Genomic DNA, 72089 nt, shown 5'->3' with positions numbered 1-72089 from the left:
TTTTTATAATGATTTGTTTTCTTTAATATAATGGTTGAATTCTTAGCCAAATTCCAAATTTCAAAAACAATTTTTTGAAAGTTACTTTTTTTAGTTCTCAAAATTTAGCTTGATTTTTTAAACAATTGGTGAAAAGTAGATAATAAAGGAAGAAATATTGAGGTGAAAGTAAAAACTCAAAAACCAAATAGTTAGTAAACAACCCTAATTGTTAGTTGTGTCGGTGTCCTCCAAACTTTTAAACTCTATTAGTCTTCATACAAATTTTAATAAACCTGCAAGATTTCAATTTTATATCTAATTAAAAAAATGATTAAAAAAAATAACTATCACATTAGGAGTGTATATAATAACTATATGTCTTAATAATTATTCGCCAAAGATTCAAAGCACACTTTTATAATTCCTATCTCACACATCCACTGAGTTAAATTACAAGTTTATTATCTATCTTTTAGGGAAAAAAATTAATATCGAAATTAATTCATGTCTATTTAGTCCAAGAATATTTTAAAAAATATCTAAATTCTTAAAACTTCTAGCTTTATATCTAATAGGTCAGTAAATTTTAGTGTTATTAAAGTCCTTAAACTTCCATGGTAAATTCATTCACATGCTAAAAAAACATTAAAAATTTAGATAGTTGCATTATACATAAATTATTTTCCCCCTAGTAAATCAACTAAAACTTAAAAAGTTTTAGATATGTAAAAAATTTATTAAATACAAAATTAAAAATTTTAGTTATTAGATAAGTATTTGATTTTTTATTTTTGAAAATTAAGTATACTTTAAATATCTCGATTTTACTTTCTATAAATATTTTTTTAATATCAAGTCAAATTTTGAAACAAATTTTTTTAGATTCCATTAGGCAACAATTTCATTTTTGGTTTTTGGTTTTTAAAAATTAAACTAACAAACCCCTTTTTTGCCTTGTTTTCTTATCTATTTTTTAACTATGTATTTAAAAACCAAAGCCAAATTTTGAATAATAAAAAAAATGGTTTTTGAAATTTGGTTAAGAATTCAACTCTTCTACTTAAGAAATATGGAAACTGTTGTAAGAAAACGTAGTAAATAGACATAACTTTCAAAAACCAAAAACCTAAAATGACATAGTTAGGCTCCGTTTGATTACCATTTTGTTTTTTAAAATTAAGTTTATGGACATTACTTCTTTCTTCATTTGTTATTTATTTTTCACCAATGGTTAAAAAAATCAAACCAAATTTTGAGAACTAAAAAAACAGATTTCAAAAAGTTTTTTTTTTTTTTTATTTATTTATTTATTTTTTAAGTTAGTTTAGAATTCAATCATTTGTATTTAAGAATGATACTAACCATTATAAGAAATGTGAATGAATTAGGTTTAATTTTCAAAAAAAAAAAAAACTAAATAGTTACTAAACGAGACTTAACAAATACGACTTTAAAAATTTGACTAAAAATTTAACTTCTTTTACTTATAAAAAAAAACGTATAAATTATTATAAAAAATTAAAAAGAAACAAAAATAAAAATTTAGAAATATTTATTTTTAGACCAAGCCTTGATTTTTAAGTTAAAAATTATGAGGTGGCCACATTGTAAGAAGAACTCATAATTTTAACCATTAATTATTTGAGTTTATCTGGCTGGAAATTGACAAAGTGAAAAAAAAAAAAAAAAAATTGGAGGAACAGAAGGGAAATGTGAAGGAATGGGATCGTCGTCGGAGGAGGAAGAGAAAGGCGGGGAAGGGGAAAGAGAGATAGAAGATCAAATCGACCCACGAGCGGAAGAACGAGAGCTTAAGAATCACTTACTCAAAAAATACAGTGGTTATCTTAGCAGTTTAAAGCAAGAACTTTCCAAGAAAAAGAAGAAAGGCAAACTCCCAAAAGACGCAAGACAAGAGCTGCTTCGTTGGTGGGAATTGCACAACAAATGGCCTTACCCATCGGTAAAAAATCCAAAAAAACTATTCATTATTCATTTCATATTGCAGGCACACAAGGTGTTTGTTAAAATGCCTCAACCAAAACAAAAATAATTAATTTAGTGTAACGGCTGTCTGTGTTTGTGTTTGCGTGTGGGGGGCATGTAGGAGGCAGAAAAGTTGGCGCTGGCGGAATCAACTGGGCTTGACCAGAAACAGATAAATAATTGGTTCATAAACCAAAGGAAAAGGCACTGGAAGCCTTCTGAGGATGTGCAGTTTATGGGTATGGAGGGGTTTTACCATCCCAATGCCGCTGCTGCTTTTTACTTTGATGGCCATTTCATGACTGATTCCCATAATTATCGTTTGGGTCCATGAGTGGGAAGCTACAGTAATATATATATATATATATATATATATATAATGCGCTTCTAAAACACACCTCTTGTTTTAGTTGTTAGCCTATATTTGTATGGATATACTTTTTGTTTAGTCCCTAATTAATTCCCTATTGCTTAAAAATGGAGGGGGGCGGGGTGGAGGAGTAATAGTTCATGGTAGAGTATTTGTAATTTTATTGTGCTTAAAGTCATAATTTCCTGCCCTCTCATTTGGTGAATATTCCTAAATGCAAGTCAAATAATAGTATCCAATTCCACACTTTGTCTTTCCTCACCTTTCTTTTTTGGGAAGTTCATCATCTTGATATGTGATAGGATTTGGTTTCCGTTATGATTTCTATACTTTTGAATGTTTTTCTTACTACCTTTTTCCCTCTTTAATGTCTTGAGATTCTATATTTTGGTTTTTGATTATTGGATAAGTTTTAGTTATTTTTTTTAGTACAACAATTGTAAGAAGGAAGATCATGTCAATATAATTGAGCTAAACTCATTTTAACGTATGTTTTAGTTGTTTTGGTAACTTTACATTGAATGATTTTAATTAAAATTCGAATTTATTATTTGAACTATTCGATCTAAAGATTATCTTAATTAAACATTCATCATTTGCTAGTTGTATTTGTTGGATTAGATATGCAATAGCAATATAACTGATAGTTGGTTCTTTTTGTTAGAGTTAGATCATGATTTTTGTGAGTAACAAGGGATATATAGTTCTTTAACTAGTTGAGCCATCTTTTTTCTTAAAAAAAAAACAAAAAAAAACAAAAAAAAAAACAAAAAAAAAACAAAAAAAATTCAAACTATTCAAGAATTGTATTATTATTTTGAATGAAAATGATATAAATATTTTCCATCATTTATTATTTTTATTATTGTGATTATCTAACACTCCCCTCACTTGTAGGCTTGAAATATGAAGAAGAACTAAACAAGTAGAAATAATATTAATTGGAAAGGAAACAATGTTGGGTTTGAACATGAGACATCCTTGAATCAACCTGCTCTGATACCATCTTAAATAACCGATTGATCCAAAAACTTAAATTTTGATTAAATGTAAATTTAATATTATATCATTTAATAGTTAAATGTATTTTTTTAAAAATAGTAACAAAAGTTGAAATAAACTTTTTAGTAGATTAAGGACCTTATAGTATTAAGGTTTAAAAATTTGGAGATGAAAATAAAATATATATAGAATTGAAAATCTCTCGATGATTTCAACCCAAATTTATCAACCTGCACTACTTTTTATTGTCAATTTATTTATTTATTTTAAGTAAACCATGATAAGAGAGAACAAACAAAAATTAAGGATCATCATATAACAAGAAAGAAGATAATAAGCCACACATGATACTGATAGATACATGATCTTCCAGCCAAATCACAGATTGATTAAATAATGAAAGCTAAGTTGAAATGTGGAGTTATAAACCAAAAAATCAAATAGACCTTAAATTTAAAACTCGCAAAATTTCGTTAATATTGTGAACTTTTCATTTTTTTACACAAAGATCTATTGATCTCTCTATTTTCACTAATATCAATGATTATTTATAATTTAGCCTTCATCTAAGTGTTATATATATATATATATATATATATATATATATATTTCTCTCCCTATGCATCAAGACCATTTCTTTTTCCTCCCTCTCTTTTCTCTTTCCGGTGGTGTGAGTTGCAAGCAGAAGACGGACGACGTGAGGTGATCTAGCAATGAAGGGAGCATGGGACGGCACGAAGGGCGATGATAGATTCGGAGTAAATGAATGACGACGGACTCTGAGCGGATGACAAAATGACAGATTCGAAGCAGACAAACAACAAACTTAATTCAACTTTTAGTTTTATTTTTTCCTATTTTTTATATATATTGCGATATATATGTACTTTTTTTTAGCTTTTGTAGGAAATTTGATACATATTGTGATATATGTATTCGTTTATTTGATATAAATTAGAGTTTCATTTATTTATTTATTTAAATTTCAAATTCATGTATTATGATATATACAAATTTTGATTGTTGTGATTTCTGACTACCTAAATGGTATATATGATATATATACTGTGACGTCAAAGAAATTTATGAAGATTTATATTTTGTGGTATATTTCATATATTGGTTTACTGTGATTTATGTCAAATATTGAGTCAATCTCTAATTTATAAATAGTAGTATATTTTATATATTAGTTAGAATATTTTCAAATACCTAACAAACTGTTCAACTGTGTAGTATATTTCACATATAGGTTAGAATATTTTCAAATACCTAACAAAATATTCTAAGGTATATTTAAAATAGCCATGAATCTATAAAAAAATCAATAAGTTGATACGTGAAAACCAATATAAATAAAAAATAAAATTTTATTAAATGCATTTTTTTCCAAATTGAAAAATGAAAAAAATTACGATAAATGCATTTTTCTCTCCAATTGAAAAATGAAAAAAATTATATTAAATGCATTTTTTCTCCCCATCATTAAGGTAGTTTCGTAAATAGGAAAATATATATGAAAATCGGATATAAATAAATGAAAAAAAGGGTATTATGGTACAAAATTAACACTAAAAGCCATCTTTGAAAAAATTTAAATTTTAAGACTGTGAATGTATATTTTCCACATATATTTAGTCTCCTTAATTAGAGAGTCTTTAAGAGGGTTGGGGATCTTTAGGATAGTTTTTATGATCATATTTTTAGTCTGTCCATATGGTAATTATACCCCTGTATATTTAATGTATTACTACACTTCCTATTTTTTGGATCTATCTGTTGCGCACTTCCATCGAGCAAAAAATTCCCAACGAAGCTCCTATAACTAGATTCGGGTTGAGTATTGTCAACCTTCTATTCCTCACATCTTGATCCAGATGCATTGATTCATGCTGACCAGTTGAGCCGTTTTTGCCAAGCCAAGCCGAGTCGAGTCGATCCATCCAAGCTGAGTCAAGTTGAGTCGATCCCTCCAAGCCGAGACAAGTCGCGCCGATCTGTGTTTACTAAGCTAAGCTGATTCAGTCAAGCCGAGGCCCTGAGCTATTTTGAGCCGTTTTGAGCCATGCTGGTTCCGCCAAGCCAAGTCATTAAGTCGGTTCTTCCCTTCCCAAGCCACCAAATCACAAGGAAAAAGATCATGTGGTTCGCCCCATTAGTACTATTCTTGATGGGACAAATTACCTTACTTGAGCCCATCAAATGAAAAGTTTTCTAATTGGGCGTAACTTACGATGCATCGTCATCGACGATATTCCTAAGCTAGTTAAGATATCCACCGAGGACGAAACAAATTCATTGAACGGTTGGAGGATTGGGATAGTAAAAACCATCAGATCATCACTTGGCTTGGAAGTACGTTTATACCTATCATTTAGGTACAGTGTAATGCGTTTGATGATGCCAAGAGTTTGTGGGATTTCCTGTCTACACATTTTCAGTCTATTGGATTAGCTCATTATTATCAACTATGAAACTCTTGTAAATCTTAATCAAGAGACTTGATTGATCTGTTAACAACTATTTGGTCACACTTTAGACAATTTGGACACAATTGAGTCAAACTAAAATCAGTCTGGATCATCTTCGTCTCATTAAGATTCTTATGGGGCTTCATCCAAAATACGAATCTAACCATGCTGCTTTGCTACACCGTAGTCTCCTTCCATCACTAGATGCAACAATCCAAAAAATCTTATTGAGGAAAAACTCCTGGGCATCGCTTCTTCCATGCAATCTGAGGTGGTACTCACAAAACTCATATATCTGGTACTTCTGGAGCTATCTTCTGTAAAAACTGTAAGCTCATTGTACACAAATTTTCCAGCTACACAAAATCGAATGCAGATATTGTCACAAACGTAGCCATATTCTGGACAACTGTCCTACACGACCATCGAGACATACTTCAAAGTCTAGACATGATAAACTTTGTTCTGCCTCTACTGTTGCTGCCTCTTCTATTGATTTTGAACCTTTCCTGTCTACCTTTTAAATGAATGACTTATATGACTTGTTTAAACAACTGATTTCATCCAATTTTTTCAGGTAATCGGTGGCTTATTGATTCCACTTGTTACAACCATATGACTTCTCATTTTTCTCTTCTGCCTATACCCACTCCTACTAAATCTCTTCCTCCCATTTATGCTATTGACGGTAATTGTATGACCATATCTCATGTTGGCTCCATTGACACATCTACTTTGTAGTTTTTCAATACTTACTGTGTTCCAAACCTAACCTTTAATCTTGTCTCAATTGGACAATTGTGTAATCTTGGTCTAACTGTTTTTTTCTTCTATTGGGTGTCCGGTTCAGGATATGTAGACGGGACAGACAATTGGTGGGGGTTACAAAGTGGGAAAATTATTTGAGCTCACATCACTTTAGCTCCCTGCTTGTTCTTTTTCTGCTTTTGTCACCGACTCTGCTATATATCAGTGACATCACCATCTTGGTCATGCTTTTTCTGACAAACTTCGTCACTTAATTTCAGCTGAAAATTTGAATAATGTCTCCAAGTTTGTACCTTTTGAATTGCAAAATTGCAAAACAACCTACATTATCTTTTTCTCAGTCCAGTTCAATAAGTGATCAACCTTTTGACTTAGTTCACTCTTATATTTGGGGTCCTACTCCTATCTCTACTACCAATGGGTATTGCTATTTTGTTTTTTCATTGATGATTACTCTCAGTTTACTTGGGTATATTTTCTTAAACATCATTCTGCCTTATCTCAAATATATATTGATTTTGCCAAATCACACTCAATTCTCTCGTACAATCAAGGTTCTACGTACAGATAATGCCTTGGATTATAAGGACTCCAATTTTCTTTCTTTTCTCGCCTAGCAAGGCACTCTTGTTCGGCGCTCTTGTCTTCATACCTCTCGACAGAATGGGTGAGTGGAACGGAAACATCGCCACGTTATGGACTCTGTTCAGGCCCAATATCTGTCTGCCTCCTATTCTGTAAAATTTTGAGGTGAAGCTGCTTTTACCTTTGTCTACACAATCAATCTTCTTCCTTCCTCTGTCCTTCAAAATTTTTCTTCATTTGAATAATTATATAACACTCCTTCTGATTACTCTATCCTTAAGGTTTAGTTGTGCATGTTTTGTTCTTCTCTACCCACATGAACATACCAAATTAGAACCGCGTGCACGTCTCTGTGGCTTTCTTGACTACGGAATCGAACACAAAGGTTTTGTTGTTGGGATCCTATCTCTAACAAATTGCGCATCTCTTGCCATGTCACTTTTTGGGAGCATAATATGTGCTCTAGTCTCTTGACCTTTCATGAGTCTCTCTCGAGTCCCCCTCCTTGTCTTCCTATTGATTCTTTTTATCTTTTCCTTTCGTCTTCATTTTCCCATGATGCTGAGCTTGAGCAATCTATGCCAGTCTCTGTTGATCCTGATCAACCTTTTGTCTCACTTGTGGAATTTGAACTTGTTCATGACCCTACTTTTCCTGTTTGACACTCTATTAGGGTAAGAGCACCTTTTACTCGTCTTGCCGATTTTCATTGTTTTTCTACTTTTCAGTTCCTTGGTTGAACCTACCTCCTTTCATGAGGCCAATACTAACCCTCTGTGGCAGCAAGCTATGCCTAAAAAGCTTCAGGCTTTGGACAAGATGCACACATGGGACTATGTTGATTTGCCTCTTGGTAAAAACACATTGGTTACAAGTGGGTCTACAAGATCAATGTTGGAAAATAAGTAGCATGCATAGCGGAAGCAGTAGATCATAGTGTTGGGTTGATGCCTTAAATCTTGTAGGGTCCTGTAGTTTGTAAACACATGTCTGAACAAATATTTATGATGTAATAATATGAGATATTTTCTTCACTATTATCTATAAAATATGAGATATTTTAGTTGCATTAACCACAAACCAATAAACTAAGATCCCTGATTATCGTTGTAACTTATGCATGTATGTGGAGACATACAAATGGATCATGTATTAAGTGATAACCTAAATGGTCTGTAGTATACGGATAAAGAAGGGAAACTTTATCTTGATGACACTACAGATATGACCCGCTTTGTAGATGTTACAAGTGTTGTAAAGTGCTACAGATGGTCTGATTCTGATTATTCATGTGAAGACATGCGAGCGGATGTATCCTATATTAAGAAGTTTGTGTAAGATCGGACCACAAAATGTTTAGTCTCGTTATATAATGCCGTTCATGACAAATACTTTCATTTAACTAAGATGACCATAGGTAACAGGACCTTAATTATGAGTGAGTTTGGAACTCCTGCCTATGAGGGCGGTCCTTTGATTTGCATGGATACGAGTGGCCAGATCGCCGATTCAAACCTACCACTTTGAGGATTCGTCTAATTGGGGAGCTGAGAGCTCAGCTATACAAGACGGAATTCACTCCTTCCCCGGAGCAAGGGTAGTAGATAGATTGCTCCCTTAAGTGTTGATTCTAGAGCTTGAACAATGTGGCGCCACACACTTTCTCATGGCTCGAGAAGTGTTCACTCATAGTAGGACTATGATGTTTTGTTCATTAGAGGATTCAATGGTACTTAAGGAGTTAGATGTAATTATAGGGGCACAACGGTAAATTGACCCAACTGTATTTATAAGCGATCTGTGAAGGATTATCGTATTATTGATTGGTTATATCTAATAGACATAGAAATATATATGTAGTGCGAAGAATGTAGCTTTCGGTCTTTAGTGGAGTACCCGACAGTTAACGGATGGTGAATATTGTGTTTAAAGAGTTTAGTCAGTTATTCACGTACCGTTGGAGCTTTAAGCTACAAGTCCATAAGGTCCCCTTGATAGCTCAATGGATTCAAGTTGAGAATCAGTTCTTTGGTTAGTTTGAAGTGTCCAAATTAATAAGAAGGCATTTGATTATATATAATATAATTAAAGTGATTCAATTATATGTGATATAATTGATTTGATGTATTAGATACATTGATTGGAGGAATTAATATAAATATGATTTATATTAAATAAAGAAGAATAGAACTATGGTTTAAATATTACATATGATGTAATATTAAAACTATAGGTTATAAATATAATATGATAAATTAGTTATTATATTTATTTATAATAAAAACAATTATATGATAATTTTTGGTTGGTTATTCTCTCAATTAACAGTGAAATGGGAGGCTATTTTCAGTTTTAATAACTGAAGAATAAAAGTGAAAATGGTTTTCATTTTTCAATATCGCAAGATTAATCACATTATCGCATACCAATCGATCGAGTGAAAAGAGAGAGCTATACGATAGCCCTTTCGAGAGAGTAAACGACCGAGCGAGTTTACTAGACGATTGCTCCTCGTTACTAGACGATCGAGTACCCAGATTCTATACGGTAGACTAAGCCTTTCTCCCACTTACTCGATCGTATACTTCCTTCTTCCCTTCTACCAAATGCACATAGAGCTCACACCTCTTGGATTCTCACACCGAGAATACCAAGGTAATCGACTGGTAGTATCGAGTGCTACTGTTCAAGGGTTGAGGATTGAGTATTTCTCGATTTGGTTCGAGGATCAGACAGTTCGTGAATTCACCAGTTGTTCGTTGTGTTCATGCATTGGATCGAGTTTGTGTGGATGCCTGATTGGTGTAGATCAAGGGAACACTTCAAGAAGAGTTCTTCATAGGTATGTCTTTCGATTCCCTTTGTTGTTTAAATGAAAAGAATGTTGTAATTTACTCTAAGATACATAATTGTTATTGTATGTTTGTGAATGTGTTTATTCTTTCACAATGGGTATGGTACAATCTTGCTTCCGCTCAATGGTTCTCTTGAATTAGAGTTCCTTCACATAGCGCTTTAATTACAAATAATTAACTAAGGATTAAGCATGCATAGAGAGTTACAGATACAACCTTTGTAGTTTCTATGATAAACTTCGTCTCCATGAGCGATTGGCACCACCAATGGTAATCCTTGCTATTCTTTGGTTGAAGAATACAGTTGTGGGACCAAAACTTTAGTAAAAAATAGGAAATTTAACTAATTATTTTTTGAGCGTCAAAAAGAATTTGAGAAAGATTAATTTCAAAAATTAAGGAAGCATTAGTTTTTAATTTTTGAAAATCAAAACCTATTTTAAACAAAACACATGCAAAAACCCTTCTTGCATGGTTTTCACCTTAAACTCTATTAATATGAATAACGTAGGTGTCAAGCTTAGCAAGAGCAACTTCAAAACCTAGTTAGTTAGTAGAAAAATCTAACAAATGGATTTTTCCACTAACCAATTTTTTATTAAAAAAAATGAAATACATTTTTCAAATTTTAGAAATTATTTAATTAAAACAATTTTAATAAAATAAAATAAATAAATTTAATATCACATATTAAATTGACTTTGACACCTAATTTTGATTAATCATATTAATCAAATTTCAAACACTTTCATGTAATATTTTGTTTAAATCATACTCTCCAAAAACAATAATTAATAGTAAATTATATCTGATATAGAATACAATTATCCTTAAAGGACTGAATTTGAACATTTCAAATTCTCACTGCACCTAGTTCTTTAATTTTGTCCATAGTGAGCTAACAAGGAGACTCGATGAACCTACAGCTTATAGGCTCCAACGATCTGAGACTAACCGGTCAAACTCTTTAACCTAGTTAATCAACATTTGTTAACTAACAAGATTGTCTACTATAGCCTGTAGTTGCACTCCTCTCACTGTAGATATATTATGTGTCCATTTGATATAACTGTCATCGATAAGTTGATCCTTCATAGATTGTTCGTAACCTTAGCTAGGTCAACTATCATTTTACCCCTGAGTTGCATCTTTTCTCTTTAAGTACCACTGTCCCTCTAATGAACAAGTGATTTAGGATCTTAATCACTAAATCCATTCCTTCTCAGGTCAACGAGAGGATGGGGCCCCTTGTTTAAGATCTAGGGTCAGCTCTTAAAGGAACAACCTTTCTACTATCCCTAAAAAGGGTAAGAGTGAATTCTCTCTTGCAAATTCTATGTCTCCAGCTATCTGCCTGATCTTATCCCTGAAATGGGAGACATATTGAGCAACGCTGTTGAGCTTATGCTCACCTATGCAGATCAAGGGATAATTACAAATAAACAGGAGTTTATAGATAGCTCAGGATTCAGATCAAGTTATCTAGGTCATCAAGATGTGAAATTAATCAGTGTTAATAGTAAATGATGTTAATACGTAACATGATTATTTCATGGTCAGTCTTACACAATCTCATCGTGTAGAACACCTCCGCTCACATGTCTCTATATGAATGAATTGATCAAACGACACTTTACAACATTTGTAACAATTATAAAGCGGGTTGTATTCAATAGTTTCTCCAGAAATAGGTACCCAACCTAATCCAACTACTGTAGACTGTTTAGGTTATTTTACTCGAACTTGATTCAGTTTATATCTCCACATAAAGTCCAAGTATTCATTACAATAGCCAAGGGTTCGTAATTTATTGGATTTAGAGTTATCAATTCATTCTTATTCAACAACATTTGTCTGAATAAACTTCATATATGTTTACTGTTTACAAACTACGAGTTTTAGGACATACAATCCAACAATCAAGACTCACTCTGAAGGTTCTATTGAGCGTTATAAAGTTCAGTTGGTAACCAAAGGATATTCTCAGAAGTATGGATCAATTGCGAAGAGACCTTTGCTCCTGTGGCATAGATGACATCCGTTCGGAGCCTCTCAGCAGTTGCTAAAGCCAAACAGTGACCTCTTTTTCAGATGGATGTGAAGAATGTCTTTCTTAATGGGGTTATATATGAGGAAATGTACTAGCAACCACCTCCAAGTATCTATTCTCTATCCCAAAAGTTTTTTCTCCTTTGTCGAGCGTTGTATGGCCTGAAGCAAGCCTTGTGGGCTTGGTTTGCAACTTTCAGTTCCATCATCATTCAACTTGGATATAAATTCAGTCCTCATGACGCGACACTTTTTACGCGATAAACGATTCATAGTATTGCTCTTTTTCCCCTGTATGTTGATGATATGATTATTACTGGGGATGATCCTCAGGCCATTTCTAATCTACAATGCTATTTTAGTGAACACTTTGAGATGAAGGATTTGGGTTCCTTTAGTTATTTTCTTGACCTTGAAGTCTCATTGAGCTTTGCTGGTTACTCGTTATGTCTGGCGAAGTATGCCTCAAAACTTTTGGTGCGCTCAGGTATCACTAACTCTGCTATGGCTCCAACACCACTTGATCCCAATGATCGTTTGACTCCGTTTGATGGCATTTCCCTTGAGGATGGCAGTCTCCACCGTCAACTTGTTGGCAACCTTATTTATCCAATCGTTGTCTTGAGATTAGATATATTGTTCACATAGTTAGTCAGTTTAGGCTGTCCCACAGACCATTCATTTTATTATTGTTCTCCATATCCTTCGTTATGTCAAGGGTACTTTGAGACATGGACTTCAATTCTCTTCACAATCTTCCCTGGTATTATCCAGCTACTCTGATGCTGATTGTGTTGGGGTTGATGCCCTAAATTTTGTAGGATTCTATAGTTTGATGTACAAACTTTTTATTTATGTAATAAAATATTTGATGTTTTATTTCGAAATTAGTTGCATTAACTATAAACCAATAAACTAACATCTAAGGTTATCTTGTAACTTAAACATGTATGTAGAGACATATGAGTAGATCATGTTTAAGTGATAACCTAAATGGTATGTAGTAGATGGATAAGGCTGGATACCTTATCCTAGTGACACTACGAGTATGACCCGCTTTGTAGGTATTACAATTATTGTAAAGTGCTACAAATGATTTGACCTTGATCATTCATATGGAGACATGTGAAGGGAGGTATTTTATCAAAGGAGTTTGTATAAGACCGGACCATGAAATGTTTAGTCTCATTATATAACGTCATTCATAATAGAGAATTATATTTCACAAGGATGACCATAGGCAACATGATCTGAATCCTTAGTGAGTTGTGTGCTCCTGTCTATGAGAGCGATCCTTTGATTTATATGGGTAAGAGTGGCTAGATCACCGACTCAACATGCCTATCATTTTGAGGATTCTCTGATTGAGGAGCTGGGAACACATCTATACAAGATGGAATTCACTTCTTCCCCAATGTCAGGACAAGTAGATAAATTGCTCCTTTAAGGGTTGATTTCAGGACTTGAACAATATGACGCCACACCCTCTTCTGGCTCGAGAAGGGTTTGATCATAGCTGAACTATGATTTATTGTTTATTAAAGGGATCAATGGTACTTAAGGAGTTAGATGTAACTACAGGGGCAAAAACTATAATTTTGGCCCAACTGTACTTACGAGAAATTTGTGAAAGGTCATCGTACTGTTGATTGGTTATATCCAATGGACATAGAAATATATCTGTAGTGCGAAAATTGTAGCTGTCGCTCTTTGGAGTGTTCGATAGTTAACAGATGGTAAATAATTTAATTAAAGAGTTTAATTAATTATTCACGTACTGTTGAAGCTTCAAGCTACAGGTCTATAAGGTCCCCTCGATAGTTCAACGGGATTCAATGAGAATCAATTTTTGAATTAATTTGAATTGTTCAAATTAATTGAAAGAATTAATTATATATGATATAGTTAATTAATTTTTTTAATTATATATGATATAATTGCTATAATGTATTTGATAATTATAATATTAAGTATTTATGAGAGGAAATAAATATTTGAATATTAATTATATGAATTGGATTCATATAATTAAATATAATGTAAATGTGATTTATTGCATTTTATACAATATCAAAACTATATGTTATATGTTATATGTGATGTAACATATAGTTATGTATATATGTATAATAAATTAGTTATTATATACATATATATATTATTTATTAATAAATGAATTTAAAATTTCTTTATAAATTAATTATTTAATATATATATATTTTTTTTAGGGAATTAACTTCCTTCTCCAATTTTTTCTCTACCCACGTTTGATGTGGGTGGTTAACAAAGGATGGCTTTCTTCTTCTTCCTCCTCCTGCAACATAGAAAAATCTTCGAAAAGAGATGTTCCCCATCTTATCCTCTCTTTACTTGATTTATTCTCCCTCCCTCACCAAAATCACTAGAGTCTACACCTCCTAGGTTTTCTACTCGAGAATACCGAGGTATCCAATTAGTGGTGTCCAAATTGGTCATTCTGGTTATTGTTCGTGATTTTCATAGTGAAGGATTTTTATGTGAATAAGGTCTTCAAAGATAAGGGTTTCTGAAACCCTATTCTTTCCTTTTTATTGCATGTTGTATTTTTGTATTAAATACATAATTGCTTTTATTCTCTGTAAAATTTGTTATGTAAAATTTTGGGAATTGGGATGATCTCGCTTCCGCTCAAAGGATCGTATTTTTAGGGTTCATTCAGATTGGGTTGGTGATCCTATCGATCGATGTTCTACCTTCGGTTACTGTTTCTACCTCGGTGACTCTCTTATCTCTTGGCGAAATAAGAAGCAGAGCTTTGTCTCACGTTCTAGTACGGAGTCTGAGTATCGCGTCCTAGCTGATGCCACGCCAGAGCTCTTGTGGCTCCATTGGCTTCTTGTCAATATGAGAGTCCCTCAGTTATCTACCACTATTCTTCACTGTTACAATCGTAATGTCATCCAGATTGCTCACAATGATGTTTTTCATGAGCGCACCAAGCATATTGAGAATGACCGTCACTTTCTTTGTCTTCATCTCATGAGTAAAACTCTTCTTTTACATTTTGTTTCCACTACTGAGTAGCCTGCTGACATTTTCACCAAAGCATTGCCCCCGTACGTTTTCTCCATATGCTTAACAAACTCGAGTTGATTCCTACCTTACCACCTCGAGTTTGAGGGAGGGTGTGAATATATGTTTTTCAAATGTATTTAGTCTCCTCAATTAGTGTCTTTAGGACGGTTAAGGGTCTTTAGGATAGTTTTTATTGAACATATTTTTAGTCTGTTCTTATGTTATTTATACCCTTCTATATTTTCTATATAACTACACTTTTGATATATACATCTTGAACCAAGACATGTATAAAATATAGGCCTTTATTTAGGTCTTGTATGTAGAAACCCCTTGTTTTAAAATTTTAATAAACAAGTCAACCACACTAAGTTCAAACCTCAAGACCAAAAGTGTAATTTTCCTATTTCAATACAATTTTTTTTTCCAGATTAGTAAAGTTTTTTTCCCCGCAAATTTAGAGTGGAGAATCAAATTTTCCAAGTATCTATAAATATATTCGTAAATTCGTAACTCACATTTACGACTCAATTTTTTTTTTTTCTTTTGGCTACGGCTCACGATAATTGACTTGCCAAGAACAACCTGCTTTTTCAATAATTTGAAAATTACCACACATTTGAGATTTTTTTTTTTTTTTTTTTTGGTTTAATATTATATTAAATTTTTAGTTTTACATAAAAACTTTGCGTCCCCCCACCCCCCAAAATAATAATAATAATAATAAAAATAATAATAAAATAAATAAATAACTTTAAAGCATAAATTAGCAACAAAATGGGCCTAAAGTTTTGGGCCGCCTCCGGAAATGAATTGTGGGGGCTGGACGTATCTATGTATTTCGTTAAAAGTCCACCCTAAATTTCATTTCAAATATGTAATTCAACGAAGGTTTTTTTTATATATATTTATTTTTTTTCATTAATAGGTTCAATCCAACCAACAATTTACCAGCTATGTAAGAAAAAAAATAACAAACTAGCAATTTATATCTTCCATTAAAATAAAAAAAACTAATAATTATATTGATTTAAATTCTAAATTTTTATAAGTGAATCAATTTAGAATATTTACTAGTGATTTACAATTATTTTCACTTGAATCAACTAAGTAAAAATTATCTCTCTCCAAAAATTCAACTAAAGTAGTAAAAAGAAATCACAAATTCTTTCTATATGAGTAAAGAAATATAAAGGAAAACAAGTAGTTGAAAAATTATCACTTATCTATTTGATTATTATAGTCCTCTCAAATTTAAATTGCTTAACGCAATTAAAAAAGAATGCATGACTGTGTATTAAAAAATGAAATTTATTGATTCACTTATAAATGTTTAAAATTTGAATTGATACAATAAGTATTAAGCTGAAATCACATCTAAACTAATGTAGAATCAAAACGGATGAGAATTTTTAATATCAAACTACATGATTGCATAAAGTTTTCCACTTTCTTTTCTAGAAAAAGAAACACTTCATTGAAATGTTGAAGTTTTTTTTTTTTTTTTTTTGAGAGAAACTGTTGAGAGAGTTATGGCACCACATCTTTTTTATCAGCAAATAAAAGATCTTTGACAAAATTAGGTCACCTTTAATTCCTTTATGTCAAATGCACAAGCCACCATATAAAATGCAACCTTGTTAATTTTACCAATATAGACCGAGATTTTGATTATCCAAACCTGACAATTTGATTGTTAAACTATGCTTCAAATGAAAAGTTAAGAAAATGTTTTTAGTTTAATATCATACCTCATATGGAAATTAATTTGAACCAATTATCATTTTTAATAAAAAAAATATAATATCAGGTTCACATTTAAATTAAGATAAGATAGTGATTGTTTTGTCCATTAGATCAAATATTATAGTTCACCAAACCCTAAGACCTAGATATTAGTTCCAATTCATTAGTACATGTCCTATAGGAAAAACCATGCCTAGACTCCCTTTTTTTCTTATCACATGTAAAATGTTTTTTCAAATATAAAATTGATAAATAGAAAAGGAATTTTAGAAAAAAAATGAAATATTAATTCACCCAAAATGAAATATTTTGTCCTTTGTAATTGGACAAGTGTGGTAACTTTTTGTTATGTTAGAAAAACTGCATGTGTATTTCAAGAGTAAAGAAAGAGAAATCCGATAGGGACTAGAACTTGAGGGTCTAATTTAGGGATATTAAAAAAAACCCGATGATTTGAGCTCACTTAATATTACCAAAACCAACATAAATTTATTATTAATTTTAAAATATTTTTTTATTACTTATATCACAATTATTTATATATATATATATATATATTAATTTTAATTTTATTTAATTCAAATATTTTTTGAATAATTTATTATTCAACAACTCTTAAAAGTAGTTTGTTACTTTAGAAAAAAAAATTTCATTATATAAATTGAAATTGAGTTGTTAATCTTAATTCAATATATGAAAATAATTAAATTAGATTTTTACATATTTACGTTTTGCTTCTTTTTAAAACAAAATTTTAAATAAATGACTTGATTAACCCGAACCAACCCAACCCAAATATTTCATGGTTGGGTTGGGTTGGGTTCATTTTTTAATAAGGGTTATTTGGATTGAAAAAATTTACAACCCGAATAATTAGGTTAGGTCTAAAAAGTCTTTCAACCCAACTCAACCCAACTTATGAACACCCCTAGTTTAATTGGAGAAGCTCAAAAATCAATTCCTTGGGATTTTGTATAGATAATAATACAAGTAGTTTATGGTCAAGATTTTATTCATTACAAGAAATTTTGGATGTCCCCACGAAACTTTTTTCAACGCTTTTAATAGCTTTGGAAAAAATGTAACATAATCGGAAAAAGAAAATATCTACAAATCTAGTAAGGGAAAACTCTACACACATTTGCAGATGCGTCTCCACGCGCCGTTGAGCAACTCTTATCGAACAACAGTGACCACGAACACCCGATCTACATGACCGCAACACCGCAGCAACACAGCATGAACACTTCGCATTCGTCCTCAACGATCTCCTCGGTCACGAACTCCTCCGCAACAAGAACGAACTCTACAGCACCACGAACGACCTTCAGAAAACCTCGACGGTGTCGAGTTGAGTCTGACACCACCAACAAGGCGACCTTGGTATTCTCGGTGTGAGAATCCAGAGGGTGGGCTCTGTTTGGACTTGGTATGAGGCAGATGAACGGAGGAAACAATGATCGCGTACACGACTGGGAAAGTGAGAGATGGCTGAGACCTATCGCATAGGTCGATGCCCAATCGTTTAGATAAAACTATGCGATCGTCTAGCAAAAGCTGTGTGATCTTTTAGCTCGGTCTGTCGCGTATAGACTCTACATGATTGTTTACCTTGGGCCATCGATCATCTAGCAAAGCTATGCGATCGTTTAGTAAACACTACACGATCGTTTAGCTCGTCCAGCCGTCGTTTAGTAAATCTGTATTTACTTGACGACTAACGTGAGTTTCTTTTCACGGAGAGAAAACTCAAAATTCCTTTTCAAACTTTTGAAAAAAAACTTCTTTTCAAAATAGGAAACTACTTTCCTTTTAAACTCACGGTTACCATGATCCAATAACCACCCACTACTTTGGTTATTTAAAAGAAAAAGTATTAATTATCTAATAATTAATATTATTATAAACATAAATGATAACCAACTTACCATACTATATTTATAACCTATAGTTTTAATATTTCATCTCATGAAACATATAAACCATAGTTCTTTTTCTATTCCATGGTACTTAATGTAAATCTCATTTACATCAATCCTCCACTAAATGTATCTTATACATCATACCGATTATATCATATATAATCAAAATACCTTTTGTCAATTTGAACATTTCAAATCATCACCAAGAACTGATCCTCAACAGAATCCAAGCTACCAAAGGAACTTCATGGACGTGTAGCTCCGAAGCTCCAACGGTAGGTGAATAACTGACTAAACTCTTTAGTTACGGGATCCACCGTCCGTTAACTGCCAGGCACTCTACTAAATACCGACAGCTGAACTCTTCTCACTACAGATATATTATGTGTCCATCTTAACCAATCAGTAGTGGGACAACCCTTCATAGATCGCTCGTAAGTACAACTAGGCCTATAACCGTTATACCACTGTAGTTACATCTGTCTCCTTAAGTACCACTGATCCCTCTAATGAACATAAGTGATAGTCCTACTATGACTGAGTCTTCTCTTCCAAAGAAAAGCTGTGGCCACTATGTTCAAGCCCCAGAATCAGCCCTTAAGGGAGCAATCTCTCTACTTATCCCTACTTCGGGAAAGGAGTGAATTCTATCTTGTGGATTAAGTTCCCAACTCCCAGATCAGACAAGTCCCCAAAAAGGTGGGCATGTTGAGTTGGCAATCTGTCCACTCTTACCCACACTAATCAAAGGACCGCTCTCAAAGGCAGGAGTTCACAAAACACTCAAGATTGAGGTCATGTCACCTATGGTTGTTTAGGTGAGATGCAAGTCTCTAGTATCAATGGCGTTATATGCAGAGTCTAGTCATCTCATTGTCTAGGTCTTATACAAACTCTTTGTATATGATATCCCCGCTCCACGTCTCCACATGAATAGTCAGAATCTACCATCTGTAGGAGTTTACAACACTTGCAAACCTCTACAAAGCGGGCCGTATCCGTGGTGTCACTAGGATCAGGTATTCCACCTTAATCCTTATACTACAGACCGATTTAGGTTATCACTTAAGGCATGATCCACTTGTATATCACATATACATACTTAAGTTCACATAAGATAACCAAGGAGCTTTGTTTATTGGATATGAGTAAATGCCAGAATTAAATAACACTTATTTTATTCATTGAACAATGTGTCTCTTTACAAAACAACGAGACTCCGGGAGAATTAGGACACCAATCCTAATAGGGATGTATTTCGAATAGGGATTGGAGGATACTCCTTTGTTAAGAAGAATCACAAATCATTTATAACCAGAATCATGTTCAAGTTAGATTTCCACGTCGCATAGTTTTCACAGGTTAGTTTTTCGTTCTTAAGCAAGGAAATAATTATGGAAGACATGTTGAAACAAATAACAAATAATTGACTATACCAGTTATTTTTGCCTTGAACCATTGCACAAAATACAAGTATCCAATCAATTCAACAAAATCAAGTAATCAAAAAACCCTAATTAAACTATTGATTTAGTTTTTGTAACGATACTTTAGAGGTTTAGAGCAACAACCACCAAAGGGTGACTAGCTACCTCTCCCTTAAATTAATTGAGACAACCTCAACTAATTATTAATACTAGAATAACTGTTATTCCTATAGCTATTAGCTACCGTTTTTGGCCAATGATCCATTAACTAACTTATCTCTAAGTGTGACCCTACTATTTTCGGATCCCCAAGGTACATTTCAATAGGCTACCATAAGGAAAGACAACTGTTGAAGATTAACCTAAGAGACCCTATCTATTATTGGAGTTTGCATTGTTTTGAATCTTATAATCAGACCCTTTGAAGGGATGGTCGCTCTAGGACGACACGCAGACGAACCATCTATAGTTTTAATTCAATTAATTTAAATAAATTAAATAAGTATTTAATTCTCCAATTAAATAATTATCAATTTAAATATTAAATATTTAATTTAGCCTACATTTGAATTACATTCAATTGTATTTCTCTCATAACCTATAGTTTTAATGTGTATCTAAAACGCATTAATTTTAACCTACAGTTTTAATATGAATCCAATTCATATTAACCTATAGTTTTAATAGTTATCCCACATTCCAGATAACAAAAAGTACACCTACCATATGGTAGGTGTACTTTTTCATTATTTGGTTTAATTAAAAATCAAATAAATTAATTTAATTAATTAACTAAATCCTATTTAATTAATGATTCATTTAAATCAATGAAAAATATCTCATATAACCTATAGTTTTAATTCAATTAATTTAAATAAATCAAATTGAATTAAATTAAATAAGTATTTAATTCTCCAATTAAATAATTACCAATTTAAATATTAAATATTTAATTTAGCCTACATTTGAATTACATTCAATTGTATTTCTCTCATAACCTATAGTTTTAATGTGTATCTAAAATGCATTAATTTTAATTTACAGTTTTAATATGAATCCAATTCATATTAAATTAATACTTGAACTCCTTTAAATATTTAATTCTCCCATAAATTAATTTTGGATCATATCCAAAATTAAATTTATATTATAAAGTTTAATTAAATATAAACTTTATATTATAATGTATTATTGTACATTTTATTATTTTCCTAGGTGAATTTGAACATTTCAAACTCTATTTAAGACATAGTTACCTCAATTCTCTTTCGAGCTAGGAAGGGACCTCATGGACCTACATATCAGAAGCTCTAACGATATGAGATTAATTAGTTAAACTCATTAACCACATTAATCAATATTTGTTAACTATGGATACACTCTACTAAAGTCCCACAACTACAGTCTTCCAATTGCAGATATATTTCTGTATCCACAGATATAGACCAATAAAACCAAGTTGGTCTTTCACGAGTATCCATAACACCAGCTGGGTCAAATTATTGTTTTACCCTTGAGTTACTTTTGTATCCTTAAGTACTAGTGCTCCTCTGATGAACATCCTATTTATGGTCCAATGATTAAATAGAAACCCTTTCAGGCCAGTGAGAGGGTAAGACCTTTTGTTCAAATCCCGGAGAAACCACTTAAGGAAACACTCATCTACTTACCCTAAAGTCGAGAAGGAGTGAAATCCATATAGTATTATTATGTTCCCAACTCCCTACTTGGTCTTGTCCCCAAAATGGTAGGTTTATCGAGTTCGCAAATTGGCCACTTTCACCCATACAAATCAAAGGACAATCTCTTGTGAACAAGAGTTCATAATAGACTCAGGATTAAAACTAAGTTGCCTAGGACATTCTATTGAAATAGAAACCTAACTAGTCAACAGAGTTACATTTAGTGGTTACTACTTCGCAGTTCGATCTTATGCAAACTCATTGCATAGGATACCCCCACCCGCATGTCACCTACATGAATGCATTGGATCATTACGTTTGTATCAAATACAAAGTGGGTTGTATCTATAATGTCACCAAGATAAGGTACCCAACTTTATCCCTATACTATAGACCTTTTAGTTGAACATTGATCCCCATATGTCTCCACATATAGTTCAAGACTCATAAGACAACCTAGGATATTAGTTTATTAGATTTAGGTTTATTAAGACAAAACACAAACAACATAATCAATAACACATATTGAAATAACATTAATAAATCTTTATTGATGAAAACTAATTATTTACATTTACTATATATGAGTTTTAGGGCATAAAATCCAATAGTCGTAAGATATAAAGCAAAACTAGTTGCACAAAGTTTTTCACAAAGACCTGGTATTAATTATGAAGAGACGTATTCTTCAGTGATGAATGCAATTACACTAAGAATTTTAATTGGTTTGGCTGTGTTTGAAACTCTGGATAGCATCTTATGAATGTGGTCACTACATATTTATATGGATCTCTTGATAATGATATTTATATGAAAATCCCAAAAGGATTTAAAGTATCTAAAACATATAAATCAAATTTTCATGAATTATATTGAATAAAGTTACAAAGATCACTATATGGATTGAAGCAATCATGACAAATATGGTACAATTGTCTAGGTGGATATTTGTTAAAGGAAGGATATCAAAACAATCCAGTTTTTATTAAGAATCACAATCTAAATTTGCTATTATAAGTTTATATGTTGAGGATTTAAGTATAATTGAAACTCCTGAAAAGCTTTTAAAGGCAATAAAACATCTTAAGAAAGAACTTAAGATGAAAGATCTCGGCAAAATAAAATTTTGCTTTGATTTACAAATTGATCATTTAGTAGATGAGATATTTGTTCATCGGTCAACTTATATAGGAAAAATTTTGAAAACGTTTTATATGGACAAAGTACATCCATCGAACATTCCCATGGAAGTTCGTTCACTGGATGTGAAGGAAGATATATTTGGACCTCAAAATGATAATAAAAAACTTCTTGGTCCTGAAGTACCATATCTTAATGCTAGGGGTGTTCATGAGTTGGGTTGGATTAGGTCGAAAGACTTTTTAGACCCAACCCAATTGTTCGGGTTGTAAATTTCTTCAACTCAAATAATCCTTATTAAAAAATGAACCCAATCCAACCCAACTATGAAGTATTTGGGTTGGGTTGGTTCGGGTTAATCGGGTCATTTATTTAATATTTTGTTCTTAAAAAGAAGCACAACATAAATATGTAAAAATCTTATTTAATAATTTGCATATATTGAATTAAGATTAACAACTCAATTTCAATTTATATAGTGAAAATTTTCTTTCTAAAGTGCAAAGAAACTACTTTTAAGAGTTGTTGAAAAATAAATTATTAAAAAAATTGAAATTAAATAAAATTAAAATCAATATATGTATAAATAATTGTGTTATATGTAATAAAAATATATATTTTAAAGTTAATAATAAATTCAGGTTGGTTTGGATTATATTAGATGTACCCATGAGCCAACACAATCCATAAAATTTTCATTTATTTGAACCCAACCCAACCCAAATGAGTTGATAACCCAACCCAAACCGCACGGTTTGGGTTGGATTAATCGGTTTTTCGGGTCATTGGGTTTTTTGAACACTCCTACTTAATGCAATTGGTACATTTATGTATCTTGCTAATAATACAAGACCATATATTGCATTTTTAGTAAATTTATTAGCTAGATACAGTTCTTCTCCAACAAAAAACATTAGAATAGATTTAAGCATATACTTTGTTATCTCCAAGAAATAGTTGATATGAGTTTGTTTTATTCAAATAAATTTTTTGACCTAATTGATTATACAGATTCTGGATATTTATCTGATCAACACAAAGCTCGATCTCAAACGGGTAATCTGCTCACACGTGGCGGAATCACTATATCATGGCGATCAATGAAACAGACTATAACAGCCACTTCCTCAAATCATACTGAAATTCTTGCAATTCACGAGGCTAGTAGAGAATATATATGACTAAGATCAATGATTCAACACATTCTTGGAACGTGTGGCTTGTATTCTAGTAAAAATCTTTTAACAATATTATACGAAGATAATACAACATGAAAATCTTTCAACAATATTATACGAAGATAATACAACATGCATAGCCCAAATCAAAGGAGGATATATTAAAGGAGATAGAACAAAGTATATTTCACCAAAACTTTTCTACATATAGAATCTTGAAGAGAATGATGACATCACTATACAACACATTTGTTTGAAGGATAACATGAAAGACTTATTTACAAAGTCATTACCTACAACAACTTTTGAAAAATTGGTGCACAATATTGGAATGCGACGACTTAGAGAACTCAAGTAATATTTCCATGAGAGGGAGCAAATATATTGTATTCTTTTAGAATTGTTAGATTATTTGAAATATGTACTATTTTTCCTTCACTAGGACTTTTTTCCACTGAGTTTTTCCTGGAAGGTTTAACGAGGCATATTTCATATATAATGTAACGACCTGAATTTTAAGGTAATTTGTATTTAATTATTTTGGTTATTTTGGATCTTGATGATAATTAAATTATTTGGTTAAGATAACTCAATTTGAGATTTAAAATTAAGAAAACCTTTGAATTAAAAATGAAAATTCTGAGCCAAATCCCTTTTTTCAAAAATAAAAATAAAAGTAGGTGTAGAGACTCAATGGAAGCTGTTCTAACAAATGGAGTTGACTACCTTGCGTTAGTAAATGAATGAATCCTTCGTTCAAAACTCCAGGAAAGATGAAAGAATGAATGGATCTTATAGGATTCCCAAGAAATTCTTCAATTTCTTCTGAAAGTCGATGATTATTCATCTGCTTCTCTCATTTCGTGAATAGCCAAGACATCGAGAAATATCCAAAAATGCATTTAGGGAATCAGTCTGATTCTATCTCTATTCGTTCCGTTTGAAGAAAGGAAGGATCCCAAAGAATCAATCTGCATTATACAATAATTCAATTTGAATTTTTTCTATTGCATAAAAGAAGAAAAAAATATTATTAAATCTCTCTCTCCCTCACGTGTAAACCTCCCCCCTCTTCTCTTCATCGTGTTTATTGTAGACCTACACCTACAACTTTAGCCTCGCCACTGTTGCACTGAAATACCTCTCAGTCGCACGCATCCATAAGTCGTTGGGTTGTGCCTCAACTGTCAAACTACTGTTCGGACACCGCTTCCATCAGCGTTGGTAAGCCAGGACATCATGCATCTCTTTCCCTTTCCTCGAGCCGCTGCAGGTCCTCTCGTCGCCATCGACCGCCTCTGTCCACTGCTATCGATGAGTCGCTGCCGTTAATTTTCCTTCTCACAGTCGTGCGTCCAGGATCTTGCCTTTTCAATTGTCAGATTTTGTGAGTTTTGGACAAATTCTTTAGGTTGTTCAAATATTAGGTAAATTAATGGGTATTTTTGGGTTTCTTGATTGCCCAAAGGCTCATGATTATTGATGCCCAATATTTTTGAGACCCTAATATGAATAATTGTTGGGTGAAAATTTAACTTTCAAAACAAAGAGGGAACCATTTTTGTTGGTTAGAGAATCCCACATTGGAAAATTTGGTGTTGGAAGACTCCTTTATGTACTCCATCCTTGTGTTTTGGGTTTGGGCCCTAAGGGGTACCCATGTTTTGGAGGGAGTGAGTAGATAGACCAATGTGGGTTCGGTGGACATCTCACGCACACTGATGATTATTTTTAATCAAAAAAACTATTTTATTTTTTATTATTATTATGATTATTTTTAAAACGATCCACGGTCCGTTGATTAATTTTAAAACGGTTCGTTTCGATGCTGAAAGCCTATAAAAGGCGAGGTCTTCAGCAGTTCATGATACACAAAATTTGATTATTTTTAAAACGGCCCGTTGATTAATTTTAAAACAGTCCGTTGATTAATTTTAAAACAGTTCGTTTCGATGCTGAAGGCCTATAAAAGGCGAAGCCTTCAGCAGTTTGTAATACACAAAATTCATTTTCTAAATTCCCACTTCATTTTTCTCTCCACCATTTTAGCTTTCCGAGTAGTGGGTTTAGAAAAGGTGTATGTTTCGATTGGTAATGGTGCATTTCTGATCGGATTTTATTTGGCTGTTTTATCCTAGGACAACGTGACAAATTTCACACCTACTTGCACACTTGGGTAGAGCCACGAAACGTCTTAAAGAAAGCGAGCTCCGTGACTCAACCTATAACGAGTTTCTGTTTTGCAGGTTTTGCTCTTCGCTTGACCGTTGTGCCTTGACAGCTTACAGTTTGTCGTTCTGAGGCCCCTGCTATTTCCAATAATTTTAAGACATTTTCACATCTCCAATGGCCCCCAGTAGCAACAATGAGATATCTAACCTCAATCGTCCATTCCGATTCGAAGGAGCGAACTTCAAGCAGTGGAAGAAAAAGATGTTATTCTTCCTCACCGTAAAAAAAGTTGCTGAAGCTTGTACCAACACTAAGCCGATCGTCCCTTTAGAAGAACCAACTGAACAACAGATAAAAGAAGCTACTGACTGGGAGGAGAAAGACTTTCTATGTAAGAATTTCATTTTAAATGGTTTGACTAATGATCTATATGATTATTACAGTACAATGAAGACAGCGAAGGAGGTATGGGATGCCCTGCAAAAGAAGTATGACACCAAGGAGGCCGGATAGAAGAAATATGCAGTTAGCCGTTATCTCAAGTTCCAGATGACGGATGACAAATTCGTAGAGGCCTAATCCCATGAACTCCAGAAGATAGCCTACGAGATAATTATTGAAGGTATGCCTCTAGACGAACAATTCCAAGTTGCTGTTATTATTGATAAACTACCCCTTTGTGGAAGGATTTTAAGAATGCTTTGAGGCATAAGAAAAAGAAGTTCTCATTAGATAGTCTTGTAACCTAGCTAAGGATCGAGGAGGAAGCTCGGAAGCAGGACCAGAGGGAGGAGTGAATGCAGTATCTAGAAACCCGCCTCTGCCGTGGTAAAACCTGACCAAAAACCTAAGGGGACAAAAAGGAAAGGTCAGAACCGTGGCTTCAGCAACCAGAACCAACAGAAAAAATAGAAGCCCCCTTTAGGAGAAACAGTACAGTTCCTTTGCTTTAGTTGTAATAAACCTGGGCACATGGCTGGGAACTGTAGAAACAGGCATCGTCCTGCTGGTCAGGCGAACCTGACAGAAGAATCGTTAGTCACCACGATCACAGAAGTAAATGTGATCGGTGGTTGTAAAAGGTGGTGGATAGACACTTGCGCAACACGCCATGTTTGTCACGACCTTAGTCTATTTAAAACTTATACTGAAACTAAGGATAAGAATATTCTATTGGGAGATCACCACTCCACGAAAGTTGCTGAAACCGACGAGGTGGAACTGAAGTTTACCTCTGGGAAGACCCTCACGTTCAAGGACGTTTTGCACACTCCGAAGATACGAAAGAATTTGGTTTCGGGCTATCTCCTAAACAAAGCCGGGTTTACTCAAACTATAGGGGCAAACATATATACCTTTACCAAAAATAATGTATTTGTAGGGGTATGCAACTGAGGGAATGTTCAAATTAAATCTAGACCTTAATAAAATAAAATCTTCTGTGTTCTATGAATATTGGACATGCTAGACTCTGTCATGTGAATAAGAATTTAATTAGTAACATGATTAGGCTGGAAATGATACCTAAGTTATCCATGAATAATTTTGATAAATGCGAGTATTGTAGTCAGACTAAAATTACTAAAACTTCGCATAAATCTGTACTCAGGAATTTTGAGCCTCTAGATTTGATTCATTCTGATGTCTGTGAATTTGATGAAATATTGAATAGGAACAGTAAAAGATAATTCATTACTTTTAATGACGACTGCTCTGATTTTACTTTTGTATACCTGCTGAAAAACAAAAGTGATACTTTTGATGCCTTCAAACTTTTTGTTTCTGAAATAAAGAATCAGTTTAATAGAAAAGTTAAAAAACTTCGTAGTGATAGGGGAACTGAGTACAACTCGGGCTTTTAATGAATTCTTTAACTTACATGGAATAATACACGAAAAGACCGCACCTTATTCTCCTGAAATGAACGGAAAAGCCAAAAGGAAAAATAGAATTTTAGCTGAGCTAGTAGTTGCTATTTTACTTAGTTTAGGAGCCGCGTTTTATTGGTGGGATGAAATCATCCTTACCGTGTGTTATGTCCTAAATAGAATCCTGAATTCTAAAAATAAAACTTCATCTTACGAAATTCTCAAGAATAAGAAACCAAACTTGTCCTACTTTAGAACATGGGATTGTCTAGCCTTTGTAAGAATTCCTGACCCAAAAAGGAGAAACTTGGCTAGTAAAGCTTACGAATGTGTCTTTATAGGTCATGCCTTAAATAGTAAAGCCTACAGGTTTGATGGTCTAGTGAACCAAGTGATCATTGAGTTAAATGATGCTGACTTCTTTGAAGATAGGTTTCCTTTTAAATCAAAGAATAGTAGGGGCTCTGGTTCAAGTGGTATAAACCTAGTTAGAAATCCTAACCCTAGAGAGGAAACTGACCCATAACCTAGAAGAAGCAAAAGAGCTATAACTGTCAAAGATTTCGAAAATGATTTCTTGACCTACAATGTAGAAGAAGATCCTAAAGATCTAAGAGTTGCCTTGTTCTCAGTAGATGCCAACCTATAGCAAGAAACCATAAATGATGAGATGGACTCACTTGAGTCAAATAGAACTTGGCACTTAGTAGATCTACTCCCAGGATGTAAGGCAATAGGGTGCAAATGGATCTTAAGGAGGAAACTTAGACCTGATGGGACTGTCGACAAATTTAAAATCAGGTTAATAGCGAAGGGATTTAGACAGAGAGAAAATATAGATTTCTTTGACACCTTCTCCTCTATCACTAGAATTACCTCTATTTGTGTCTTATTCTCTCTCGCTGCCCTTTATAACCTCGTAGTACATCAGATGGATGTAAAAATTGCTTTCCTAATCGGTGAACTTGAAGAAGAGATTTGCATGGAACAACCTGAGAGGTTTGTTGTCCATGGTCAAGAAAATAAGGTGTGTAAATTAGACAAATTTCTCTATAGACTAAACCAAGCTCCTAAGCAATGACATGAAAAAATTGACAACCTTATCCTATCTAAAGGTTTCAAGGTCAATGAAAGTGACAAATGCATCTACCATAAGTTTGATAATAACTTATGCACTATCTTGTGTCTATATATAGATGATTTATTGATCTTTGGGTCGAACTTGCATGTCATAAATGATGTAAAATCAATATTGAGTGCGAACTTTGACATGAAAGACTTAGGAGAAGCTAGTGTAATCATAGGCATAAAAGTAAATAGGTTTGAAAAGGGAATTTCTTTAGATCAATCTCACTATATAGAAAAAATTCTAAAGAAATATAATAACTTTGAGTGTAAACTAGCCTGTACTCCTTATAACCTTAGTGTCAAGTTGTTCAAGAACATTGGTGACAATGTTAATCAATCTGAGTTTGGGAGCATCATAGGCAGTCTTAGATACGCTGCCAACTGTACTAGGCCTAACTTATGCTGTAGGACTACTTTGCAGGTTTACAAGCAGACCTAGTAAAGAGCATTGAAATGCTATAGAAAGGGTCATGAGATACTTAAAGAAAACCCAAAACCTAGGATTACATTATCAAAAATTTTCCGCTGTTCTAGAAGGGTACAGTGATGCTAATTGGAACTCTCTTTTGGATGATTCAAAGGCTACAAGTGGCTATATCTTTAATGTAGCTGGCGGAGCTGTCTCTTGGAAGTCCAAGAAAAATATTATTTTAGCCCAATCTACGACGGAGTCAGAAATAATAGCACTAGCGACAGCTAATGAAGAAGCAAGCTGGCTTAGAAGTTTGCTATCAGAGATTCCCTTATAGGAAAAGCCGATACTAGCCATATTGATCCATTGCGATAGTACTGTAGCAATCGCAAAAGTTCAGAACTGTTACCACAACGGAAAGAGACGTCAAATACGTCGTAAACACAGTACCATTAAAGAGTTTCTCACTACTGGTGCAGTTAGAGTGGATCACATATGAACTGATGAAAATTTGGCAGATCTTTTGACGAAAGAACTGGCTAGAGAAAATTTTTTCAGAACCTCAGAAAGGATTGGACTCATGCCTATCGAAAGATGAATCACCGTGAGGAAAACCCAACCTGTAGACTAGAGATCCCAAGAAACAGGTTCAATGGGTAATAACTGATCACGAGTGATATATAGTGAATCATGCCAAACCAAACATAGAGTTCCATTCCTATGACTTAAAGTCTGAGCATGATATCCTGAAGCGTAAGAAAAGATTGAACTCAATTCTTATTGAGATCTATACTTGATGACAAATGGGGTACCCAGCTACAGAAGTATCCTTGATAGACTCACCTGTGTGAATGTGGAAGTGAGGGCTGCTTCCTATGGAGTTTTTAGGCAAACTCTCTAGAGCATTCACTAAATCGGGATTCACGTGCTAGGCCTTAAAAGCACGGACTTTCGTACTACACCCTAATGACACTCTGTGTGAGATGCTGTCAGAGATAGAGTTCAAAACCAAGGGTTACTCTAGTATATTTTGAATCATCTACACTATGTAAAGGTTCAAGTCATAAGACACATTTGTTTATGCACAGTGTTGTATAGACTGAAACTGCTTGATGAAAATCTTCTTTCTTTTCCTTTTGTTTAAATTTTCAAGTGGGGGATTGTTGGGTGAAAATTTAACTTTCAAAACAAAGAGGGAACCAACTTTGTTGGTTGGAGAATCGCACATTGGAAAATTTTGTGTTGGAAGTCTCTTTTATGTACTCTAACCTAGTGTTTGGGTTTGGGCCCCAAGGGGTACCCATGTTTTGGAGGGAGTGAGAAGCTGCCACCGTCCGGTCGGTCGGTCGGGCGAGGCGAGGAGAGCGTGTGATGATTTTTTTTAATTAAAAAAATACTATTTTATTTATTATTATGATTATTTTTAAAACGGTCCGTTGATTAATTTTAAAACGGTTTGTTTCGATGTTGAAGGCCTATAAAAGGCGAGGCCGTTAGCAGTTCGTGATACACAGAATTCATTTTCTAAATTCCCACTTCATTTTCCTCTCCTCCTCCATTTTAGCTTTCCGAGCAGTGAGTTTAGAGAAGGTGTACGTTTTGATCGATAACGGTGCATTTCCGATCAATTTTCATTTGGCTGTTTTATCCTAGGGACTACGTGGCAATTTTCAGAACTGCTTGCACACTTGGGTAGACCGCGAAACGTCTTAAAGAGAGCGAGCTCCGTGACTCAGCCTATAACGAGTTTCTATTTTGCAGATTTTGCTCTTCACTTGACCGCTGTGCCTTGACGGCTTACAGTTCGTTGTTCTGAGGGCCCTGTTATTTCCAACAATAACCCATGATGTTTGAGTTTTTAGATTCAAGACTTGGAGGGCTCATATTGTTCGTCAAGTGTTACAGACCCTCTTTCGGGTATTGTTGGTAAGTATCAAATTTGGAACCGTTTTAGAATAATTAATGATGCTGTAATGTTGAGTTCTAATCTTCAAATTTTTATATTTGACTTAGAATCTTGTTGTAGGAAAGATTGGAAGCAGCTTTAGGTCAAACGACATTTTGGGTAAGATTGAGGGTTGGAGTTGGGTCCTACAGATTTGGGCTTAAAAGTCAATTATGTGTAGGTCCTAATTTAGAATTATTGTTGGAAATTGTTTTGCTTAAATATATCGTCTGGACCTAATTTGAGGTAAGTGATCTTACTATTGGAACTGCCTTTAAGCCAGACGACTTAGACATTATGATTTAGTAGATTTTACTAGATGATATTGAGAAACAAGATATTGACTAGAACTGCTTTATGAGCATATTGATTAAAGTATATGACTGATATGACCATAATTAAAGTATGTGAATGATATGACTACGATTAAAGTATGTGGCTGATATGACTATGGTTTAAGTATGTTACTGATATGGTATGTGTGGGACCATGAGACATGTACTATGATTTATGTTGTGAAGTTTACTGAAAGTATGATATGTCTATAGATAGGAGTGACGAAGTTTACTCAAAGTATGATACGTCTATAGATAGAAGTGATGATTTACGCTCATAACACTACTATGTTACTAGATACCTACGAGTTTCCTACTATATTACTGGAAGCCAACAAATTTTCTACTATGTTTTCGGGTGTCGACGGATGCCCTATTATGTTTGTGAACCTTCGGGCTACCAAATGCATGTTAGGTTGTGTTAAATCGCTCACTAGATGGCCATCTAGGATTTAGTTAATTATATGCATGTCTCACTAGTATGTTGCACTCATTGGATATAAGTACATAGCCTAACCCCGGTAGTGTGGTTACTTACTAAGTATTTATACTCATCCTTAATTATGTTAATATTTTCCAGGTAATGGAAAGGATACATTGGCGAATGAAAGGAATCCGTGATCGTGCCACTAGAAATAGATAGATGCTTTCGCTCATGTTTTTGTGTTTTAAAATTTTAAATTTGTAATTGAATTTAGAAAACTTTCAATGATGCTTTGTTAGTTGTTTTTAGACAATTTTTCTAGTAATGTTATGTTTAAATTAAGGGTACCTTGATTAATGATTTTGTTGTTTAGTTTTAATAAAAGTTATTTATTTTATAACATTTATTTGGTTTTAGCCAATTCATGAAAAGTGTCGCTTTTAGATGTATGCTTGCATATAGTAATGACCTAGCACAAGTCTTAAGAGGTCGTGTTGTTACATATATATAATGGGCATCTAAGGAGAGTATTATATATATTACAAAATAGATGCTTAATGCTTAATAACACTCTCCCATTAACCCCATGTGTATTTATGCATGTTGTCCATATGTCTTACAAACACAAACTTTAGTGTCCATGTAGTTCCACCTCATACTTGCCAAATTGCTTATAAATAGTAGCATTTGGTAGATTTAAGAAAATGTACATTGGTGAGAAAATTAAAAGAAAGGATTAGAGAATGAGAATTTTAGATTTCCATAAATTCCATAATACTCCTATTTCTTATAATTTCCTTTATTTTATTATTATATTATATTTTCTCCATATCCATATTGCTGTTGTGCTCCTCAATCATACAACAAAAATCAATATATTCTAACAAACTTAACTTAATATAAAATTATTCAAGTTCGAACTATTATTTCATTTCAAAGTTTAATAAATCTAATGGAAAGTTAAACGATAAGATTAAACCAGTTAAAAGTAAAAGTGAGAACAATTTTTTAAACTGAATCAAGTGTTTTTTTTTTTTTTTTTTTTTTTTTTCCGAATAACAAATCTTTTAGTTTTTTTTCCTTAAAAATGATATTTTGTGTTGATGGTCTAATTAGAATATTCTTGTATTATAGTAAAGGTTTTGATAGATAGATAAGTTTGGGATTGGAAAGGTGGAAGTTTGGATACTTATGTTTGATGTCTGTTGCTGACATGGCAATGTGACCCATAAGCCAATGTTAGTTGTTACATAAATCTACAAGCTGAATTTTGAATAAATGGCAAAAAAAAAAAGACTCCTCCTTATCTTTCTCTCCTATATAATAATTATATATTTTGTTATCTCCCAACACAACAAACCACTTTCTCTTGTTCTTCCCTATTAAAATTCTCCATTATCATATTTTTCTGCAATCAAATTTGTTCATAAAAACAGCAATACTTATAAGATCAATAATCAGCCACCATGATTCACACAAGACTCTTCTCCCCGTCTTTTCGCCTTCTTTCTTCATCTTCTTTTTCAAAGGTTTGACAAAACATCAACTGCCTTCATTTATTTTTTGGAATTGGTGAATTTCATTCATATTTTCTTCTTCTTCTTTTTCTTTCTTTCTTTTTCCTAGTTCTCATTTTTTTGCATGTATGATTTTCTGTGTTTTTCTTCTCTCTGTTTTTTTTTTTATCAAAAAATTTCATGGATGAACCATTATTCATTTGGAATTTTGAAACAGAGTCTAACATTCTTCATGCTCTTGATCATAATGTATTGCTTTTTTTTTTTTTTTCTTTTTCATGTTTGATTTTTTTTTTTCTTTCCCATGTTTGATTTGGTTCTCTCTTCTTTGAAGAATAGAAAAGTGTTTGAAGAGGAGAATTCTAATTTTAAAAGATGTTTGAGTAATCGTCTTGATCTTGATTTGTTAAAAAAAAAAAAAAATCTAATTTTAGCGAAGGTTTAATGATTGTTATGATTTTGACAATATTGTTGATAGATTGTTTCTTTTAAAATATGTGAGGTGGGAATTGAATCTTAGATCTGAAAATTGATAGTATAAAATAATGTCAATTGACAATGTTTTAGATTGTTTTTTCCTCTTAATAACAATTTATATTATAATAAGTAATTAAACTCGAAGGGAGTATCTATAAGATAGAGATTGTAGGATCGTGCTTAAAGTTTCATATTTTTATAATCTTCATTTTAAAGGTGTGCTTTATTATAGCATTTATTTTTCTTTATTATTTTAGGGGATGAAGTCATGAGTCATGAAAGATCATTAAAAAAAAAAAAGATTCGTATTGAAGGAATATAAAAAAATATTAATTTATTTATTTCTCATGAGGATGAGTTTTATATAAGTTTTACTTAATCTCAATATGATAAATATAAGATTGACTAAATTTTTTATTAGTTTAAGATATAGAAATCTAAATTCAAAATTACACATTAATCTTTATCAACATTTTGGATTATACCAAATTCAAATTGTGTTTCTCGTGTGAACATAACATTATTAAACAGAAAACCAAAAAGAAAAAAAGAAAAGAAAAGAAAAGAAGCTTTGCATAACTTTTTTCTTTTATCAACTATTTGTCATAAAAAAAATATAAATGAAACCAACATTCTTTTCTTTCATGAGAAACTTGTGCCTACTTCTTAGAAAATAAAAATCGGATAAACACGAAATATTTAAATTAAATATATTATTATTATTATTTATATAAAAAAGAAACAAAATACTTGAACTAACTAGATAGTTGTATTAAAGATGAGAATGAAAGTTTGATTTTCATTTTTTTACTCAAATATCACCTTCATTATACAATCAGGAAAATAATTAGTTGGGCATATTGCTAGAATTTTATACTTAAAAAACTTATTAAATCAAACTATATTGAAAAAAATTCAATAATACTTAGCCAATCGATGAACGGTCCCCAAGACAAGACGGCGTTCAGGCGTTGGACGCCTAGCAACCGTCGAATGTTCTGTCGTGGACACTTTTCTTTTCTTCATTTGTTTTGTTTTGGTTTTTGTCTTTTTTATTAATTATTTTCCCTTTTTCCTGGTAGGCTAGCCGCTAGGACACGTTTGCAATTTCATTTTTTAATTTTAGTTTCTCTCGATTTTTCTGGAAATTTTGGGGTACCATAATCTTCGAATGGGCAAACAAAGTACAAAGTTTGTATTTTTTAATATTTTTTCATCTGGGTTTATCATCTTTGTTTTTATCCTGAAAAATGTAGAAGGGAAAACGAAAGGTATGATTGGATATTTTTTTATTTTGTTAATTTAGGGTTTTAACTTTAAACCCACCAGGCAAAATTACTGAATAGTTTTGAAAATTGCAGCTTAGAGGAGGCTGCTATGGCGATGCGTTTAGGGCAGTATCTTCAATGCCGGAGCCTTGTCGATCATCGCCTCTCAGGTACTTCAAATTCCTACCATTTTATTAAATTTGTCAATAACCATTTTTCATTAGAGAGTAATGCTTAAAGATTAGAGATAAGCGTTTTTATCAATGCCTGAGATTGGGTGTCTCTGTTTGGGTTTGGTTTAATTTCAGTGATGATGAGAGCTGTGATTTTGACTGGGATAGTCTTGGATTTGGGCTAATGCCAACAGATTATATGTATATTATGAAATGCTCTAAAGATGAGAATTTTGAACGAGGTCAAATGAGCCGTTATGGGAACATTGAGTTGAGCCCTTCTGCTGGGGTTCTAAATTATGGCCAGGTACCTTTCAGTTTCAGTTTGGGAATCAAGATTTAATCAATTGCTTATGATTTTGATACCATCTTAGGAGATATTGTAATTTCTGTCTTACTGGTTCCTGCATTGAACTTGGTATTTGGTCTTTTGTGGATCTTTCCATTACTGAAATTTATGTAGTTTCTTTTCACTAGGTAGTTGGTTGTTCTTTTGACATTAGGATTCTAAATTTGGTTTTTGATGATCAAACTTGGATTCTGTTCTCTCTTCCCTTTCCCATTTTATGTGAAGACAATGGGGGATCTTAAGCGAAAGAGTCTGTTTCCATGTCGAAATTATTTGAGAAATAGTTAGTAACATATATAGAAGTGTGTTTGATGAAATGGTTAACAGAGTTTAAGGTGTGGTGTTGAAAACTTGAATAGGGGTTGTTTGAAGGTCTAAAAGCTTATAGGAAAGAAGGTGGAGGCTTTCTTCTCTTTCGTCCAGACCAAAATGCTCTTCGTATGAAAACTGGTGCTGAACGAATGTGTATGCCGTCGCCCTCCATCGAGCAGTTTGTTGATGCTGTGAAGCAAATTACCATTGCTAATAGGCGTTGGGTACTCCTCTCTCTCTTTACCTATTTCAGCTACTTGTCTTAGTAAGTTTATGTCAATGAGAAGTAACTGTTGACCTTGGTTGGTTCTTCATCCTCATGATTGATTGTACTTGCAGGTCCCTCCGCTGGGGAAAGGATCACTTTACATAAGGCCTTTGCTCATTGGAACTGGTCCTGTTCTCGGCTTGGCTCCAGCGCCCGAGTATACTTTTCTAATTTATGCTTCCCCTGTTCGCAACTATTTTAAGGTGGGAACTCTTTCAATGGAGTTAATTTCTCTTTACATAAAAAACACATGATTCATCTATGTGCTCCTGGTTTGTTCTAAACAGGAAGGTTCGGCACCCTTGAACCTATACGTTGAGAATGAATTCGTTCGTGCATCTCGTGGTGGAGCTGGAGGTGTGAAAACCATTTCAAATTACGCTCCGGTAAGTGTTTACTATATCTTCTTTTTCTTTGTGAAAACTAATGAACAAACTTGTTGCCAATCAGAGAGCTCAGTTTTGATTCAATTTCCTTTTTGGCAATGGCATAATTTTGGCATTTGAAAAAGTTACATCAATCACACGTCTTTTGATGTCTTCTTCTGTGTAGGTCTTAAAAGCTATTACCCGAGCGAAAAGCCGAGGGTTTTCTGATGTCTTATACCTTGATTCGGTGAATAAGAGAGATCTGGAAGAAGTTTCTTCTTGCAACATTTTCCTTGTAAAGGTATCTTTGTTACAAAACCATTCTTTCAATTGTAATGATTAAATTGACAAGATAATGAAGCAATAGGGCGAAAAAGTACAGACATTTGTTAACAAAGTCGTTATATTAATACTGACATGAAAGTGAAATTAAGTAGAAGATCTGATGATGGTATTTGGTCTTCAGTTTGTAGAACTAAAATATTTGCATTCTTTTGGATTTGGAAGTTCTTTATCTGTTCCGAACCAATGTAATTATTTCACATTTCTATAGGGCAATGTTATTTCAACTCCTGCTACAAATGGAACAATTCTTCCAGGAGTAACCCGGAAAAGCATCATTGAAATTGCCCGTGATCGCGGTTACGAGGTGATTATCTCATCCTGAATCAAGAATCTAGCAGCCAGGATATTGATTTTCAAAAGATTTATAACCACCGTACTCTTTTCCAAATTGTTTGGTTTGGGAATTATGACGACGTCAATCTTATCCAGGTCGAGGAACGGGCCATTAACATGGAAGAACTGTTTGACGCTCGTGAAGTTTTCTGCACTGGAACAGCTGTTGGTGTGGCCCCAGTTGGCAGCATCAAATGTATGGATAGAAGGTAATCTAACTTCTAATACCCTGTCATAGCTCCAAATGTAGACCTTGGATATTTTCAACTAGTAAGCCAAAGAAGATGAAGCTTGAGAATGCTTCGATAACCGAATTACATCGCCACTTCGACTCTATCTAGTTTCTTGGCAATGTTAATGAATTTGATCGTAAATTCTGCAGGATTGAATACCAAACAGGCGCTGACACAACATGCCAAGAACTATATTCAACTCTTGTTGGGATTCAAACTGGAACCATTGAGGATAAGATGGGGTGGACTGTTGAGATCTCTTGAGTTTTCATCTGCCCCATCAACATGAATCGTAAATTGCATATCACATGTCGATTCTCTGCGGTCGGGTTGTCCGTATAATGTCTCAAAGTTTGGTATTGTTTTACTTTTCATTAGTACCATAGCTGTAAACTTATGTACAGAATAATTAACCAGCAAGCCTTCTCAATGAATTGAATTTCAATACAAGTTGGAAATTTGTAGGAGGGGGATCAAAAGCTGGAGATTCATATGAAAATGATGAACAAATTGAAATCTTTTATATATAAATTTTGTGCATTGTGAAGAAACGTTTGAAATGATTAATGTTGATTTGAAAATAGTAATGTGTAGGCAAAAAATTGGGGACAAGCTATTGAATTTTGTGAACTTTAATAATTGTGAATGGACTGCCTTTTCATTAACTATATGGTGGGCGAGTTATAGTGTCAGCAAAGGACCAATGTTTCAAGCTATGGACTTTATTTGATGCCAGATTGAGACCTCTGTTCTTTATTATATATTGCTTTTTTCCTTAAAATAAATAATAAAATTTATTTAGAAGAACCTTATTTTTTGTAGGGTGTTCATGAGTCTAGATTGTGTTAAGGAGATAAGTTTTAAGGAAAGGTAATACTATTAAGGTCTCTAGCCCTACAATTCAATGGGTTGAACTACAAAAAATTGAAAAATTTGGGATAGGGATAAGGGTATGATGATCTAAATAAAACCAAGAGTATAGGGCTAATTCTCTCTCTCTTTCTTTTTTTTCTTTCCAATATGGGAATTTTCCATTGGAGATAAAAACAGGGGCTACTTTAGATATAATGAACTTATATTTAGGTGAAAATTCTATTTTAGTCTTTATATAAAAATAGAGGCCATTTTAGATTTATTAATGAGTTTATATTTTAAAGCGTAAAATATCATTTTAATTTGATTCCTATATTTTGAAGTTTATTTAATTTTAGTTTCTATAATTTTAATAAATTTTAAATTTAGTCTCATTACCGATTTATTGTTGATTTTCTTAAAGATGTATCGATTTCATTGCAATTTCTATAATCTCATTGATTTCCATTTATTTGTCTATTGAGTTTAACAAAAAGGAAAAAAATTGTAAATTCACTAATTTTAATAATATCAACTTTCGCACACCATTAAGTTTGATTAAGACGTAAATTAACTTGGAAATATCACTTTTTTTTTCTTTTTTCTTTTTTCTTTTTTTTTTAAAAAAAGATAAAGTTTCAATGTCATTTTGTAATCAAATTTATATCATACAAAACTTAAGCTTAAACTTTTGGGTCGATCGATAATTTAACATGGTATCCGAGCAGATAGTCTAGGAAAGTCTTGTGTTTAAATCCTTGCAATGCTATTTTTTTCCCAACCCAACTAATATTGATTTCTATTCGTTAGGTCTTTTTCATATTTCACGCCTACATAAGAGAGGAATAGTATTCGATGATATAATATTAAATTTACCAGTGTTGGATTTCGTTGTGGGTCTCTAGTGGACTCAATCTTCGATCCACTTCTTCTTAATCTAGTCTTGAGATACTCTAGGCTGACTTGCGTAAGAGGTCCTTACACTAGTGTATGGTGCTGAGCCCTACTGTATTCTAATGTTTAAGTTAATTCAAAGAGTGTTTAATTTAACTAAGCACAAAAGAAGTTAAAACAAGTTTCTCCTTTGGGGTGGTCGAATGAAGCTATTTATAAGTCCTTCCTCTGACACATGCCTCTCGTTATGTAAATTTTCGATGGTGTCAAGGACGTTTCTCGTATTTGAGGCTGTAGGGTGCTAGTTGGAGTTCGACTCAAATATTCTCCAACTGATATATATCCACCAGCTCGATTGGTTGGCCCATATCCCGAGACGTTGAGATTTTTCTCTTGAGATGTGCATTGTCAGCTTGACTGATTGGTCCAAATCTCAAGACATTGAGATTTTTCTTTTGGGATGCACATTATGTGTGCACGTACATGCATGCGAATAAGTCATAGTTAGTAATAGAGATGGTTAAATATTCGTGTTGAGACGTAATACTTTACCAGTGTAAAATCTTTACCTTACAAGATCCCAACTGAACCAACGAACATAGATATAATTCAATTTCTTTTTCCAATCACATGTTACTTCTTGTACTAAACATCCCAAAAGCTTATACTCAAGGGGAAATTATTTTAGTAAAATTTATTATAATAACCTATCATATTTATATTGAATTTAGTAGCCGGAGATTAGAAGGACTCTCTAAAATTATAATATGCATGGTGTTACATTGTGCCTTCTCCAAGTGATTACTACTATAATATGCGTGTTTGAGCTTTTTTATTTATTGTACTAAGTGGCTAGGGCTTTTCATGCGGAGTTCCAAACGACTTCTTCTCTTTGAAGCTTATTTTCCCTTAAGTTGTTTGTACTTTATTAATTTTATATTTAATCGGTTTTCATCATTGTTGATTTTCTCGTTGTTATAATGTTTTGTTTGTGTCTTGATCTCGAATTGTGAGATCGATCCCTCTCTTGTTTTAACCATACAATATTTTTTTAAAAAAGAAAAACATACCAAAACATGCCTATTTAATAATTGACTTTATATTGAAAAGGATACATTTAATATATATAAAAACCGACATGGACAACTATGCATTAAAATTTGGAAGCTCAAAAAAGAAAAAGATTGCATGCCAAAAAAATTCAAGAAAGTCTTGGTAATATTTATTGCATTTTCTTTCCTTGATCGAGCTGTAGGTTGGGAGTTCAAAATAACAATAAAACATGCTTGTTACGATGATGACGGGTTAAATTATGAATGAGAATAGAGAATATATTCATAGTACTATAAAAATTCTCATAATTTTGATTACATAAATATTCTTTTAATAGTATTCGACTACCTATTTTCAAAAAGATGTTGACGTGACAATCAATTTATGGAAATAGTATCCATATGATGATAATATATAGGAAAAATTTATGTGACCTACATCAATTTTAAAATAAAAACACTTGAATTTGAAAGATATTCACTAAAATCATTCGACCAAATGAATATAAAAACATAAATTAAAATCTAAACTAACTCAAAATGAGCTTGCTCACCGATATAATTGATATGTACTTATTTCTTTATATATAGATATAAGAAATTTTTTTAAAACAAGTTCATACAAATCCACGAGCATAATTAAAATCTATAAAGAAAATTTAGGATTATTTTGTATAATTTAATCTCCTTATTTTAATATTTGAACTTAACTTAGTTGATTATTAAGATATTTTATCCTTATTTAATATTTGAGCTTGATTTAAATCACATGTAAAAATTGAAGTTAGGACTAAAAAAGAATAAAAATCAAGACGTGGCGAAATATAGACCTGGAAATACAGTTCATTGCATGAACCCATATCCAAAATTTTCCACAATTTCTTTTATTTTCTTTTTGGTCCTTTTTTAGGTGTAATAAATTTTAATTAAAATGAAGTATCTCCAAAAGTCCAAACTTCTATTGACAACGGCCTCAAACTCGACTATCAATAATTAATCAATTTAACTCTTATGTTTTCAATTAGGGAAAATATTCATTTAATTCTTTACCATTAAAATTGCTAAAATCACTCCTTTCATTATTATTATTATTATTATATATATATATATATATAAACAACCTTCATTAGAAGGCATTAGAAGGCATGTGAAAAAGATGCAACCAAAGCGTTAGGCACATTTACTCAAGAAAACGTAATAATTAATGATAATCTAAAAAGTAGATCTTATTTGATTACGTTTGATGTTGTTTACTTATATTCCGTACTCGTACTGATATCTATAATCTCACTTCCAAATCTATAATCAAACATAAATAATTCATAAAAGAAATATTTTTAGTCATTCAAATAGATTTTTGACATATGTTAAAAAGAACTCTCAAACACATATATTATATTATTTGAAGCTTTCTAATGTTTAACCACTCTATTAAATTTCCTAATATGAATATAGTTCAATAAATATATGTACCTTCAATTAAAAAGTCATAAACTATTTAAATTTTCTGACAAAAAAAAAAAAAAAAAACTTGTAAAACCCAACAACGCAATTAAAACCAAAAGTAGGGAAGTGTGTATAATTTGCAAAATAAATTAACGGATGTTTGTCATAGAGACGTTAGTGCTATGATCGAGAAGTTCCTCCTCAATCCACCTTTTTGAGAGAAAAGATCGGTTTCTTTGGCTTGCTAATGTCTACGCAGTTTTATGGATTTTGTGGGAAGAATAGAATGATATGATGTTTAAGGTTATGAAGAGGGATCCTAAGGAACTTTGGACATCCCTGGTTTGCTTTCATGTTTTCTTTTGGACTTCAATTTCAAAGAATTTTTGTAATTATTCTATTAAGTGTGATTGTTTCTTATAAAGAGAGTCCCTTTTTGTGGACTTGATTTTTTTTTTTCCTGAATAAAAGTTCTAATGATAATAGAAAAAAATTGATTGTGAAAGTGTAATTTCAAATTGGACCAAAAGAAAGTATAATTATCAATCCCATCCCCATCATCTCTTTAATAGGGATTTCAACTTGTTTGTTTTACCTTTCAAGGAAATCCCACATTTTTCAATCCACGACAAATTTGAAAACTATTTTTTTTTTAATTTTTAAATTTTTAATTAGGGTTTAGGGCATTAGTTTGACCTACTTTTATTGGCATCTTTTAACTTCATAATTAAAACTAGAAATGCCAATTGAGAATAAATTCTTTGGCACATAATTTAACCAACTTATATTGGCATCTTTTAAATTCATAATTAGACATTACATCTCAATTAGTATACACTACATATGAGCTGGCTGATTTGAAGTAAACTAGCTGCAGCTTTCTTTTATAATAAATCAAAACTAACAATACATGGTCTTAATTTGAGTTTTTGAGAAAATTTTTTAAAACCTTTTCCCCTTTCACATTATTACACATGCATTTAAAAAAAAGAAAATACGGGATGTGAATCAGTAGATACACCGAATTATCCCAATTAAGTTGACACGAACTTAACATCCTCATCATATTCCATTTTTTAGGACAACGACTTTAAGAAGAATGAACATTTAAACCTTCATTTAAAAAAAAAAAAATAGAATATAGCTAAAACTACGTACTCATAAGTCATATAGAAGTTTTAATTACATATCATTTTGCTTTCTTTTCCCATAACTAAAATAACTTTGATAGTAATTAAGGTGTAAAAAGAGAGTGTATTTACTAGATTCACAATAGCATGGTTTTTTTTTCTTTGAACAATATATAAGATGGAAAAAAGATTAGTAGATATACCAGAATATCTCAATTAGATTGACACATCCTTAGAACCCTCATCATACTTTAGTATCCTCACAATAGTATGACAATATATTATTTATTTCTGACTTAAGATTTTTTTTTGTAATATTATGTTTAAATTTGACTCAAACAATTTAGATATCCTGGTATGTCTAGTGATCTCTCGACCTCTAGTACTTTTTTTCAAAACAATAAATTTGACTCAAACAGAAAGAAAAAAAATGAGTAAGTCAAGTGCCTAAAACTCTTTCCGATTACTTAGGCCTTGTTAGGTAACCATTTGACTTTTGGTTTTTTATTTTTGAAAATTAAGGTAATAGATACTACTTTCACCTTCAAAATTATTATTTTGTTATCTACTTTTTACCAATAATTTAAAAAAACCAAGCCAAAATTTGAAAATTAAAAAAAGTAGCTTTTAAAAACTTGTTTTTATTTCTGGAATTTGACAAAGAATTCAACCATTGTACTTAAGAAAAATGCAAATTATTGTAAGAAATATGGAAAATTAGGCATAGTTTTTATAAATAAAAATAAAAAAATAAAATGATTACTAAACAGAATCTTAATAATTCTTGATATTTAAAACATAAAAGGAAAACAAGGATTAAACGAGGTTATTATATACTCAAGATATATAGTTGAAGTAGTAAAAATTGGATCATCAATTTTTAAAATGATAATTAATATGTTACCTGCTATTTACCGTTGATTTGAGAAGCAAAGTTTAGAGTTTACTTTTCAAAGGAGAGAGAGAGAGAGAGAGAGACAGTTAACGTTATGGTGGTGGCTGCTTTCTACTATTTTTTTTCTCCTAAACGAATAAACTGTTTTTGTCCTTTCACTTTCCAAATAATTGCGATTATTATTATTTATCATTTTTTTTTTCAGTTTTTACCTCTGGGGGGTTTGGTTTAAACATCTCTGGGCTATCTACCTTTTTAGGAATTTCAATAATTTATTATTATTATTTTTTTATTTGCCTTGCACTTTTTTTTTCCTCCTTATTATTTAACATTCTCTCTTTCTGTTGTATAGCAATATAGGGAGTGATTAATAATCAATTCAATAATATCACTCAACATATAATTCAAAAAAGAGCAACATTCTATGGGTTAATTTGGAAAAAGAAAAAAAAGAAGCCAACCAAGTCAAACCCACTTTGAAGCTACCAATAATGAGTCAAATTGTCTCATTTATTATCCAATAACTGTCTTTCAAATTGAAAGTTGGATCACACACAATGTTTGAAAATTACTTTACAAATTAATAAAATAAAATAAAATCAGATAACATTTTATGTATTAAAGTCTGATTATTGTAATTACGATAAGCTTGATTAATCTACCAAGCATGCAACATATTATATTCACGGCGCTCTTCTTGAAGATGTAATTATAAAGTTTTGCAATTTTCTTCCCTCAATATTAATTTAGAGTTTTAGACACAAACGTTAAAGGAAGTTATACAAATATATTATGCTCATGTTGATTCCGCAAATGATTGGAACCAAAGGAATTTCAATGTTAAGGATCATGAGTACTAATTATGGTGAGATATTGCATCTACTTTCAAAGTTTTAAAATCTCGTCTAACATGTTCACATCTTTAGATATATATATGAATTCGATATTGACCAAAAAAAAAAAAAAAAAGATTAATTGGGATGTTCATAGAACGGAAAAGGGATGAGGATGGTTTAACCGTCCCTGTCTTTTACCCCATTTCATTCTCCTTCTTCCACGTTAACTTTTGTGGAGAGTAGAGTGAGATTTTTCTGTAGGGATCAAATTCTTTGTGGAGAATTATTTTTCGTTTAACTTTTTAAAAAACTCAATTAGATTAAATGAATTTTATTGATTTTTAAAAAAAGAAATAATAGTTAATTTTCACTAAAATTTTTGGTTGATGGTTAATTCCATAGGGAGAATCTCCAAATTCAATGAGATGTTTCTTAGACCTTGCAATATAGTCTAAATATATAAAACTGGAGGAAATGCTATACTTAATATAAATTAGGGAGAAATGCCAAAATCAAATACTATGATAGTATTTTTTTTTAATTAAATTAGACTGGTTTTTCATACGTGCTTTTGTGTTTTTATACTTTTTTTTTTTTTTATTTACTTAGAAAGAATTATGCGATAATTTTCTTACTACCAGATTGAATTGTCGGTAAAGAATAATTTTATTTAGGTGATTTTAAACTAATTTTAAATAGATACAAAAGAAAGTAACTTCAAATAATTATTAAGAAAAAAGGTCTAACTTAATACACTTATTAGAAAAAGTAAAGTTTAATAGTTGATACGACTATTAATTTTGAATTTTAACTGAAATAACTCTCAAAATATGTAAGGGTATAAATTGATTTTTTCATCATATTATTCCTTTATTACTTTTCTAGTTCTTTGTTATAATAAACACTCTTTGCTTGAAGTAATAATTTTTTCTTTTACCTTTTTTCCTTTTATTTTTACTCATGTTTTTTAGGAATGTAAATAACCGAAATCTTAGATGTTCGAAATTATATATATTAGGAATTATGTATGTCTGACATCTTTAGATTACCATGTTTGTTTTGTATGAATATTTTTGCAGATATATGGAAATATTTTGATAGCTGTATTTGTTTTGTTGGATTTCTACTCAAGAATAACTTAAATTTACATAAAGTTCCAGGAATGCCCTTACGACTATTTATTACTTTATAATTAATTTGACATAATTTGAACTTAGGTAACATATTTGTTTTTATCAATTTAAATTTCTTTTAAAATTAATACAATTTATATTATTTTCGTATTTTATTTTTCTCAACAAAATAATATATCATAATTTAAGATTTTTTATGAAATAAATATTAATTTAAATTTAAATTGGAATAAATTGCTAAAAAATAATAAGAATTATGATATAACTAAAAATATATAATATATACAGTTGACAGTATTTATATTAATTATATAATGCAAATGAAGATTAATATATATGTAAAGTAAAATAAAAATGAATGAAAAAAAAAGTAAAATGGGAATGCTTTCAACTCAGGAATCTAGAAAACTCATGATCCAAAACTCTCCGGATGCCTTTTGTCTAAGCATATTAGAATGTCCGAGAATCTTCAGATGTCAGAGCATCTCACAATACTACAAAACAAATACGGTAATCTAGATATCCACCTCATGAGAATTTAGGATGTCCGCGGATCAAACGACCCATTAATGTATTAAAATATAATGAAATTAGTAGGGATATGTATATATTAGTTTAATGAATTGGATAAAATAAAAAAAAGTAGTGATTAGTTAATTGAAATTGGGCTTGGGTTTTGAAAGGTCTTTGTATAATGTGTGCTTTTGGTCATTTTGGTGACCTACCAAGATGGAAAAACAAGCAACAAATTTCCACACAATTTCAATAATCAGTTAGTTAGTGGCAGTGTAGTGTGTGACTTTTAATTTTATTTACTTCTAAATTCATCCTTTTCTTTCTAACCCTTCTAGAACCCTACAGCTATTACTTAGCTAGATACCCTTTTCTTCTTTAGATGTTACCATCACTAAAATATTTATGTTTGACTTTTTTTTTTTTTTTTTTCCTCTCTAATCAATTTTTATTTTTCATTTTTCATTTTAGGGTTCCTGTTACTTGCCTCCTTGAAGAAGCTTGGAATAAATGAGAGAGTTTCTCTTTCTTCATTAAAGCTCATAAAGAAAAAAGTAAGAAAATATATATATATATATACACTTTCCCTTTCAATTATAGAATGTCTTAATACACAAACCCCTTTTCATTATTTTTCCATCTAAATTAAATTATGTTAGTAGACATCACATGTTCTTTTGCAACACTTGGATTTCCTCTTTCTTTCTATGCAATATAATTAGTATTTTCATAATTATAATTGAAAATTAATATTAGTTTATAATTAGAGAATAATGTCTCCTTTTACAATGTTGCCTTCTGGATAAAGAATCTAAAATGTAAATCCATGTGTTTAGCATCAAAAAGTAGATTTTAAAAAAACATCAATCCAAACTTATAATTTAATGGATAAGATAATTAAAAAATTATACCACCCTTATGAAACTAGAGAGAAAGACTAGTATATAGTTTTTTTTTTAAGGGGTTCCTAATTACCTATATAAATTACAATAGGGATAAATTATTAGGGTCCGTTTGGTAACCATTTTATTTTTTAAAATTAAATTTATGAACATTACTTTCACCTCAGATTTCTTCATTTCTTATCTACTTTTAAACCAAACCAAAATTTGAAAACTAAAAAAAGTAGGTTTTAAAAACTAGTTATTATTTTTAGAATTTGGCTAGGAATTCAACTATTGTACTTAAGTAAGATGCATGCCACTGAAAGAAATGAGAAGGAAATATGCTTGGTTTTCAAAAACCAAAAACAAAAAACGAAATAGTTACCAAACGGGACGTAGATAAACATGAAGTTCCATTTCAAAACCAACGAAAAAGAAGAGAAATGACTGATGATTTATCTTACAAAGATTATAAGGTCTATCCACCTTTTCAATATGAGATCCTAAACTTGATCTCTCAAGTTTCTTGGGTCGAATTTATTTTTTTAAAATTGTATACACTTTGATAGTATATTATATAAATATGAGACTTCATCTAAAAAAAATGATAAACATAATAGAGATAAAGTAGAAAAATCAAAGGTCAAAAGGAGGGAAGAAAGGATTAATTGAAGCATCGTTGTTTTATTTTGAGTAATAGTCTATCATTTCCACCAACCATAAAAGAGATCCAGACAAATTAAATACATACGGTAGTACAAAAAACTCAAGTGAAACAATATTTTAGAAAGAATTGTAAAAAAGAAAAAGTTAAAATGAGATTTTGATTAGACAGTTACTTTTGGTCAAATTGAGGTATTATTACATTACATGTGTGTGGGATTCTACTTTTTCATATATAGAGTTCGTAGAATGTTGTTTCAAAGTGCATGTCTCGACTCCCAATAATAATACGTATATATTATTATTTATTTATTTTGTCTTTTCTATTTAAAAATATAAATGTAGTGTCATGTCATATGTGTACATACAATACACAGTAATTATTATGGTATAGTGATAAAAGGACAAGAAGAAAACATCCTTGTTTTCCTTATTCTGTCATCCTTCATTTAATTTTCTATTGCATTATGCCACACCTTTTTATTTCTTTCTTTCTTTTTATATTTAGTCAGATTGGCCTTTTCAGCATCCATGTTTTTCCCACTTTTTTTTTTTTTTTTTTTAAAAAAATTTCTCTCTCTCTCTCTTTCTTATAATTCATAGTTTTGTGGATTAGGAGAGAAAGGAAAAAAAGAGAGAAAAAAGAAGATGGGAAGAGCTCCTTGTTGTGACAAAGCCAATGTTAAGAAAGGGCCATGGTCCCCTGAAGAAGATGCAAAACTCAAGTCTTATATTGAGAAACATGGAACTGGTGGCAACTGGATTGCTTTGCCTCAAAAAATTGGTAAAATTATTCTTTCTTTTTTTCTTCTTTTTGTGGTTTTGTGATGATCTCTTTTTGCTTTTGGATTTCTATTTTATGAACTTATATTAAAAATCATTTTTTTTTAAAAAAAAGTAGGCCTTAAGAGATGTGGGAAAAGCTGTAGGTTGAGATGGCTGAATTATCTTCGTCCAAATATTAAGCATGGAGGTTTCTCTGAAGAAGAAGACAGAATCATTTGTAGTCTCTATGTTAGTATTGGAAGCAGGTAACTTTTTTTTTAAAAAAATTATTTTTTCTATTCCATTTAAATTTCCCATAAAAAAAACCCCAAATCATTTTACAGCCTTAATTAGGGTTTCAGTTTCAAAAAGGGTATGAAATATAGCTACATATATATCAATTAAATGATTGATCTATCGTTTTTGTTTGAGGGTAATTTTAGATATTATCACAACATCTAAGTCTTCGTTTGGTAACCATTTCGTTTTTCATTTTTTATTTTTGAAAATTAAGCCTATTTTCTCACATTTTGGTTTGCATGTTGCTCAAATATAAGAGATGAATTCTTAGTCAAATTCTAAAAAAAGAAGGAAAAAAGAACAAATTTTTGAAAATGAGTTTTTAAGTTTTCAAAATTTGACTTGATTTTTGAAAACATGGGTAAAGAGTATATAAGAAAGCATGAAATTTAGAGGTGAAAGGGGTGTTTGTAAGTTTAATTTTCTAAAATTAAAACAAAAAACCAAATGGTTACCAAACAACACCTAAACAATTTCATTTCTTCCCCTGATTAATATTGATAACCAAATGTACTTTGTACTAATTTTCAAATTTATCATCCCATTTAAGTTCCTGAGTCTAGTAGAGTGATCTAATATTATAAATAGAAATATGGGTGTGATCATATCAACACTAATGCACACTAGATCTCATCAAAACTCCACAGTTAAGTGTTTGGGTAAAAGTAGTACTAAGTTCGGTGACCACTTGAGAAGTCCTCCTATTGCATCACTTTTTTAAAAAATATCTCATCCATATCTCTCTCTTTTTACGGATTATTCTTCTTTTTGTATTTCTCTGAGTAGGTAATATCGTTTCATACATGCGTAATAAGATCGTATCTTTCTTTTGAAAAAATTTGGGGTTATGCATAAATGGTGTTTTCGGAATGGAATATAGGTGGTCTATAATTGCAGCACAATTACCGGGAAGAACAGATAATGATATAAAGAATTATTGGAACACAAGGTTGAAGAAGAAGCTATTTGGGAAGCAAAGAAAAGATCATCATCAACAAGCAATAACTCGTAGAGGAAATGGGTTAAAGCAAATGCAACAAATGAAGAGAACATCATCATCATCAGAGAATAACAACAACACAACAACAACAATAACTCATATGGGTGAGAATAATAATTCCATATTTTCATTGAACAATATTCTTCCTTATTGGCCTCAGCAGCAGCACCTCCCTTTACCACCTCACTACAACAACAACAACAATTTGCCTCCCTTTGGGAAGCCAATTGAAAATGATTTGAGCAAATTTGGAGTTCATTTCATGGATCAAGAAATTAGTGTGTATAATAATAATAGTAGTAACAATAATAATGGAAATGAGTATGGTCATTTTTTGCCAATTATGCAAGGGGAAAGTAGTAGCAACAACAGCCAAATGGTGGAGGTTGAGAATTATAACATGGCCAATTATGAAGATCCAAGGAGGGTTTTGTGTGGACTTGAATTTTTATATGGAGATCATCAGATAATGAGTGGGAATAATGATCAAATGGGGTCTCTTCAAATTTCTTCTTCTTGCCTTCCAAATTATGAAGAAATGTTGCTGCAAGATGTGTCAGCTACTACTACAACTCAAGAATATGAAGCTAAGTTTGATGATTTGAGGATATTAGATCATAACAATGCATTATGATCATGATGGAGCTAGGACATGATGTAAAGTTAAATAAAAATAGACTCTTTTTAGCAATAGAGTGAATTTGGAGGCTGGGGTTTGGATTTTCCTTTGATTTAGACAATAATTTTAGGGGGAAGAAACATAAATATTGTTATGTTTGGTTTTTTCTTTTCTTTTTTTATTGTTGGTTGGAAACTGATTAATTATGACTATATATAAGTATATCCTGTCTTTTAATTTAGTTCCGACCGCTAACTTTATTGTCTGAAATTAGCTGATAATAAGGAGAGTGTTTTCTCCAATAGATTTTTGCAATATTCATTTTCTCATAAAAATGTCTGAATTTAGATATTATTATTGTCATTACCTTCAGCAATTGTAGAATTGATTTTAAATTCTATAATTTTATCTGACTTTTGTCTGAATTATTAGTCTCTCTCAAATTTCCTTTCTGAGTGATGTTTTATTTTTTCTGTTGAATTGAAAAGTGTTTCAAAAAGTAGGGTTGTTCTCTTCTCTCATGTGTAATTTGCTAAAGGATTACAGCTACAACTTCATTGGGATCTGTAATTTGACCTCAAAAGCTTTTTTTTTCCCCTACATGAAATCTCTCGAAATTAGAGCATTACCTAATTTTGTTGCTTCAGACTTTAGCAAACATAAATGCCCTAACTTTTTTTTAATTGTATATATATTTATGTTGAAAATAAACTTGCTCATATATGGTGCTTTTTTTTTTTTTTGACAAATGGGAAAGCGTAAGAAAATTGGAGATTGGGTTTGATTATTATAATAATTCGTAGGTAGGGTAATCTAATTTGAGACTAAAAAAGATTTGAATTCATGTCATTTTGTAGAGTTAAGTCAAGATGACTGAGTAACCTAAAGAGTTTTTATTTTAATTTAAAGGGAAAAACAATGAAACCCTAAATTTTCATATCAGATCAATGCTGGAGTTGACCATATATTTGGTTTTAAGGTCCCTAAATGGCATCCAAGAAGATGTGCATGGTATGTTGATAATTAATATTCAAACAAATTTAACTTTGTGTCACTAATTTGTTTTATGTTCATATTTTGATGCTAAATGTTAACGTATTGCAAAAGAGGTAATTGTGTTTAGATATAATATTACAACGACTATTTATTTGTTGGGAGGAACATTCATTAAAATAAGGATTTACACAAGTTTATAGAGCTTTTGTTTCACTTAATCATAATTATAAAGGCCTCAAACAGAAAAATGCGAGGGGAAAGGATATGGAAAATAATTGTTTAGAGCTTTTGTTTCACATAATTTAATAAATTAAGAATTCGTTTATATTATTTTTGCATCAAATATCTACCTTTTGTATGTCAAAGAGTAATAACCATATATGAAATATATGTAGCAAACCGTTTTAGATATATGTTTTTGACTAAAAAGTTAAAGATTTAAATTGTTCAACTAAAATAACACATTCGTATAAATTGATTTAATTTTTTTATAATGTTAAATACTATTTTTAGTCTATCTACTTTTGAGTTTGGTTCATTTGAGTTTTTATACTTTCAAAATATTCATTTTGGTTCATTTTTCGGCCTCTTTACATTCAAAATATTCATTTCGATCAATTATACTTTCTTTGGTTTATTTTGGTCTTTGAACTTTAAAAAACAACAATTTTCGTCCCTTAAAAATGAAAATAAAAGGACCGATCAAAATGATCACTTTTTAAAATAGGTTCCTATAATGAATCAATTCTAATATTTAAACCCTTTTCTTATTTATTTCTCTATTTTTAAGGTCAGGGAGAAGAAGAGCAGAGCCACTTTGTTCATTGGACAATCGAACAACTAATTACCAACTTACAAATGATGCAACTTGCAAATAATTGGAATAAATCTTAAAAATTAAATGTATATATACAAAAGTAGAATACATAGTATATTTTGATTAGTAGTATACATTAATTATAGAAAAGAAATAATAAAGTCTGAAAACAACAATCCCAAAGTTGTTTTGTTCTCTCCCTCTATTATTTAAAAACAAAAGAAAAAGGTAAATCCATTTCAAAGAAGAATATATAATTAGAAGAAACTCAATAAGAGCAATAACAATAATAGCTAGGCATAAATTAAAAGCAAAAGAAAAAAGGAAAAAAAAAAAAAGGTTGATTTCAATTTGTTGCATGGCAATGGAAGCTTAAAAATGAGTGGTTTGTGGTTGGTGAAGAAGTTGCAGGTAAAGCCGCCTAATGTTAAAGAGTGCACATGTGTTTTGAGTTAAAAATCTTTTTGGAAGGTCAAAGGAACACAATGCTAATGGTACTTATATTTGTCTGACTAAAAGTACCATAATTCATTAACAGTTGTCTCTTTTTTTCTTTTTCTTTTTTTTAAAAAAAACTAATAATGTTGTTTTTGTTTCCTCTACACATTTGACTCTCTTCACTGTTTCCATATTCAATCATCATCATCATTTTTTCTTGGATTTTGCATGCTTTAATTCATTTTCATTCATACACCTTTTGATCAGAATTATTTAACTTTATATTTGCTGCTCATGAGTTACTACTTTGATTTGTTAATTTGTGGTTAATTAAGTCTTACTTTGGTAATGCTTTATGTAAATTTTGATTTTAAATTGTAAGTAAAAATATAAATCGTTAGAAATGTTAGCCTAAGTTTTAAATGAAACTAGAAAAAGAGTGGCTGTTTTAAAAGAAAATGAAGAAGAAAACTTTGTTTTTATGATTTGAAATTAGATTGATATTTTTTAATAGTATTTTTTTTTTTTTAAAAAAAAAAAAAAGTTCTTTTGGGGTAGTTAAATTAAGTTGAAAGTTTGAGAGGCTTGACTGCATTATATGTCATCATGCCCTTAAAGAGAATATAGGCTTTAAATGTGTGTGTATATACATATATTTGGATAAATTACATTTTTGATTCTTGAGGTTTGAAGTTTGTGTCTATTTGGTCTCTGAAATTTTGAAAGTGACATTTTAGGAGACGTTTGATGCAAGTAATTGATTATTGTAGTCCTAGATTATTATAGTTGGGTTATAATAATATGTGTTTGGGTGTAGATTATTTTAGTTTAGGTTATAGTATATGTTTGAAGTGTAAACTATTTTAATGAGGGTTTTGAAATAATATTAACTGTAATTAATTGAAGGTTTAAGAGGTGATTATTAAAGTCTTAGGATAATCTTTACCCCAAACACCCTAGGTTTCTAAGATTTGAAATATAATTCTAAATGGTGTTTGTGTTAAATTGATTGTTAATCTCAATTAACGATAAAGTGGTATGACATTGAAGAGTTGGACAAATTTATATGACATATAAATATTGATTGATTTTTATATTGTATTTAAATCGGTTGCATTTGATTTTGTATATAATTGTGAAATAGAATGGTAGGGATAAATGTATAATGGTGAAAAGCCTAGGGTGTGGGTTTTATTTGTAGATTTAGCACCATTATTATTCAGCAGCCATTATCTTTTTAGGGTTGGTCACAATCCTATTTAGCTTAATCATAGAGAGGTAAAGGTGGAGTATAGGATTTGAAGATTGCCCAAGTTTTTAATACTCTATACATGCAAGTCTTCATAATAAAGTACAACAAGCTAATCATACTCATATTTATACATCCATTGTTATATTACTCTTGTACACTACTTTGTAATTAAGGTTTTAATCCTTTTTCTTTTTTAAAAAATGGATAGGTTTCCTACTGCAATAGATTATATATATATATATCTGGCCTAAGAGAATGAAACTAAACTGATGAACAATATGAGACCTTATGGATATGAAAATAGAAGAAAAGTCATAAGAACTTATATATATATTCAAAATAGATAATATATCATATTATTGTAAAAATAAATTGGTAGCGAGTTTGATTAAGATTTAAATCGGTTTTTCTTTTTTTAAGAATTGATTTAGAAACCATCGTTGTATTAAATTTTTGACTAAAAATTTTCATCAAACCATCTCACTCACACCTTGTATTTAGTATCTATAAGATAATCTCCCATCTTAACCAAATATAAAAATCAAAACTCAAATAAACTTACTTTCTTTCCAAAGTAAAATAGAGATTTTGGACATTTGATGCTGAATATAAAAAGAAGAAGAATGTTGAGATATATTGAAATTACTTAATCCAACATTACAATAAATAATTTAAGCTAAATTTGTAGTGGAAATCTACATAAGCTCCCAATTCTGAAAACCAAATATATTTAAAATACATCAAAACAAAATTCAATTTGGAAGTCATTTTGATTAAATAAAAGAGAAGATAATATTTTAATAAATAATAATAATAATATAACCAGAAGTAATTAGAGAGCGTAAAGTTAAGAAAGAGAATATCCCTAAAGAAAAAGAACCAGAGCAGAAGATGTCCAAAACAAAACACCAAAATAAATAATAATAATAATAATAAAATGAATAAATAATTAATAAAATTGGTGTTCCGTGATTGGGGCAATATTCTTGCGCAGGTTATGCCAAAACCAACAGCCAAATAATGACTTCCTTCCCCACCTTTTTATTTTTTTTTTCAAATTCAAAATAATAATAATAATAATAATAATAATAATATTAAATTAAATATTGTTTTTTCTTCTTTTGTACGTCAATTGTGTGTTTTATTAAAATTTAAAATGGCCTGCTTAGCTTTTTTGCTGTGTAATCTGAATAATTCGTTCTTATAAAACTTTGATTATGAGATTCATTACCATGGAAATAATAAATTTTAAAATGAACCCTTTTGGTTTGGTCCCCATTTTTTTTTGAGAATAAGTTTGAAGTTTTCTGCAACCATTTAGATATCTCTTTGTTATTATTTCAAAAATGAGTATTTAATGAAAAATCAACGTTGAAAATATAAATTTTAAAATCTAAAAATTAAATTGAAATAAAATTCAAATCTCAAAGATAAAATTGTAATACTTTTTAAACTTAATGACTAAATTGAAATTAAACTCAAGACTAAAAACTGTAATATTTTCAAACCTAGAGACCATAGTATTTTTTCCTTAACTTTATTTTTTCTGTTTTCGCATTCTCTTTCCTCTTCTCTATGGTCTATATATTGTTTACTTTAATAAAAGAAAATAATTATTTCTTTTTCTGGTTTTTGGATTTTGAAAATTAAGTTTATCTCCAAATTTCTTCATTTGTTATCTATCTTTTACCAATGATTTAAAAAACCAAGTTAATTTTTGAAAACTAAAAAAAATATATTTTAAAAACTTGTTTTTGTTTTTGAAATTTGACTAAGAGTTTAACAATTGTAGAATGATGCAAATCATCGTAAGAAATGAAAAGGAAATAAACTTAATTTTCAAAAACCAAAAACTAAAAACGACCAAATGAAAGCTTAACTACTAGAAGTTTGGTCTATGGAGAGATTTTTTTCTTGATATATCTGATGACTTTTATTTTAAAAGCTATAACAAAATTTTCAACTCCAAACAAAACAAACAATATCAGTAAAATGCACCACAAAGACTACTTTTATAAATGATTAATTTTATATAATAGTTTTGAAAATAAAAATAATGATAATGAATTTTTTGAGGACTAGCAAAGAAAATCTCTCCTAGAGTTCATTTTTTTTTTAATTATCTATGAAGACCTCTTTCATTTGATTAATTGACTTTTGAGTTTTGAAGTCTTTATCAATTTTATAGATATACTAAAAAGAATAATGAGAAATATTAGTTGATTAGAGTGACATGGTAGCGTTGAATTGTGATTTGTTAAATTTGACCAAATAGTTTTACATGTTTTTAAAATTTTAATTATGCAAAACAAATCATAGAGAAAATTGTGAGATGAAAATGATATCAGTTTTGAAAGATTGATTTGAATATTAGAGAAAGAATAAACAGCAGATACCAAGTTATGGACTCACATCTACATGTCTATAGATTTGATCAACATTTTAGCTTACTTAAAAAGTATAAATATTCATCAACATTTAAATTTTTTTCAATATTTCCAATTTTCCATTAAACTTTCGACATTTTCGACAAAGCAAATAGGAATTACATTTTATCAATATTAAATTTAGATGCTAAACCAAAAAAAAAATAATAATAATAATAATAAAAAAATTTAAAAGAAATTTAAATCTTATTTTGGTTCTTAAACTTTGAATAATATTTTATTTTGGTTCTTAAACTTTTAAAAATATCCGTTTTAGCTTATAAACTTTTAATATTGTTTTATTTTGGTCTCTCAACTTTTAAAATGTTCGTTTTAGCCTGTGAACTTTTAAAAAGTGCTTATTTTGATCCATATTTTATTAAGATTTTGTTAACTCTTTAACAAAATGGAGAGATAACTTGTATTTTAGGATGATTAGACTACCAAATAAGTTAGCTATGCTAAAAAATCTAGAGTTTCAATTTTGTTTAAAGTGGCAAAGGAGAGAATTTAAAAGACTTGGTTATTGACATTTTACTTCAAGTTAATATAATTCTAATAGTAGGACTAAAATAAACATTTTTTTTAAGTTTAGGAATTAAAATGAACATTTTTAAAAGTTTAGTGACAAAAATAGAATAAGATTCGAAGTTTAAAGACTAAAATAGAATTTAAATATTTAAAATAATATAAAATTATAGTAAATTAAGTGGAAAAATTTATATCCATAAATGTTTAGATGAGTTGAATCAATTAAAACTTCAAATGTATTAATTAAAATCCTTAACTTTCACGATTAAATCACTTTTTTAATAAACAAACAAGCATCACATTAACGCTTGCCACAAAGCGGTAGAGGAAGAAAGTTTGTTACATCACGGTTATAACGAACAAATAAGCCAATCGAAAATAAAGAATACCTACGAATACTTTATATGAGGTAAAAAAAAATCCGAATTAGACACACGTTACGTATGATTTGATGTATCTATTTTTACGCTTACTTTTTTAAACAAAAAAAACAAATCAACTCATCTAATCCTTTTCAATCTAAAATTAGACAACCTATTTTTTTTAAGCAAGAAAAAATATACCTTAAATGTATCATTATCCTCGTTTTTTAGAAATATATATTAAAATAATATATAAAAAATGACGTATCCTTTAACGTATCCGTATCTTAGTTTTTTAAAAATTGACGAATCGTTGTATCCAATTGTATCCGTATCGTGTAGCCATATCCGTGTCTGTGCTTCATAGAAGAAGACGAAGAAAATATCTACCAAATCAAATAAGGTAGTACTGTGTTCCAATAATATAAGGGGTTTTTTCATCATTCTCTCATTATTTAAAAACAATTATAATATAATTATTTGTCACATTGATAGGATGTAAGAAAGATTTTTTTCGATGCAAAAATCAAACTTCTAACGTTGAGGTTGATAATATAAATACGATACCAGTTAAATTATGCTCATTTTGGCTTCTATAATTTTGAGTTTATTTTAAATTGAATGAGCGAAAATATTTATGAACTAATAATTTATATAAATTGGAATAACTCATGAAAGTTCTGAATTTTAATCGATTTAATGTGCAAAATTTAAGAGCATAAATAATAAAAAAATACATTTAGTATATTTTATTTACGTAGATTTTAAATAACAAATATTCTAACTATAAATGCATCATGGTAGAACCTTGTATAGTTGTTAAAGTCGGCATTACTTAGTGAAAATTAGTGTGCACTTCTTCTCTTGCAGTCGAAAGTTCAAATCTCCATGTCTCAATTGTACTTAAAAAGAAATCTCTTTCACACCAATATTTGCCTCAGGTATATTGTGAAGATCTAAAAATTCTATCCTTTTTTTTTCTTCTTTTCAATTTGAAAGCTTTCTCAAAATTTGCATTTATATTAAACTCTATCTTTCTTAACAACTTCTCTCGACCAATATGCCAAAATGCCAAAACGAGCATAAACTCAATTGACATAATTTTTGTATTATCAATTTTGAGTCAGATGTTCGATTCTCCCATTTCACATATTGTCAAGAAAAAAAAGAAAAAAAAAACTTCAGTTGACCAACATGAGCAAAAGAGCACAAATCAATTAGCTAATTAAGATACATCTTTTCCGATTTTTTAAAGTCATTAGACAAGAATATCATATGGTTGAACTAAAAATAGTTTCCACAATGAATCTTTGAATTTAGATATGATTGTGAGGTTCATTGTTTAGAATAGGGGTGAACATCAGTCGGTCGGAGGTGGTTTTTCGCTCAAATTATCACCGACCGACTATGGTCGGTTTAGTAAATGTTCAAATCGATCTCTACCGTCAATGAGTAAAAGTTGGTTGGTCGGTTTTATTCTTTGAAATTTTTAAATTTTTTTCCCAATTTTGAATATTTCTAAATCGACACCGACCGCTCTTCTTCTCTGGCTGACCGACTTCGATTTGATCAGTCAGCTCAGTTTTTCGATCTACCATGCTCACCAGTTAGGGTACTATGATTTAAATTTGACTCTTAAACTTCAAAGTTTTATCATATGTATGCTAAAAAAAAAAAATCTGAATCATCATTACTTGTGTTATATTCACAATATCAACTAACTTATTGGGAATATCTAACAACATTCTTAAATCTGTTTGACATATCACTAAACTTTGAGGAGCTTCCCAAAAAAGATATTTTCATGGACAGTGAAGTCTTTAAATGAACATGGTTTGAAATAAAATTTGTACATTTAACAGAACACTTAAGCATGAAAATAAAGAAAAGACTGAGAATTTACTTGTTGATGAGTACTGGTTCACCCAAATGGCAAGGATCATTCCACAGCTCTATTACTTGCTTGGGATTCCCTGAATTTCAACAAAAAACAAAGCATGGCCACAAAAATTTACTCAACATGGTTTCTTCAACAAGGAATAACAGCCAGAAGTTGGTTAGACCGTAACCTGGTCTCGCGCTTTCTGCATCTGTGACACTGTTTTCGGTGTCTTGACTACTCGAACACCCCCACGTACTACAGTCTCGTTTAGCCAAGAGTGTGAACTGGCAATAGGCTGTACGCAGTCGTCGATAGATCTCTTCCATCCTCCCACATTGTTCATCTTTTCGGTCCATCTCAATTAGCACCTGAAAATTGAGACAATAACATGGTTGAACTTTGAGAGAAGGAAAACGTATACACATGCACGGTTTCCATTTCGAGTTGGCTACCTCTGCAGCTGTGTTTCGGAATATTGGACGGAATCGCTGCCTGCAGTACTCGTGAAAGAGGAGCGTGCCGATAATCAAAGGAATTATGAAACCTGATGCAACTGGAGATTCTTTTAGACTAAAGACTCCAAGAGCAATTACTTGAGCCAATACCATAGCGAAGATGGTTGTGTTGTGAGCTATGGGCCAAAATTGTCCCCCAGTTTCGTATTTCGATATATACACGTTGAGAATCTGAGGCCAATAATTTTTCAGAAAAACAATTTGTTAGGTAACAGCCATATTCAGCAAGAACAAGAAGTAATCCAATGTACAGAGGCAGAACTTACCTGGTTCTTGTAAACAAGGTAGGCAAGAAAAAAGTAAAACAGCAAGAAGGGTGTGATCAAAGGAGCCAAGATGGAACAAGTGAAGCCAAGGAAACCAAAGAGGAGAATTCGAGGAACTTCGGTGTGATATGGAAATGCAAGAGGCTCATAAATGGGTTCAATCTTGATTCTAAGTATCCATCTTCTGATAAAATTGCAAGTAAGAGGAAAAAGTTGCATAACTTCACAAGACAAACTTGCCCATCCAGATGATACAACATAAGTCAAAAAGAAACTAGCCTGCATCAAATCGAGGACACGCCATCAAAAGTATGTGCAATGAGAGTTTAAAAAATGATCGGACCTCAATATGAGTTGTGAACATTTTTCAGATGTACTCACTTCAATTGTAGCTTGAAATGAAATGTAAGGGAACAATATAATCAAATAAAGCAAGTGTGTTGTTTATCACCTGTGCTGGTACTGCTTTGCCAAATTGGGCAGGTATGTCCTTAAAACTGAAAAAGACACTCAATGTATGAATAATAGACCCAGCAAATACGTTAACGAAAAAGACGTTCCAGATCGTGAAGTACAAGACTTTAAGGCATGCACTCCTTTTTCTCCCACTGCGAGAAATAGATCCCTCCAGGGCTGACAATGTCATCATAGTAGGTGGAACCAGATACATAAATAGGATCAATATGACGCTCGGTAAGTAACCCGTCACCAGTTCACTCATATATTTCCTGCATAATGATACCGAGTAAGTTTCCTTGTGTTGATGTTCGCATGATCATTAAGCAAAACTTGCACTTACATTTTCAAGAAGCCTCTAAGGAATGGGAATGTCTGCTGTAGTTGTTCCAGTTGCGTCATACTTTGAACGATTGTTACAGGAATCAAAAACACGAGCATGAATCCGGTAGCAGCGACCAGCATTCCTATCTTACGAATCCAAAGTTGTTTAAATGGTATAGAAAGATTTGACCAATAAACATCATGAGGATCTGGAGCTAAGTCTGTTGCCCATGACATAGGATTTGCTGACTGAAGAAGGTTCGAAGCTATGAGCGCAGCGTATCGAGTCTTGAAGAATACAAAAGCAGCAGAACACTCCTGATTTAGAAAAACAAAAGTTGTCTACACATTACATAGTAATCCCATAAATGATCAAGAAGCCAAACAAAGATCCATTTTGGAAGGGTTTTTTTATTCAGATATAACAGATCTCTAACCTTTTCTCCGGCAATCAAATCCATATTACCATATAGTTTTTTGTCATTCACACTATCATTTACACTAGGGAGAATTGTAAAAGAATTTGTTGGTCCTGCACAAAAACAGCCTCCTTTTAACTTCTGACAATGCATTTCGACCGAATTTTCCTTCATCATGTTGTACATTTTCTCTGCATCATTCTGAAAATTAACTCCGTCATGAATCTTCCAAAAGTGAACAAAGAAGCATTATATTTTCAAGAGTCGAGAGTTTAAAGAAATAAGTTGACCTCTCACCAACAACCACAACATAAGTAGCTTATATGCATACCATCGAAACAACAAATTTGACAGCTAAATTTACATTAAAACACATGACAGAAATCATTTATGAATTTTTGTTTTTAGTAGTGCCAAAAACAATTCATCTTGTTTTCCCTAATTTAAGTTTCAATATCCTGAGCGTCAATAGAATGATGTTCATAACATGGTCCTACACTAGCTTCATTACATTCTAAACCATTTTGATGTCATTCTAATGGCAAACAGCCAATCTACTTTCAATGATCTATTCTATAAAATATAAAGTTCATAAACATTGATGGCATACTCGTCTTGCTAAATTCCTTTAAGCTCCAAACGAAAAAATCTAGTATATAACATATGTTACAAGGTCTGTATCCATCTAGTAATGAAGGAAATGAACTTAAAAGCAAGAAGACTACAAGAATTTGAAAATACACCTAGGGAACTAAAATAAATTCGATGATGAATTACGAATGAGTTGAACAATATAATATTTTAATAGATACATACCATCAGTTTCTGTACGGTACTAGACCGATATATCATTTGGTGTGACAAGTAATCTGATGCATAATAATTGGTGAAGAACTTCCTAACAGTTTCACTATAAGTCTCCTCTGGTGACCAGGGAATTGACCGCACTAAAACCGTAAAATGACTAGGATTCATTTGAGACCCAGTGATGTGAATAAGTCTCAATCTACTGATGCTCGCGTACTCCTGATAATAATTAGAGAGGGAGAAGAAGATAATCGAACAAATTCAATTGCATTAATAAAGGTAATGTTCAGTGGTAAAAGAAAAACATGATATGTAAACATCTTTGGCAACTTACAAAGTAAAGGAGCACACAAGCCGAGCAACAAATGATGTATAAAGCGATACAGTGGGCACAAAGCCTGATTGAGGAGAGACAAAAATCATGAGTTAAAAGTTAAGAACAAAACAAATTGAATACATAAGGTATGGGTTTCAACATCTCATACCACTTTGAATTTTCCTTGACGTTCTCAATGCCAAAAACATTGATTGACTCAGAAGGTATCATCTTGTGAGTCATTTCTTGGCCATAATAATTCACTGGAAGCACTAGAAACATGCAAATGATGGCAGCAATTGAAAAAACTCGAATGCTGTACAGCAAAAGAATTAGCATCTGCAGTAAGCAAAATCAGAAAACTGAAATGTGTTTCAACATACAGGAAGTTGAATACAAGCACGTTGCAAGAACACAGAGATTGTAGATGGTGGAAAGAATACAGATAATACAACGTCGTTTCAATTTATAATCATCAAAAAGTAAAAGAAAGGAATCCTACGGCGGTACGTAAGCCTCAAACTAATGTGAAAAAGATTATGCATGTCACAAAACAAATGACAACCAAAAAGCAAACAAGCTCTGCACCATAACTTCAATAATGGAAACCGATCCATAGTCCTTAGTCTAGGCAGCATTGTGTTATATTAAATGAAGAACATTGAAGACAGCATATACCAACTAATGACTGACTGCAAATTTAGATATACCTCAAACCATGAATACATTCTGATCATAACGAAAGAGTTGACTACAAAAGGAAAGGCAAAAATTAACAATTGAGTTGTCATTTTACTAAAAGAACAAAAGACTAAACCAACAGAAAACAGCAACTTGGTCAGAAGCAATGCATAGACACCATCTTCCACATGATAAAAATTTTACTAAAAGAACAAAAGAGTAATCAACAGAAACACTTGGCAGATGATGCAGAGAGTAAATATATCACAACCAAAAGTTAAAAGCAATGTTAGGAGAAGTGTAACTAACCTGAATATAATAATCCTGAGAAAAACCACAGCATCCAGGCCATCATGAGCCAATATTTCTTCCTCGGATGTTTCCCAAGCTTTCACTATCCAGCTAGGAGAAGGAACAAATCTATCTAAGCAAAAGGTTTCACAGTGTTTTAACTTTCTCGTAGCAATTTTCCGACCGAAGTAGACAGTTATATTGCTCGGTTGTTTGCGCAATATCGAATACAGAGAGAAAAGCACCACACAAATCCCAATATTAATTCCAACCGAAGTTAGAAGGGCAGAAAATTCCATCTCACTAACTCTTCAAGTCTCAAAGTATATTACAACACCAAGAAACAAAAACCTGACATCCAAAGATGACTTCACTCAGATGCAGTTTTTTTTTTTTTTTTTTTCTTGGTGCCACAACCAACAAATACCAACGTTTCTTGTTCTCTTCCTGGTGACAGCAAGCAAAGAAAAATCACTACAAAAGAAGGCAAAAAAACCCAACATTTCTATTAGAGAATGGAAGAAAGGGAAAAGGAAAAGTACCTGAAAAATCTGGTCAAGAACACCCACCAATCGCTAATGAATATAAATCCACGATCTAATTGGGAAAACTTAGAAGTGAAAAAAAAACAAAAACAGAGCATTTAAACAGATTGTTCACAAAACTTATACGCCATAGCGTACTTTGCTTGAACTCTACAAATAGAAATCCAACAAAAAAGAGAAAAGGAAAAAAAGACCCTTTTCTTAATTCAAACCCAGATCGAATCAAACCCCAAAAGTGTCTTCTATTTCTTTTGGGGTTAAAAGAAATTTAGAACATTTTGGAAGTGGGAAAGCAATCGGAAAACGCTGTACAAACGGAATATGTACGAAAATCAGAGGAATCCGACGTCGAATGGTTATTGGAGTGTCGAGGAAGATTGAGCGGGGCCAACGGAAACTGCACGTGGCGGACAATAATCGGACATCATTCCTTCTTTTCATTTTATTATATGATAACAGAACCGTCCCATCCCAACTCTCTGGTTCTCGCCCTCCCACGTTCTTTTACACTAATCCATTATTCCATTGTGTAATTGTTAACAGTCGGATTTGTCGACCTGGCATTTCCTGATCAGTTGACGTCACATGGGTTTCTTTAACTAATGCGGCGTTTGTCTGGTTATGGACACGTGGACACACGTGGATTGTTGCGTGTTACACTATCTTGGAGTCCTGGATTGTATGTGTGCATTTCGGTCTTGGGCTTCTAGATTGGGCCTCTTTAGTTGTCTTTCAAGATAAGCCCAGTTCTTTTTTCTTTTAAAATTTGTACCGAATAATACAAACAAAATTAATTTTATAATATAGTCCACTTCTAAAATATTTGCTAATATGGCAAATATCGACTGGTCAAGCTATAATTTTTTTTAAATTTTCAAATTTTACCCTCAATAAAAGGAAAGTTTCATTTTTTACTTTTCCGTTTTCCTTCTTTTTGATTTGATCTGGTCGGCCTTACGTCTCCGTTTTCCTTCCCTTTTCTTTCATTTTTCCGTTGCTTTGTCTTCAATTCATTCTCTCGGTCTTCAGATTTTGAGTTCGTTTTCCTTTTCTTCCTGAATCTTCGATTTTGAGTGTTTTTTTTTCTTGTTCTTTTTTCGATTTGGTTTTTTGTTTTTTCGGTTTCTTCAGCTCATTTACTCTTTTATTTCTCTTTTCTCAAGAACCTAATAATTTCTTCAATTCATTGTGAACAAAATAGATTGTGTTTTCATGAAGTTTTACTTTTTTCGTTGCGTTCTTCACTCTTTTCTTTGATATTTTGAGGTTTGATTGATTAATTAAGATATTGCATTATTAATTTATTCCTTTATTTAATGATTTTGAGTTTGCATTCTTCACTCTTTTATTTGATATTTTCTTTGATATTGTATAATATTTGTAGAAACATATCAGTGTATTTTGGCGTTCGATATTTTTAGGTTTGATAATCATAATACGACTACCTTGACTTTTTGTTTGTCATTTATGCTTTCTGCAATTTTCACAATATTAACTTAGGGTTTAGAAGCTGCTGCCATCAATAGAAACATATTAGTTGGCTATCATTGATGGTGGCTATCACTGATAGAATATATGCAACTGCTATCATTTTTATATGTTCATTGTTTCTTATTGATATCTGTTGAAAGACAGACCTAGTTATAGATTGGTATCAGTGATAGTGATAGATTGATATTTTCTTTTGATAAATATTAGAACCTATTGATATTGTTCTCCATGAGTTTTATTTTACTTCTGTAGGAATTTTAAAATATGGTTATTCCAATCATTGTTTTTCATAGTAGAATATGGAATGAAAAACATTGTTATGTGAATTACAAATCTACTGAAGTTTTAGTAGATGATATAACAACTTTTGAAGAATTTGTGGATTTAATAGTGAAGGAGTTTTGTTTGAATGCATCTACTTCTTCTATAAAACTATCAACTTTATTAGATTTTGTTATGAATGGAGTTCAATATGTAGTTGAAATTCATGAAGATAAAGATGTAGCTTGGTTTTTGGCTTTAGTTAAGGAATACAATACACGACATCCTTTGGTTGCTCATGTCACTAGTTCGTGTTTGGAAATATCTTCTAATGTTGTTTCTAGTGGAACCAAGATATTTTTCTGTTCTTTCTTCTTCTACACCTATGATTGGTGATGAAAATTTTCAAGTGATTATGGAAGAAAATGATGTGTTTGCTAGTAAAGAGATTTTATCAAATTATTTTTACTTGATAGTAGTCAAGAAGAATTTTGAATTTAAGACTGTTAGATCAATTCAAGATCAATTGTGTTTCAATGTGTTCATGATGGTTGTCATGTTGGGGTTTGTGCTCTAAAGTCTCGTGTCTAGTAGTTTGTAAACAACTTTGTACGAACACTTGTGATGTATAATATAAATGATATTTACTTCATTACTTGACTTTGCGCATTTAGATGTTTTTCATTTTACCACAAACCAATAAACTTAATATCCCTGGTTATCTGTATGTAACTTAAGCATGTATGTGGTGACATACAAGTGGATCATGATTTAAGTGATAACCAAAATGGTCTGTAGTATATGGATATAGGAGGAAAACCTTATCCTGATAACCAAAGTGTTGTGACTTGTCACAAATAATCTGATCCTGATCATTCGTGTAGGGGACATGCAAGCGGGGGCGTCCTATACAAAGAGTTTGTATAAGACCTAACCACGAAGTGTTAACGTCTCGTTATATAACATATTCATAACTGAGACTTCATTTCACTAGGATGACTATAGGTAACATGACCTCAATCTAAGTGAGTTAGGAACTCCTGCCATTGAGGGCGGTCCTTTGATTTGCATGGGTACGAGTGCCCAGAACGCCGACTCAAACCTACCATTTTGGGGATTCGTCTGATTTGAGAGCTGGGAACTTAGCTTCACAAGATGAAATTCACTCTTTCCTTGAGGCAGGGGTAAGTAGATAGATAGCTCCCTTAAGGGCTGATTCCAGGGCTTGAACAATGTGGTGCCACGCACCTTCTCATGGCCTGAAAGGTGTTCACACGTAGTAGGACTATGTTGTATTGTTCATTAGAGGGATTAGTGGTACTTAAGGAGGAAGATGTAATTACAGGGGCAAAACGGTAAATTGGCTTGCTGTAATTACGAGCATCTGTGAAGGGTCATCGTACTGATGATTGGTTATATCCAATGGACATAGAAATATATCTATGGCAAAAAGAGTTCAACTATCGATCTTTAGTGGAATGCTTGGCAGTTAACGGATGGTGGATATTGTGACTAAAAAGTTAGTCAACTATTCACATACCGTTGGAGTTTTGAGCCATAGGTCCATAAGGTCCTCTTGGTAGCTTGGATACAAGTTGAAAGTCAGTTTTTGGGTCAATTTGAAATGTTCAAATTGACAAGAGGGAGTTTGATTATATATGATATAATTGAACGAGTTAATTAAATATGATATAATTAATTTTATGTATGAGATACATTAATTTGGAGAAAATTGGATATAAATATGATTTATATCTAGTAGAGAAAAAATATTATAATTAATATATGATATTAATTTATAAGTTATGAATGTGATAAGATCATATTCATTAGACGGTTATAAAGGAAATGGGAAGGCGCCTCTTCGTTCTAAATAACGGATGAGTGCATTATAAATAGCAGACGGTGTGTTGATCTCGGGGTGCATGGATATTGTGCACAAGATAGTGTCATCGTTTAGAAAATCAATGCCTATACGATAGTGACTGCACGATCGCTTACATATACGATATTGCTAAGCGATCGCATACCGATTACACTGTCGCACGCTATTATCTAAACGATCGTTAACCTTTTTCCTAAGAGATTGTTTAGCTCCCAATATTTACTAAACGATCGTACAGACGATCGCTTAGTTTTTCCTACGCGATCGTTTGGACGATCGCTCACCCTTTTCCTACACGATTGTTTACCTTTTCCTACACGATCGTTTAGACGATCGCTTACTTTTACTACACAATCATATACTTCACCTAAACGATCAAGCATATTGTCTATGTGATAGACGACCACATCTCCCACTTGCTTGATCGTTGTATACGGTCTCTCTTCCTCCTTCCCTCTACCAAATCCGAACAAAGCCCACACTTTGGATTCTCACTCCAAGAATACTAAAGGCTCTGAGTGGTGTTGTCTTCTCTGTTTCCTTCTGTCCGAGTGGTGATTGTTTGAGGTAGACGATTGGACTTCAGACTCGCTGTGAAAAAGAAATCTTCATCTGGTATGATTTCTTGATCCCTTTAGCATTATGAAAGTATGTTTAAATGTATATGCGGTAATTTTGTCACAATGAATTGGAAAGATTTGCTTCCGCTCATAGGTACTCTTGAATAAGAGTTCCTTCATGTCAATGGTATGTGAGGGCATCCCGTTACAAGGGTAGTGTTTTTTGGATTCTTAAAAAGTTTATTGATATTCATGATTGTCTATAAAAAGTATTTAGACTTCTCATAGGCAAGCTTCTTTGTCTTTAATAGCTGAATGTTTGAAAAATGAGTTTAGATTTAGTTTTTCTTATATTTCAACTCCTAGTGATATAATAAATAAAGTCTATAAGAAATTTGGAGTAAATGTTAGCTGTTGTAAAGCATGGAGGGAAAAAGAGCAAATAACGACGTCTTTGAAAGGCAATGCACGTGAATCATATGCTTTGATTCCAAAGTTCTTGCTGAAGTTAGAAGAAAGGAGTCTAAGTTTATTTTTTTGTTTCCAACTTATTAACGAGGTTGCATGATCGAACAATGATGGTTTCTATCAAGGGTGGAGCCATGTAGAGGCCAGAAAGGCCAGGTGCCCCTCCTCCTTTCTCAAATTATCGATTTTTGTATTTTTAATATAAACCTTTAAATAATAGATAATAATATTAATTAACAAATACACTCGCATTAGCAAGGTCCTTTAATTGTTTGGTGGACAAACTTGAGTACTTGTGTCCCTAGTTCAAGTCCAACCTAATACTTTTCTTAGGCGATTTTTGTGTGATTTTAATCCAGGTTAAATCAAAATAAGTCTAACAGGGCTGCGTGCAATGGGGTTTTATTCCGCCGTTGATGGAAATAAAAATGGAAACTTTTTTTTATTCTAAATATGAAATTAAATATAAAAATGGATTTTTTTTTTTTTCAAAATTTGGAGAGTTTTTAATCTCAATTCTCACCAACATTTTCTTGATTAAGTAATGTTTACTTTTCTTGTTCTACATAATTTTTATATTCACGTTATATTAGTTTTAGAGTTAAAAGGTACAAAATAATTTCTTTGTTACTCGTCCGGTTATATGTATCATATCATTAACATGTAAGTTTGAAATTCTTCTTAGACTTTTTAGTTCAAATTCAATATGGAGAGATATATTTATTGCATCGTTAACTTTTTATACATAATTTTTATATTCATATTACGCTCTATATATTTTTGTTTGTTTCCATGTTATTTTTACATTCACATTACTTAGGTAGGTTTTTAAGCTATTAAACAACTTAAAAAACCCAAGAGACTTTTTAGCAGTTGAACTCTTTATGCTTGAGGATCAACGTAAAAATCACATTACTCATATGCGTTCAAATATTGAGTTTGTTGAGTTAAAAAAACATATGTGATCTTGTAGTAAATATGGTCCTGACGAATAAAGACAAGATCTTTTCATTAGTTTACAAGTCACTCACTTTGACATTGATTTTACCTATTGTCATAGCTACTGTAGAGATAAAATTTTCTACGATGCATATAGTGAAGACTCAATTGCATAATCAAATGGAAGATCAATAGATGAATGATCGTCTTATAGCCTATATTGAAAAAGATTTATTTGATAAGTCAGATACCAAAATTATCATAAATTGATTTCAAAAATGAAAACTTGCAAAGGACAATTATAATGTGTTAAATTAGTTAATTTATGAAGTTATGAATATTTTTTTTATAGTCATTTATAGATTTAAGTGTCTCTTATTAAAATATTCAAAATACCTTTCTTGGCATGATATAGAAATTTCAAACTAAAAAAATATATGGAAAAAAAGTTGCGTCCAATAGGATTTGAACCTATACCAAAGGTTTAGAGCAATATCCTGATTAGGCACCTCTTAAGGAAGTTTGTAAGTGACCTAGTAGTCGTAGGGCATGATGTAGTAATCATGATCGACATATAGCTTGCAGTTGATGTGGTCTTGTCTCGGTTACGAGCTTCCCTATAATATTGCCACTATACGCGGGTCCACAATAGGAAGTGATTAGTCCAATCGAGGTTCATCAACCATTTACGATATTCGATCAGAAAGTTCTTCAAGTGAGAATCAAGGTAGAGAGTGAAGCACCCCTTGGGGTAGGGGTGCGAAGGAGCGACTTTTTCCTTAGAACCAAGGCCAAGGGCAGGAACTCCACCAACAGGAACCCTATCATTAACTAATAGGCCAGGCGCGGAAACGGAAGCCGAGGAGCTCTCATAAGAATCCAACTAGAAAGCAGTTTTTGCTCAGGTTTCAGGGAATCCATAAAAAGCCCAGGTCAAGACTAGACTGTTTTTTTGTTAGACTTGTATGTATAGTGTCCCCCTATATAAAATTTTTGGCTCTACCACTGGCTTCTATCATTGGTAGGAGTTTGTCACTAATAGCTTCCATCAATGATAACATGAAAATCATGGAAGCTATCGATAATAGACTCTAACCAGTGATAGCTATAGGCACCAATAAATTATACATTTTTCATAAGCTTGCTTAATTGTTTCTTTTTATGTTTATCTTATTTTAGGTACATTCACAACCTATGAAGCTGACATGAATGAGTATTTTAAGTATTGTTATATGGCTATTAGAGTGTCCAATTGAGGGTTGGAAGCATTGTAGACCTAATATATTGGTGACATGTTCTTGAAATGTAAATATGTTGGGGCTTTTTTGATAATTTCAACAGTTGACGATAACAATTAGATTTTTCCTATTGCTTTTAATATTGTTGACTCTGAAGATGATGCATCATGGAAATGGTTTTTTTAGAATATAAAGAACAATTTTGGTAAATGAGAGGGATTAGTCATTATTTTTTATCGATATCTTAGCATTCCAAAAGGTGTTATGAATGTTTTTACAACTGCTGAGTATTGTGTTTGTCAATGACATCTTTAGCAAAATATGAAGTTGACTTATAAGGGTTCTTTAATTGATAACATATTTTTTAGCTGTGCAAAAGCATATACAATTGATACGTTTGAGTTTTATATGAAATGGATGGAATCGATATATTCTACTATTAAGGAATATCTTAGTAAAGTTCGTTTTGAGAAGTGATTACATGGGTATTCTAGGAGAAGAAGATATAATATGATGACTATAAATATTTCAAAGTGCTTGAATAATATTTTGAAATAGCATAGAGAGCTCCTTGTTATATCGTTGCTTGATTCCACTAGAGAAATACTTCAAAATTAGTTTTATGAAAAAGGTCAAACAACATTATCTATGAAGACTGTTTTGACTAGTTGGGCAGAGTCTGAGTTGCGAGAGCAACACAATTAGTCAAAAAACTTCAAGATACAAAATTAGCCATTAGTTTAAAATGATGATTTTTTATCAGGTAGTTGATTATATTTTATTTTTCAGATTGATCC

At 31.6% G+C, this 72089-nt stretch overlaps 4 protein-coding genes across 7 annotated transcripts in view; 3 read left to right on the top strand and 1 right to left on the bottom strand.

The window, feature by feature from the left end:
- Positions 1–2584, top strand: part of LOC120075342 (homeotic protein knotted-1-like) — a 6570-nt gene extending 3986 nt beyond the window's left edge. Inside the window, exons 4-5 of the mRNA XM_039028643.2 lie at positions 1686–1945; positions 2090–2584. Of these exons, the coding sequence (XP_038884571.2) occupies positions 1686–1945; positions 2090–2302 (473 nt within the window). The 3' untranslated portion in view covers positions 2303–2584. The remainder of the gene's footprint in view (positions 1–1685; positions 1946–2089) is intronic.
- Positions 2585–33806: 31222 nt separating this feature from the next.
- Positions 33807–38695, top strand: LOC120075071 (branched-chain-amino-acid aminotransferase 2, chloroplastic-like). 2 transcript variants are annotated; one of them, XM_039028232.2, is made up of 10 exons: positions 33807–34030; positions 35857–35933; positions 36072–36243; positions 36645–36821; positions 36937–37068; positions 37153–37251; positions 37418–37534; positions 37787–37882; positions 38008–38120; positions 38294–38695. In XM_039028232.2, the coding sequence occupies exons 1-10, from the start codon at positions 33968–33970 to the stop codon at positions 38406–38408; spliced, it is 1161 nt and encodes a 386-aa protein (XP_038884160.1). In that variant the 5' UTR covers positions 33807–33967; the 3' UTR covers positions 38409–38695. The 2 variants fall into 2 exon arrangements, with proteins under 2 accessions (XP_038884160.1, XP_090168651.1); XM_090312525.1 differs by lacking the exon at positions 33807–34030 and adding an exon at positions 35353–35766.
- Positions 38696–48879: 10184 nt separating this feature from the next.
- Positions 48880–51367, top strand: LOC120076539 (uncharacterized). Of its 2 annotated transcripts, none has more exons than XM_039030399.2 (3): positions 48880–49226; positions 49344–49473; positions 50388–51367. In XM_039030399.2, the coding sequence occupies exons 1-3, from the start codon at positions 49091–49093 to the stop codon at positions 51139–51141; spliced, it is 1020 nt and encodes a 339-aa protein (XP_038886327.1). In that variant the 5' UTR covers positions 48880–49090; the 3' UTR covers positions 51142–51367. The 2 variants fall into 2 exon arrangements, with proteins under 2 accessions (XP_038886327.1, XP_038886326.1); XM_039030398.2 differs by having other exon boundaries at positions 49007–49226; positions 49341–49473.
- An 8241-nt stretch (positions 51368–59608) lies between these two features.
- Positions 59609–64969, bottom strand: LOC120075871 (hyperosmolality-gated Ca2+ permeable channel 2.1-like). 2 transcript variants are annotated; one of them, XM_039029592.2, is made up of 12 exons: positions 64448–64969; positions 63924–64352; positions 63103–63249; positions 62952–63015; positions 62627–62836; positions 61829–62011; positions 61411–61709; positions 61063–61339; positions 60612–60890; positions 60283–60516; positions 60018–60198; positions 59609–59921 (listed from the first exon to the last, which is right to left on the bottom strand). In XM_039029592.2, the coding sequence occupies exons 2-12, from the start codon at positions 64202–64204 to the stop codon at positions 59848–59850; spliced, it is 2229 nt and encodes a 742-aa protein (XP_038885520.1). In that variant the 5' UTR covers positions 64205–64352; positions 64448–64969; the 3' UTR covers positions 59609–59847. The 2 variants fall into 2 exon arrangements, with proteins under 2 accessions (XP_038885520.1, XP_038885521.1); XM_039029593.2 differs by having other exon boundaries at positions 63103–63272; positions 64448–64873.
- Between the last annotated feature and the right edge of the window lie 7120 nt (positions 64970–72089).

The sequence above is a fragment of the Benincasa hispida genome, chromosome 4 (assembly GCF_027475165.1).
Source record: "Benincasa hispida cultivar pf3 chromosome 4, pf3_genome.v1.1, whole genome shotgun sequence".
Lineage (NCBI taxonomy): Eukaryota > Viridiplantae > Streptophyta > Magnoliopsida > Cucurbitales > Cucurbitaceae > Benincasa > Benincasa hispida.
The sequence above is the reverse complement of the archived record's forward strand: the minus strand, read 5'-3'. Positions and strand labels throughout refer to the sequence as shown.

What these genes read in the sequence shown, in the direction of transcription:
- LOC120075071 (XM_039028232.2), top strand. Translation starts at nt 33,968, where the DNA reads ATGATTCACACAAGACTCTTCTCCCCGTCTTTTCGCCTTCTTTCTTCA. An exon ending in GGGTTCTAAATTATGGCCAG is followed by an intron (nt 36,244 to 36,644) that starts GTACCTTTCAGT and finishes AAACTTGAATAG; the next exon opens with GGGTTGTTTGAAGGTCTAAA. An exon ending in CCCGTGATCGCGGTTACGAG is followed by an intron (nt 37,883 to 38,007) that starts GTGATTATCTCA and finishes AATCTTATCCAG; the next exon opens with GTCGAGGAACGGGCCATTAA.
- LOC120076539 (XM_039030398.2), top strand. Translation starts at nt 49,091, where the DNA reads ATGGGAAGAGCTCCTTGTTGTGACAAAGCCAATGTTAAGAAAGGGCCA. An exon ending in TGCTTTGCCTCAAAAAATTG is followed by an intron (nt 49,227 to 49,340) that starts GTAAAATTATTC and finishes TTTAAAAAAAAG; the next exon opens with TAGGCCTTAAGAGATGTGGG. An exon ending in TATGTTAGTATTGGAAGCAG is followed by an intron (nt 49,474 to 50,387) that starts GTAACTTTTTTT and finishes AATGGAATATAG; the next exon opens with GTGGTCTATAATTGCAGCAC.
- LOC120075871 (XM_039029592.2), bottom strand. Translation starts at nt 64,204, where the DNA reads ATGGAATTTTCTGCCCTTCTAACTTCGGTTGGAATTAATATTGGGATT. An exon ending in GTCAAGGAAAATTCAAAGTG is followed by an intron (nt 63,016 to 63,102) that starts GTATGAGATGTT and finishes CTCCTCAATCAG; the next exon opens with GCTTTGTGCCCACTGTATCG. An exon ending in ACCTTGTTTACAAGAACCAG is followed by an intron (nt 60,517 to 60,611) that starts GTAAGTTCTGCC and finishes TATTGGCCTCAG; the next exon opens with ATTCTCAACGTGTATATATC.